This window comes from Gigantopelta aegis, chromosome 10, assembly GCF_016097555.1.
Source record: "Gigantopelta aegis isolate Gae_Host chromosome 10, Gae_host_genome, whole genome shotgun sequence".
Classification (NCBI taxonomy): Eukaryota; Metazoa; Mollusca; class Gastropoda; order Neomphalida; family Peltospiridae; genus Gigantopelta; species Gigantopelta aegis.
Genome location: NC_054708.1, coordinates 81,890,602 through 81,962,690, shown reverse-complemented (window position 1 = coordinate 81,962,690; position 72,089 = coordinate 81,890,602). Strand labels below are relative to the sequence as shown.

Here is a 72,089-nt window from a genome sequence, read left to right as displayed (position 1 = left end):
TGTGTTTGTATTCAAAGTGTTATGATTACAGAGGTGTGTGTTTAAAGCCCTCGTTTGGGAGCCCCCCCCCCCCCCCAAAAAAAAAAAAAAAAAAAAAAAACAATTCTCAACCAGAGCCCGATAGAGCCGTCCTGTCTGTGAAGAAGTAACATAGGCCTACAAAGATTCCATCCTGCTAATGAATAGGAAAATGTAGAATTGTCTATAAAAATTATACCAAAATTCTTTTAAATGTTTAACATCCAATAAGGGGCGGGACGGGACGTAGCCCAGTGGTAAAGCGCCCGATTGATGCGCGGTCGGTTTGGGATCGATCCTCGTCCGTGGGCCCATTGGGCTATTTCTCGTTCCAGCCAGTGCACCACGACTGGTATATCAAATGCCGTGGTATGTGCTATCCTGTCTGGGAAATTGCATATAAATATTAGAAAAACTACTGGGTATAATATCCGCCCGCACCCCCCCCCCCCCCCCCAAACAATATTTCTTAGAATTAGTGTAAATTTAGGGTTAGGGTTAGTTATATACAATACCTTTAAACATTTTGTTCTATAAAAGCAACATAATCTTAATATTTCGTAATCCAGTATCGCTACGTTTTGCCTTTATAAAATTAGACATTTTGACTATTCTTTGTAAAATTTCCTCCAATACGGTGCTTTTATTGGTGCTTTTGGTGGAAATATATAGCACAGAAGACACAATGGGGCATTATGGGACTAAAGGTTCGTTTTATTCCGTAAACACTCTGTTCATTCCGTTAAAATACACGCTATGAGATTTAAAAGTATTAAAATGCAGTCTCACTTGTTGATCCACTGCGTGGCCGAATGGATACAGTGCTCGGCTACAGTTCCGATGGTCTGGAGTTCGAATCTAGTATGTTACTTGGTCTGGAGTTCGAATCCAGACCCTAGCACTTGATATCACTAATTCAATACCTCAAATGGAGGGGTACGGGAGGTATACCCCTGGTATGTTACTTGTTCTACGGATTCTCCATACTACAGGGCGGGAATTATGTGACACCACCACCACCCCTAGTATGTTACTTGTTCTACGGTATCTCCACACAACAGGGTGGGAATTATGTAACACCCCCACCACCAACACCACCCCTGATATGTTACTTGTTCTACGGTATCTCCACACAACAGGGTGGGTGTCACGGGGATTCTATAATACCCGTAACTGAATGAAACACGATTATCCAAATATCTCTCCTAACTGTATATCTATTAGATCTCTGTATCGGGCAGTATATACCCGCGTATGGCTCGTCTAGGTATGATCAGAGATACGATCTTATATAAAGTATATATTATTATAGAACGTTTAGTTCACTAGAAAACACAACAAAAACACAATACACGTTGGAATCTGTATTAACCTACACTGATAAATGTACTGCCGCAGTAGTTAATTAATAACAACAATAATAACAACCCAGAACTGATCACTTAATTAGTTAATCTCTAGGTGTCTAGTTTACACAATATGCTAATCACTTCACCGTGACACAACACCCACACGTGTGATAATTGAGAAACGCTTCCAGGAGAACTTAATTAATAAAGGAATTTCAACTCTATTCCTAACTGGTTAATTTTTAATTAACCCTAACTACTCATTCAATAACCTTGTAACACAGAATTAATACTGGTACATATCACAATAAAGACAATAACCTACAGTTTACCTAGGTCCTCTAGGATGACTGGCTAAGCTTTATATATAATTATTTAGGACAGTGAGCCTACAGATTACTGCGTCAGATGACCGGCAGCACCGTCTAAATAATATTGGTATAATACAGTATTAAAATATTTAAAGTCACATCAATCACATCAAGGTTATACACAGAGCATAAAATATATATTTACCAAAGTCCCGTCTGAACTAATATAGATCGTTCAGTGGACGACGACCGTTCCCCTGGATACCTCCAAATGTCTCTCCTCAATATCTCTAAAATCCTAGCTATTTATTCAAAACTCTCAGACAGCGAATATCGCCTGGGGGTACATCGCGGCACCGAATCCCTACAAGTGCTATTTCCACCGCGCCCAGCGGTAAGTTTTTTTCTCAGATCGTCAGACTTAATGTCGCCAGTTCGCTAGAGATTCCGTGGTCGCGCGGACGTATTACGTAACTACTGGCCACATGGCCTCCGCACCTTGCTGGGTGTGTTATAGAAACAGCTCGATGACCGTCGCGCAAAGGTATCACGTAACAAGTTGTCCATCTGGGCTTAAGTGCAATTTGGAACTGCACACGGCCTTCTAAAACAATTAATATCGCCACAGGCGAAAGAAATTAAGAGCATGTACCGTCACAGTGGGAATTCTGTAACACCCCCTCCCCCACCACCACCACCACCACCACCACCACCACCCCTGGTATGTTACTTGTTCTACGAATTCTCCACACTACAGGGCGGGGATTCTGTGATACCACCACCACCCCTGGCATGTAACTTGTTCTACGGATTCTCCACACTACAGGGTGGGAATTCTTTGACCCTCCCCCCCCCCCCCCCCCCCCCCCCCACACACACACACACTCCTGGTATGTTACTTGTTCTACGGATTCTCCACACTACAGGGTGGGAATTCTGTGACACTCACCACCACCCCACCACCACCCCTGGTATGTTACTTGTTATACGGATTCTCCACACTACGGGGTGGGAATTCTGTGACCCCACCCCCACCCCCAACCCTGGTATGTTCCACGGATTCTCCACACTACAGGGCAGGAATTCTGTTTCTTCTCCTTGTACCACGACTTGTGCATCGAACGAAGGACGCGATGTTGCATTTGCATATAATATAATAATAACTAAGACTGGTTCCTGAATATACATCCTGTACCTCATCGCAACCCATTTACATATAATATACTAAATAACTAGACTGGTTCCTGAATATACATCCTGTACCTCATCGCAACCCATTTACATATAATATACTAAATAACTAGACTGGTTCCTGAATATACATCCTGTACCTCATCGCAACTCATTTACATATAATATACTAAATAACTAGACTGGTTCCTGAATATACATGTACCTCATCGCAACCCATTTACATATAATATACTAAATAACTAGACTGGTTCCTGAATATACATCCTGTACCTCATCGCAACCCATTTACATATAATATACTAAATAACCAGAGACTGGTTCCTGAAAATACATCCTGTACCTCATCGCAAACATTTACATATAATATACTAAATAACTAGACTGGTTCCTGAATATACATCCTGTACCTCATCGCAACCCATTTACATATAATATACTAATTAATCAGAGACTGGTTCCTGAATATACATCCTGTACCTCATCGCAACCCATTTACATATAATATACTAAATAACTAGACTGGTTCCTGAATATACATCTTGTACCTCATCGCAACCCATTTACATATAATATACTAAATAACTAGACTGGTTCCTGAATATACATCCTGTACCTCATCGCAACCCATTTACATATAATATACTAAATAACCAGACACTGGTTCCTGTATATACATCCTGTACCCAACATTTTCTCATTCATTCGTAAACTGTTTTCCAAGATTTGGTTTTACTGACCCGTCGCAGGTCCCTCAGTTCGCCGTCAAGGGGATGGCGCGGGCGAGACAGTGACTAACAACCATCAAATATTCACACACCGTAGGGGGCCTACTCGTATCCAAAGCTACACTAATTCCAAGGAAAGAAAATGTTACAGACGTACGAAGTTTCTAGCAACGGGTGTGATTGCCCAATCTTCAGCGTTCAGATAGGGGATTGTGGGGGTTGGGAGCGGTTCCGTTAGTTCCCATATCCGACGCCTGTGTTAAAGGTATTTTCCTTAATACATGTATACGTGTTACAATATGTAAAACATTTTAATATTTCTTCTTCAGAGGGAATGTATCAGTATCCACGTTGGCCAGGCCGGAGTGCAGATCGGCAATGCATGCTGGGAGTTGTACTGTCTGGAGCACGGAATCCAGCCTGACGGACAGATGCCGTCCGACAAGACGATTGAGGGAGGGGACGACTCCTTCAACACGTTCTTCAGCGAGACGGGGGCGGGCAAGCACGTACCCCGGGCCGTCTTCGTCGATCTCGAGCCCACTGTTGTAGGTCAGTAGTTTTCGCTGTGTACTTTTTTATTTGTTTGAAAATACAAACGTCATGGCGGCCATTTTCCAAGAATCCAGTGATATTTCGGTAGGAGCACCGTTTGAGGGTGTATATTACCAAATCCCATAGACGACAATAGTAATACATGTGGCTAAAACTCCTACCTGCAGAGTATCAAGACATAAACATCACGAATATAAATACTACCACCCCTCGCCCTTAAACTGAATCAGAAAAAGAATTGAGGGTGAAGCTCCTCATAACGGGTAGCGTCTATGACTACCCTAGTTCCGCAAAAAAAGTTAGTACTTTTTTTTTTTACAGGTACCCAATACATGTTTCAAGCACAAGGTTACTTGACAAAGTAGTACTAGATAAATAAAATTGCATACGTTATTTGGCCCAGATAAAACTAATTATTTTTTATAATCAACACACTCACATTTATTACCAATCACAGGACTTGTGATGTTAACTTCTCTATCAAAAGTTGGGTGCACCTCGAACTTTGACCCAGCCGGAAGTTATTTGGTTTAGGACTACCTTGAGCCTGTAGCGAAGCTGCCTCTTCATTGGACCAAGTGACAAAGTAACCCAACTGTTATACAAACAAATAACCGCTGTTTAAAGTATTTTCCCTCTAAAAATGCCCAATCACTGTCCTAATGTAAAGAATTTATATATTTAAAGGGGCGGGACGTAGCTCAGTGTTACAGCGTTCGCTCGATGCGCGGTTGGTGTGGGACTGATCCCGTCGGTGGGCCCATGAGGATATTTCTCGTTCCAGCCAGTGCACCACGACTGGTATATCAAAGGCCGTGCTATGTACTACCCTGCCTGTGGGATGGTACATATAAAAGATCCCTTGCTGCTAATCGGAAAGAGTAGCCCATGAAGTGGCGACAGCGGGATTCCTCTCTCAATATGTGTGATCCTTAGCCATATGTCTGACGCCATATAACCGTAAATAAAATGTGAGTGCGTCGTTAAATAAACATGTCTTTCTTCATATATTTGAAAACAACCAAAAGCAAACCACAACATAAAATACGTTTAGTAACTTTACATTTTATGTTGGATGGTTTTCAAACCCGGCGGTGCAGAGGCAAGAGAACGTTCCTCGTTTAGTTAAATGTTTTTAGGTCTACCCGTAGAAGACGCTATCACTGTGTCCTTATTATTTGTGTAAAGCTACCACACATGTAACATGACTGTCCATAAATGCGCCATCTTAAATTAGAACCAAATGTCGACCTATTGGCCTCAGATTAGTTATCTTCCCAAAATTAGTCCGCGCAAGTAGTCTGCTATTTGACTGTGATTATTTCATGGCAGACAGCTCTGAAGTGGCAACTATTTGACTGAAGTTGACAGGTGAGAGCATGTAGTTTGTAAACATGTGTAACTTGTTGACATTCAAGACTTGTTTATGGTAATTCCGGCCTATGGAAAACTAGTGCTTTTTGTGTAAAATGGGTGTACTGCGACAAGGTTTAAAGGGTGTGTTTGTTTAAACCAATATCCTGTGAGAAAGAGCTGGACAAAAGGGGTTGTCCTTTTCAGGGTATACAAAAATCCACGGGCCTGATGATATTAATAAAAGTGTTATAGCCACTAAGGCTATATAGAAACATGTAGCAAAATTAATTGTAGTCTTTGGCCCTGATATTCATTGAGTATTTTGATTTGTCTCTCCAGACGAGGTTCGTACCGGAACTTACCGCCAACTGTTCCACCCGGAGCAGCTGATCACCGGCAAGGAGGACGCCGCCAACAACTACGCCCGCGGCCACTACACCGTGGGCAAGGAGATCGTCGACGTCGTCCTCGACAGGATCCGGAAGCTGGCCGATCAGTGCACCGGTCTCCAGGGATTCCTCATCTTCCACAGTTTTGGCGGAGGAACCGGTTCGGGTTTCTCCTCTCTGCTCATGGAGCGACTCTCCGTCGACTATGGGAAGAAATCCAAGCTGGAGTTCGCTGTATACCCAGCACCCCAGGTTAGAACTTTTTTAATAATCTTGGGAGGGGAGGGGGGGGGACATAGTCCAGTGGTAAAACGCATGCCGTATACGCTTTTGGTTTCGTATCGATCCCGTCGATGGGCCCATTGGGCTATTTCTCGTTCCAGCCAGTGCACCACGATTGTTATAGGCCCTATCAAAGGACGTAGTGTTATTCTGTCTGTGGCATGGTACATATAAAAGATACCTTATTACTGATATAAAAATGTAGTGGGTTCAGGGTTGAAAATAATCATGATTGTTTTTTAAAAATCAAAAAAATCAGATTTTTTAAATTTAAATCTGATTTTTTTTATTTAAATCAGATTTATTTGATTTTTTATTTTTTTTTACTTTAATTTGGAGCTTCTGAATTGAATACTTGCTCCCTATTAAATACAGAAATGAGGCAACAAAATAGTATTTTAATACTTTTATTGAACAAAAACAATGTGTTCTCAGTTTCGCAAACGGTATGTCATTATGTGTTTAATTGTTAACAATTATTGTCTGGCGTTATTTTGATTATTTGGCTATATGGTTTAACATGTCGGCAAAATAAATTCGTTGTAGAAGCATCTCTTGGGGTATATGGCTTTTTATGTACCCTCTGTGTGCTCTTTTACCTTCGGCTCGGGGTAAAAGAAAGCACAGAGGGTACATAAAAAGCCATATACCCCTCGTGATGCTTCTACAACTACATTATCTAGCGTAAGTAACAATTGATTTTAAATAACACTTAATTTTTTGTACTGCAAGTTAATTGATAAATCACATGTTTACAAAATAATCAATAAAAATAAATGCAATAATCATAAAAATCAAATGAAACATAACAAAAAAACAAAATCGAAATGCATGATTTTTTTTTTTTTTGCAGTGATTTAAATGATTTAAATCAAACAACTCTGAGTGGGTTTCCTCTCTAACAGTCAGATTTACCAAATGGTTGATATCCAATAACAGATTAATACATAAATGTGCTTCAGTGGTGTCGTTGAACAAAACATACTTTAACTTTAATAGTCAATAGCCAATTCCCAAACAATGAAATTCCCATGACTGATGTATCAAAGACGGTGACGTGTGCTGCCCTGTATTGAAAATGCAGACAAGATCCCAGGTTGCTAACAATGTTTTTTTGTTTCTCTGATCCAACAACCGATGATTTAATGCTCTAGTGGAGTTCATAAACAATATTTTTAAGCATCTGCTAGTCTTATACAATATTATTTGTAATGAGCAGTCATCTGTCTTGTGGAACAAAATAGCATGTAGCCTCGTATTACATGTAATTAGATTTTTAAAACACTTAATTAAGACTTATAATTTTTTTATCACATATTGCTTACATATTAATTTTCCAGATCTCGTCGGCTGTAGTGGAACCGTACAACTCCATCCTGACCACCCACACCACCCTGGAGCACTCCGACTGCGCCTTCATGGTCGACAATGAGGCCATCTACGACATCTGCCGTCGTAACCTTGACATTGAGCGTCCGACGTACACCAACCTGAACAGACTTATTGCGCATATCGTCAGTTCCATCACCGCCTCTCTCCGCTTCGACGGCGCCCTCAACGTCGACTTGACCGAGTTCCAGACCAACTTGGTGCCCTACCCACGAATCCATTTCCCCCTGGCCACCTACGCCCCGGTGATATCCGCCGAGAAGGCCTACCACGAACAGCTGTCTGTTTCCGAGATCACCAACGCAACCTTCGAGCCTGCCAACCAGATGGTCAAGTGCGATCCTCGTCACGGAAAGTACATGGCCTGCTGCATGCTGTACCGTGGTGACGTCGTGCCCAAGGATGTCAACGCCGCCATCGCCACTATCAAGACCAAGAGGACCATCCAGTTCGTCGACTGGTGTCCCACCGGTTTCAAGGTCGGCATCAACTACCAGCCGTCCACTGTCGTCCCGGGAGATGACTTGGCCAAGGTCCAGCGCGCCGTCTGCATGTTGAGCAACACGACCGCCATCGCCGAGGCGTGGGCGCGTCTCGACCACAAGTTCGACCTGATGTACGCCAAGCGCGCCTTCGTCCACTGGTACGTCGGTGAGGGTATGGAGGAGGGAGAGTTCTCAGAGGCTCGCGAGGATCTGGCTGCCCTGGAGAAGGACTACGAGGAGGTTGGCGTCGACTCTGTGGAGGGTGAGGGTGAAGAGGAGGGTGGTGACGAATACTAAGCGACTTCCAAGACTTCCGTCTAGAACCGTCCTAATTTATACCCCAACGAGAAGCTGTAACTAGTGTTTGCAATAAAATTAACACAACAAATACGTGTATTTTGTTTTTAATGTGAAGAGCAGCTGTCTAAACTGGGTTGGGGGATTCGGGTTCTAGCTTAGTGTATAGCGCTCGCTTGAGGTGCTTGGATCGATACGTGAATTGAATTACGTCTAGTTGGGCTTTTCCTGTCTCAACCAGTGCTTCATGATTGGGATATTAAAGGCTATGACATGTGATGTCTCTGGTTAAGAGCATTATAAAAGATTCATTGCTGCTAATGGAATAATGTAATTGCAATGGTTTCCTTCAAAGATGGGTGTCCGAAGTAAAAGGTTTTTGACATTTAATAGGAGATGTGCTCTAGTGGTATTAAACCAAATACACTTTTAACTGTTAACGTGGACACGAGCAAGGGTGTACAGAGGTAAATAGGGTCGTAGACAGGACATAGTTTGTGAGGGAAAGGGCACATAAACAAATTCGCCAAAAGGGTATCCCACTGGGAATATTTTAGATAGATTTCTTCTTGAACCTCTCTAGTAAATTAATGTTTTGTATAACACAACGTTAGCACATAAAGAACTAGTAGGTCCTGTTGAAAGTGCTGGGGCCAGCTTTGGTAATAGAACATAACATTATTACAAAGCCGGTGTCCATTGTACGTGATCGATCCTGCGGTCCATTAGTCGCCACGCGAACGCTCTACCAATGAACTGGTGTATTTTTTCCGTTGGCAGCAAGAAACTTTTCAAAATGTATAAATTATACGCCACCAAAAGGAATGTTTCAGTATGAATGTCGCAGGTTTTTTCTTCTCGAGGCAGCATGCTAAAACGTTTTAGTGATCGAGCGATCGCCTAAAATGTGATGGACCTCGATGAGCTCTGGTGTTCTCCCATCTCGGCTAGTGCTACTCGACTAATATACGTGGTATGTACTGTCACGTTTATGCGAAAGTGCATTTAAAAGATCGTTTGCTGCTTTCTGGAAGAAGTAGCCTGTTTGGCGACAGCGGATTAATTGTTTCCCCTCTCAATACATCTTTTAGAAAGAAAAGAAAAAATGTATAATTTACATTAATACCTGTTATCCGTTGCTGTGTTTTGTTGAGGGTAAAGTGCTCGCCTGATGCGCAGTCCTGCCTGGGATCGATGCCCGTCGGTGGACCCATCGGGCTATTTCTCGTTCCAGCCAGTGCACCGCGACTGGTACTTCAAAGGCCGTGCCTGTTGGATTGTGCACATACAAGATCCCTTGCTAATAACAGAACACAGTGTAGTGGGTTTCCTCTCTAAGACTCTCAAAATTACAAACTGTTTAATATCCAATAGCCGATGATTAATAAATCAATGTGCTCTAGTGGTGTCCATGAACAAAGTAAACTTTTAACTTTTTTGTTGGGTTGTGGTTAACATTTGTGATACTTTTTCAATACAAGAGTTGTTTTTTGGTTTTCAAAACCTAAAATACAATTGTATATTTTTTACATTCGTATAATGCTCGGCGCAGACGAGCGTTTTTTAAAGCATGCGTCTCGTGTGCGCCTACCTGCGATGCGTTCCTGCGATCCACTGACGATTTCTTTTATTAATTAATTTATTTATACTTTACTCTAGGAAAAATAACAAAGATTAAATGTAATTTATTAATACATTTTAAAACATAATCAACTTTATTTAAAACATTATGTACAATATACTATTACGATATAAATCTTTCTTATTTCACAATTATTTGTTTTAATTATTATTATTATTAGGCATAGTACAATGAATGCAATAATTTATATTTTTTAATTTCATCTATTTAGAAATGTCATTAATTACACATGCCTAGTCTTTGTTTCAAAGATGAGCAGTAGAAAACTATTTGTGTTGAAACATTGTTAATGGTCGGGTCTGTTTTCACAGTTCTATTCATCACTGAAATAATTGTTAATTGTTAAACTGTCAGTTGGAGAGGCCATTTCGAAAGGCATGTTACTGAATAGACAGATGATTGGTCAATATAAAAACGCAAGTAGACGCAAGTAGGCGCACACGTGCGTTTTTAGACGGATGCGGCAGGAGACGGATGCGTTTGTGCGTCTAAAATCAAACATGTTTGATATTTGAAAAATCGACGCAGCACTAAAAAAGCAACGCAGAGGGGGTCGCACACCATGCGTTTTTACTGCATTCATACGGATGCGTTTTTTAACGCAGACGCATGCGTTAAAAAACGCTCGTCTGTGCCGAGCATTATACCTGCATCGCGATGAGCGTCTGGTCTTGATTGGCATTTTACTCACTTTGAATAATGTTCTATTTAATTATTGGCAACTCGGTCTTATTTACTCATTTGCTTATATAGACGAGCGTGTATTAAAAAAAAAACCCAGTTTGTTTCGTTTAAAAAAAAGTGTTTTTTTAACGAATACATTAGCTATTGGATGTGAAACATTTGATAATTCGGACACGTAGTCATCAGAGGAAACCCGCTACATTTTTCCTGACGCAGCAAGGGAACTTTTATATGCACCTTCCACCAGACAGAAAAGCACATACCACGGCCTTTGACCAGTTGTGGTGCACTGGTTGGAACGAGAAAACCCCAATCGGTTAAATGGATCCACAGAGATGGTTCGATCTTGCGACGCAAGCACCACTCAGCCGACAGACCTAATTCCCGCCCCGTCAGTTTATAACGCCAGAGAAAACATCCGGCTTGGGCAGTTTCTGTTAAAGTTTAACGTTAAAGTTTCGCATTTAGATCAGTTTCTAAAACATAATAATTCCTAGGTCATTGGAATTCGGTTTATAAGGATAATCGTCACAGTGCATGCGAAAAGAATTAAAAATTAATTAATTAAACATTTTTATTAAAATATATTTTCTTTTTTCGGGGTTTCACGATAAAGTTTCGCATTTAAATCCGTTTCAAACAAACTATATATCCTACTTCAGTGGAAATTTGTGCATGTGTTCCCGAAAACGTTATTTGGGCCTTAGCTGTTCCTGCGAATTTTCAACACAGTGCATAAGAAAAGAACTAAAAATCAATTAATTTAGCATTTTTAAGTAAAATATATTTCTTTCGCTTCAACGTTAAAGTTTTGATATTTTAGTTCCATTTCTTACCAAATATAAGTGGTAGATCAATGAAACTTGGTGTATAGTTATACGTATCCATCACAATGCATGTGCTGAAAAAAAAAATAGTAGTTCAATTTTGTGTATGGTCCTTATCAAAGAACTATTCAATAGCACTGTTGTTTGTCGAAAACATTGGGCAGTGGCTTATATACTCTTCAAAAAAGATGGGAAACCTGAAATATTAATGTTAATATCAACTATTAGACCGAATATACGTTTTGACCACAGACATCCTAGTAACGAACGTTCAGGTCTGTTTATCAACACATTGAAACACATTCCATAGTTTGCACGTGCATCACGCAGTTGCCCCGTACACGTGCGTGGGGTGTCTTTCTCGATTTTGACAATTTCTAGGAAAGAGTTATTGTCTAGTGGAAATTTCTTTGCACTTGTGGTTTGATTCACTGGGAATGAGCTACCTCCGGGATCCTTGGGGGGTTGGGGGTGGGGGGTGATAGTCTAATTCATGTTACATACGCGTGTGTTTTAAAGTATGTCTTGAATCTCTGAAAGTTTTTGGCTTTTGTAAACTGACCAGAACGGAAAAGAACAGAACACAACTTTATTACGCTCAGGCCGTTATACAACGGCATATGAGGAACATGATATATAAACTGTAGTGACAAGATAGGGTTTACAGGAGACAATAGTACAATGGTATTAATACAAATGCAATACAGTAATAGTCAGTAGTATAATATAAATACAATAGAATAATAAAGGCAATAATAAAATACAATTAGAATAAAGTAATGTAATGTCACATTATTGTAATTACTACCAAAATGTGCTAATCAGACGCGCGCACATATATATTTATACTTGGGTAGTGATAGACATCGTAAATAATTATAGGCCAGTGTTCTTTTAGGGTTTACTGCATTTATCAACAATTTCTTTTATTAATTTACATCTTCTACTGGGGTGTTGTTCCAGCGTCCTATTTCGATTGGTAAGTTGTGGTTTGATGTTCTAAATTTGAGTAATATAGCCCAGTATGTTTGTGGTAATATAATAAGATATTTGTATAATCTAAAGTTTTCTTTAAATATAGTGTACGTTATACCTCTTGATGATAAAGCTATTCCGTTGTTTGTTTGGTTTTAATTTTACTTGATTAAGAAGTATTTTTATGGATGTAAAGTTCCGTGACATCCAAACATTTGTCATGCCTAGCTGGTTAAATATATATTCGACCATTTTTATCCATTTATAACTATATCCATTGACAAAAGAGTCGTGTAGCTTTAATTCATGCAGTAAAAACGATGATTTTATTTGTTTACCAGATACGATACGGGCTCAAAAACGTATAATTGTTTGTTGAATAATTAATTTGAGGCGGACCGGCCTCGGTGGCGTCGTGGTTAGGCCATCGGTTAACAGGCTGGTAGTACTGGGTTCGGATCCCAGTCGAGGCATGGGATTTTTAATCCAGATACCGACTCCAAACCCTGAGTGAGTGCTCCGCAAGGCTCAATGGGTAGGTGTAAACCACTTGCACCGACCAGTGATCCATAACTGGTTCAACAAAGGCCATAGTTTGTGCTATCCTGCCTGTGGGAAGCGCAAATAAAAGATCCCTTGCTGCTAATCGGAAAGAGTAGCCCATGAAGTGGCTACAGCGGGTTTCCTCTCAAAATCTGTGTGGTCCTTAACCTTATGTCTGACGCCTTATAACCGTAAATAAAATGTGTTGAGTGCGTCGTTAAATAAAACATTTCTTTCTTTCTTTAATTTGAGGCGAGATTTGTGTTACCACCAGATTCGCTGCTTACTACCTGTCAAGGTGAAAACATACATTACATAACAAGCGGGAGAAATGCGTAATGCCCGTGTTTTGTTCTCGCCAATAAGTTGCAATAAGCAATCAACTCGACAAGACAAGACAAAACTTTATTTACACTCGGGCCGTTACACAACGGCATAGGAGGAATATATACATAAACATTTTGTTATATACACGTGACAAGATGGTTGACAGTAAATACATTAATAACAATACATACACAAACACATATACAAACTTATACAATCACGCACATCAATATATTATGTAATAATACAGATACTTAATACAAATATACGGGTATCCAAGTACTTATAAACGAATAGATTGTAAAACTTGTATATGGTGCAGTGGATAATGATAGTATTTTGTTAATTATGTTTGGTTTTGAGGGCGTTTGAATTCATTAGTTATTATATTTATGAAATATGATAATTTCTTTAGGGTACTAATTCGTTTATTCTCCATTAGTTCTCTAAATTTATAAGTACTTGGTCGCGTATAATAATATGGGTGTAGCAACTGGACTCTTGAATTATGGAAAAAATGGCAAATAAAAAGATAATGGAATTCGTCGCCAATGTCTATTACATTACATAATGTGCAAATTCTATCTTCTATGAGTATATTATTCCAACGTCCAATTTCAACGAGTAGGTAATGGTTAGACGTTCTAAATTTTAAGAGTGCTGTCCACAGTTTTTCTGGTAGTTTATTGATATAGCTTTCTGTCACGGGGATCCTACAATACCCGTAACTGAATGAAACACGATTATCCAAATATCTCTCCTAACTGTATATCTATTAGGTATCTCTGTAACAGGCAGTTATACCCGCTGGCTCGTCTAGGTATGATCAGAGATAAGATCTTATATAAAGTATATGTAATATAGCACGTTTAGTTCACTAGAAAACACAACAAAACACAATACACTTTGGAATCTGTATTAATACTACGCTGACAAATGTACTGCCGCCGTAGTTAATTAACAACAACAAATAATAACAACCCAGAACTGATCACTTAATTAGTTAATCTCTAGGTGTCTAGTTTACACAATATGCTAATCACTTCACCGTGACACAACACCCACACGTGTGATAATTGAGAAACGCTGCCAGGGGAACTTAATTAATAAAGGAATTACAACTCTATTCCTAACTGGTTAATTTTTAATTAACCCTAACTACTCATTCAATAACCTTGTAACACAGAATTAATACTGGTACCTATCACAATAAAAACAATAACCTACAGTTTACCTAGGTCCTCTAGGATGACTGGTTAGGCTTTTTATATATATTAGATCAGTGAGCCTACAGTTTACTGCGTCAGATGACCGGCAGCACCGTCTAAATAATATTGGTATAATACAGTATTAAAATATTTAAAGTCACATCAATCACATCAAGGTTATACACAGAGCAGAAAATATATAATTACCAGTCCGGACGGACAGCGATCCCTGGAAGCCTTCCTATATTTCTCCCCGATATGTCTAAAACCCTAGCTATTTATCATAAAAGCCGAAATATCGCCTGGGGGTACATCGCGGCACCTCCCCCTATCAAGTGATATTTCCACAGCGACCACGCCGGCATATTTTTCTTAGATGGTCAGACTTACTGTCGCCAGTTCGCTAGAGATTCCATGGTTGCGCGGAGGTATTACGTAACTACTGGCCACATGGCCTCCACAGCTGGACTGGGTGTGTATTAGAAAAAGCTCGACGACCGTCGCGCGGAGGTATTACGTAACAAGTTGCCCACATGGGCTTAAGTGCATATTGGGACTGCACACGACCCTCTAAAACAATTAATATCGCTACAGGCGAAAACAAAATTAAGAGCATGTTCCGTCACACTTTCGAAAAATAGTTGTTCTTTGTATAATCGGTAAGTGTTGCTTCTCGATGACAGTGATATGTTATTTTTCCATGTTTGTAAATACTAATCGCATTGTCTTTGTTTAATTTGTTGTGAGAGACGATTTACTGATATGAAAGATTGTCTTATCCAGATATCACCAATTCCCAAGTTATTCGGTGTGTTTTTAACAGTATTAATCCAGTTATAGTTAGTTCCGTTAGTAAGGTGGTCATTTAACATAATTTTGTATAAAAGAGTAGACAATTTTGATTGTTTTCCTGATATCAGTCGCGCCCAGTAACATACCATTCTTCTATATATAGTTAACTCGACAGGCGTTCTCCCTAACTCTCCATAAAGCATAAATATTGAATTAAATAAATCAACTTTTTCATATCCCCATATTTCACATCCATATAATAAAACTGGCAGAACCATTGAGTCAAACATTTTAAGTTTACATTCGGTTGATAGATAGTTGTCCTTTGATTTTGATAGTACAAAGTACATGGCCTTTGTAGCCTGTTGTTTAAGTAACTTTAAGTAACTCGAAAGTTGTTTAATTTGTAAAAGTAATTCCTAAGTATTTGTATTCTTTCACATGTTCTAATGTATTATTTCCAATCTTAAATTTTTTTTTATAATCTCTAGTGTTACCGTTAAAAATCTATATTTTCGTTTTGTTGCCGTTTATTTTAAGTTTCCATTTATTGCAATATTGATAAAACATAGTTAAGGTGTGTTGCAGGTCTGCTGGAGAGGTTGATAATAGGGCAGTATCGTCTGCATATAACAAGCAAAGCATGTGTAAAGCAATATCTATTGGGTGATCTTGGTTGTCTGTTGTAGGGGAAACCCCTTCACATCCATGGCTAGATAAATAATCTTCTAAATCATTCAAATACAGGGATACCGTTGTTACATGGGAATAAAGTAAATTGCTGATTATTTACGACAATCATTGATTTAAGACCTTGATACATTTGATGGATAATTCTAAAAAATTTACCGGTTATGTTATGCTGTAGTAGTTTATGCCAAAGCTGTATTCTACGTACCGTATCGAATGCTTTCTCAAAATCCACAAAAGCGCAATACAATTTCTTTCCCCCCCCTGCGTGTGCCGTAACCTCACCGTGGTGCAGGGGTGTAACATTCTCTTTGAGAATGGCCAATACAGCACAAAATTGAAGTTTTGAGTAAAATTCAGTGTCCGTAAAATTCTGTGATATTTGTGTTTTTGCACAGTTCTTTACACTGTTTTTGTTTTAAGTCTTAAATTTTTATATTGATGTTGATGCATTACCATAGTTTGACACCCAATAGCCGATGTATTTTTCGTGCTGAGGTGTCGTTAAACATTCATTCATTCATTCTTTTTCCTTTTTTTCAAGATATCTATTAAGTGATGTAATGTAAAAATATGGTCTGTCGTTGAATAGCCTTTACGGAAACGCGGTTTGGGCCTTACTAATGGTATTATTTTTCTCAATAAATAAACTTAAACGGTTATTAAGTAAAGTTGTGAACAGTTTAGAGCAGCAGCAAAGTAATGTGATTGGTCGGTAATTTCCAACTCTGCCTGACGTATGCAGCCGAAACAAACAGGTCGCTTTCTAAATGATGTAATTACCCTAAAGACCAGCTCAGTGTTGTAAGAGATTACCTGTAATCACGTGGTGTGGTAACTCCTAGGGTACGGCGTGTTGGTAGTGAAACACGACGTCTCGCTATAAAACCAGGCTTGGGTGGTTCTCGTGGTCAGTCCCCTTGGAAGAAGACGAATTGGACGAGCCTGACACAGCCATCTGTGTCACCCCGCCCAATCGGCCTCCTGCACCTACTCCTACTCAAGCGCTTCCGGACGTGTCGCCGACCCTACCGACGACACCCGTTGAGGCGCAGGCCCGGAAGGAGCCAGTTGTGAAGAGGAGGAAGGCGAACACTCCCCCGAGTTCAACTCCACCCAAGCCAACTCGCCCCTCTAAACCGCCGCAGCCGGAGACAGAACCAGAGGGATGGTGGTCACTGCAGGCCGGCCGTCTCCAACAGCGTTACCAACAGCTGGTGAAGACCAATCTCACAGATGTACGCCACCTGATTAGCCGCCCTAAGGAGCAGTCATATGAACCTCTACCCGACGGACTCAACGAGGGGGAATTCGCGGTGCACCGGCTCAAGATGCGGGAGGGACAGAAAGCAGTGTGCGTAACCATCCGCCGGAACGGAAACACTCGGGTGGTTCTCGTGGCCATTCTCGTCTCGCAGCGAACTATAAACGTCAACGTGAGCAGATTTTAGTTGTCACCCGTCCGTCCTTTACTTCACAGCAAACATGGTAAGTAGAACTTCTATTCACATTTTAAATAACATCATATCTTAGCAGGTTGGATTCGTATTCAAAGTATTATTATTAGAGAAAGAAAGAAATGTTTTATTTAACGACGCACACAACACATTTTATTTACGGTTATATGGCGTCAGACATATGATTGAGGACCACGTATTATTAGAGAGGTGTGTGTTTAAAGCCCTCGCTAGGGAGCCCCCTCCCCCCCCCCCCCCCCCCCCCCCCCCCCCGCCATCTGTGGGGAAGTACATACAAAGATTCCTTCCTGCTAATGAATGGGAAAATGTAGAATTGTCTCTAAAATCTATACCAGAATTGTTTTAAATGTTTAACATCCAATAGGGGCGGGACGTAGCCTAGTGGTAAAGCGCTCGCTTGATGTGCTGTCGGTTTGGGATCGATCCCCGTCGGTGGGCCCATTGGGCTATTTCTCGTTCCACCCAGTGCACCACGACTGGTATATCTAAGGCGGTGGTATGTGATATCCTGCCTGTGGGAAAGTGCATATAAAAGATCTCTTGCTGCATTAAAAAAACAAATGTAGCGGGTTTCCTCAAATGACTATATGTCAAAATTACCAAGTGTTTGACATCCAATAGCCGCCGATGATTAATGAATCAATGTGTTCTAGTGGTGTCGTTAAACAAACCAAACGTTAACATCCAAAAGTCCATAAACTCTCGACTTTTCATAATTTATGAAGCCTTTTTTACGACTGAACTGCCTACTACATGATGGAAATTACACTTGTTGTAATTCATTGGTGGATCGTTTGTATGACATGTTTTGGGTTGAGGTGTTTGTTAGATTCATCATCCAAAATAATTAACGCTAACTTGTCCTGAAAGCGTCTCTGAGAATTTGTTTTTGTTTTAAAAACAAACCCGTGGAGCATTCTCCCGAATCCCCTAACAATCACGTTCCCTTCGGGAGTTCAGCTCGTTTGTCTTTAACAAACTCAAACTGCCCTTTTTAGAATTCTGTCGGTGTGATTGCTCATCTTCAGCGTTCAGATCGCATATAGGAGTGGGGCCGTAGTTTCCATATCCGACGCCTTTGTTACTTGTATTATATCATGAGTGCATCGTTAAATAAAACATTTCCTTTCCTTTGTATTATATCATTTTCCTTAATACATGAATACATAGTTTTTACTTAAAACATTTTAATGTTTTTTTCTTCAGAGGGAATGTATCAGTATTCACGTTGGCCAGGCCGGAGTACAGATCGGCAATGCATGCTGGGAGTTGTACTGTCTGGAGCACGGAATCCAGCCTGACGGACAGATGCCGTCCGACAAGACAATTGGGGGAGGGGACGACTCCTTCAACACGTTCTTCAGCGAGACGGGGGCGGGCAAGCACGTGCCCCGGGCCGTTTTCGTCGACCTCGAGCCCACTGTTGTAGGTCAGTATTGGATTTGTAGGTTTGGCTTTGTAGTATTCTATTTTGTTTGAAAATGAAACTCAATGAGGCCGCTTGATCCGACAGTGTCGCTCTAGCCCGTGTACTACGACTGGTATATCAAAGGCCGTGGTATGTGCTATCCTATCTGTGGAATGCTGCATATAAAATACCCTGCCTTCTAATGGAAAAATATAGTGGGTTTCGTCTTTGACTGTGTAAAAATTACCATATGTTTGCCATCCAATAGCCGATGATTAATAAATCAATGTGCTTTAGTGGTGTTCTTAAACAAAACAAACTTTTTTTCTGGGATTTTTTTTATCGGACAGTGAGTTTTGTCTTCATTAGACCAATTTACAAAGTAATTATTTGTTAGACAAACAAATAATCGCAGTTTAAAATGTGCTGTTTAAAAAACATTTACCTTATAAATGTTCAATCATCATCGAAGCTAATATAAGGAATTACATATTTAAAAGAAAATAAAACGTTTCTTAGTTTACATTTTATGTCGGATGGTTTCCAAATGCCTAGTTAGCGCCCGGCTGGGCAGATACAAGGAAAACGTTCCTCGTTCAGTGTAACTGCCCTTCTGTCTGCCCGGAGAAACCCCCTATTACCTTGATTGTTTTTGTACTGCCACCCCACTGAATATAGTCTAGGTACGGCCCTTTGAGTAACACCTTGTGTTGAAAACAAAGATTCAGTTGTGTTGCATCGAACACCATAAATGCGCCATCTTGAAATAAACTAAATGTCGACCTATTCATTGATTATTTTGATTTGTCTCTCCAGATGAGGTTCGTACCGGAACTTATCGCTAACTGTTCCACCCGGAGCAGCTGATCACCGGCAAGGAGGACGCCGCCAACAACTACGCCCGCGGCCACTACACCGTGGGCAAGGAGATCGTCGACGTCGTCCTCGACAGGATCCGGAAGCTGGCCGATCAGTGCACCGGTCTCCAGGGATTCCTCATCTTCCACAGTTTCGGCGGAGGAACCGGTTCGGGTTTCTCCTCTCTGCTCATGGAGCGACTCTCCGTCGACTATGGCAAGAAATCTAAGCTGGAGTTCGCTGTATACCCAGCACCCCAGGTTAGAACGTTTTAAATAATCTTGGGGTGGGGGTGGACATAGTCCAGTGGTAAAACGTATGCTTTATACGATTTTGGTCTTGGATCAGTCCCTACCGGCGTCGTGGTTAGGCCATTGGTCTACAGGCTGGTAGGTACTGGGTTCGGATCCCAGTCGAAGCATGGGGTATTTAATCCAGATACCGACTCCAAACTGAGTGAGTGCTCCGCAAGGTTCAATGGGTAGGTGTAAACCACTTGCACCGACCAGCGATCCATAACTAGTTCAACAAAGGCCATGGTTTGTGCTATTCTGCCTGTGGGAAGCGCAAATAAAAGATCCGTTTCTGCCTGTCGTAAAAGAGTAGCCTATGTGGCGACAGCGGGTTTCTTCTAAAAAACAGTGTGAGAATGACCGTATGTTTGACGTCCATTTGGCGTCGTTAAATAAAACAAACTTTACTCTTTTTTTGGATCGATCCCCATCGGTGGCCCCATTGGGCTATTTCTCGTTCCAGCCAGTGCACCACGACTTGCTTGTATATCCCTTGTTACTGATGTAAAACATGTAGTGCGTTTCCGCTCTAAGACTGTCAGAATTACCAAATGTTTGACATCCAATAGCAGATTAATTCATAAATGTGCTTCAGTGGTGTCGTTAAACAAGACGTACTTTTAACTTTAATAATTATAATCTGTTTTAAAATGGCCAATTCCCAAACAACGGAATTCCCATGACTGATGTATCAAAGACAGTCACATGTGCTGCCCTGTATTGAAAATGCAGACAATATCCCAGGCTGCTAATAATGATAAATGGTGGCTTTTTTGTGAATCCAACAGCCGATGACTTAGTGCTCTAGTGGAGTAGATAAACAATATTTTTAAGCATCTGATTATCTTGTACAACATGATTTGTAATGAGCAGTCATTTCTCTTATGGAACAAAATATTATGTAGCCTCATATTACCTGTATGTAGATTTTGTTTAAACGAATTACGACTTGTAAAAAGGTTTATCACATATTGCTTACATATTAACTTTTCAGATCTCGACGGCTGTAGTGGAACCGTACAACTCCATCCTGACCACCCACACCACCCTGGAGCACTCCGACTGCGCCTTCATGGTCGACAACGAGGCCATCTACGACATCTGCCGTCGTAACCTTGACATTGAGCGTCCGACGTACACCAACCTGAACAGACTTATGGCGCAGATCGTCAGTTCCATCACCGCCTCCCTCCGCTTCGACGGTGCCCTCAACGTTGACTTGACCGAGTTCCAGACCAACTTGGTGCCCTACCCACGAATCCATTTCCCCCTGGCCACCTACGCCCCGGTGATCTCCGCCGAGAAGGCCTACCACGAACAGTTGTCTGTTGCCGAGATCACCAACGCAACCTTCGAGCCTGCCAACCAGATGGTCAAGTGCGATCCTCGTCACGGAAAGTACATGGCCTGCTGCATGCTGTACCGTGGTGACGTCGTGCCCAAGGACGTCAACGCCGCCATCGCCACCATCAAGACCAAGAGGACCATCCAGTTCGTCGACTGGTGTCCCACCGGGTTCAAGGTCGGCATCAACTACCAGCCGCCCACCGTCGTCCCTGGAGGTGACTTGGCCAAGGTCCAGCGCGCCGTCTGCATGTTGAGCAACACGACCGCCATCGCCGAGGCGTGGGCGCGTCTCGACCACAAGTTCGACCTGATGTACGCCAAGCGCGCCTTCGTCCACTGGTACGTCGGTGAGGGTATGGAGGAGGGGGAGTTCTCGGAGGCTCGCGAGGATCTGGCTGCCCTGGAGAAGGACTACGAGGAGGTTGGCGTCGACTCTGTGGAGGGTGAGGGTGAAGAGGAGGGTGGTGACGAATACTAAACTAATCTCAGGACTCCCCCCCCCCCCCGAACCGTCCTAATTTATACCCCAACGAGAAGCTGTAACTAGTGTTTGCAATAAAATTAACATAACAAATACGTGTGTTTTGTTTTTAATGTGAAGAGCACCTGTTTAAACTGGGGTTGGGGGGGGGGGGGTCAGACTTGGTGTACAGTGCTTGCTTGAGGTGCTTGGGTCGGATCCCGTCTGGTTGGTCTTTTCCAGTCTCAACCAGTGCTTCACGATTGGTTTCTTAAAGGCTATGACATGTGATGTCTCTGGTTAAGAGCATTATAAAAGATTCATTGCTGCTAATGGAATAATGTAATTGCAATGGTTTCCTTCAAAGATGGGTGTCCGAAGTAAAACGTGTTGGACATTTAATAGCAGATGTGCTTTAGTGGTGTTAAACCAAATACACTTTTAACTGTTAACGTGGACACGAGCATGGCGGTACAGTACATGGGGGTGGATACAGGAATTGGTTTGTGGAGAAAAGGGCACATAAACAAATTCGCCAAAAGTGTATCCCACTGGGAATATTTTACATGGAAACTAGTTCGCTAGTTCCTTCTTGAATTGGTCTCTAGTAAACGAATGTTTTGTATCATACAACGTTAGCACATAAAGAACTAGTAGGTTATGACATCTGTCCTGTTGAAAGTGCGGGGCCCAGCTTTGGTAATAGAACATAACATTATTACAAAGCCGGTGTCCATTGTACGTGATCGATCCTGCGGTCCATTAGTCGCTACGCGAACGCTCTACCAATGAACTGGTGTATTTTTTCCGTTGGCAGCAAGAAACGTTTCAAAATGTATAAATTAGACCTCGATGAGCTCTGGTGTTCTCCCATCTCGGCTAGTGCTACTCGACTAATATACGTGGTATGTACTGTCACGTTTATGAGTAAGTGCATTTAAAAGATCGTTTGCTGCTTTCTGGAAGCCTCTTTTAGAAAGAAAAGAAAAATTGTATAATTTACATGCATACCTATTATCCGTTGCTGTCTTTTGTTGAGGGTAAAGTGCTCGCCTGATGCGCAGTCCTGCCTGGGATCGATGTCCGTCGGTGGACTCATCGGGCTATTTCTCGTTCCAGCCAGTGCACCGCGACTGGTACTTCAAAGGCCGTGCCTGTTGGATTGTGCACATACAACATCCCTTGCTAATAACAGAACACAGTGTAGCGGGTTTCCTCTCTAAGACTCTCAAAATTACAAACTGTTTAATATCCAATAGCCGATGATTAATAAATCAATGTGCTCTACTGGTGTCCATAAACAAAGCAAACTTTAACTTTTTTATTGGGTTGTGGTTAACATTTGTTACATGTTGAAGGTGGTACTTTTTCCCTACAAGAGTTGTTTTTTGATTTTCAAAACCTGAAATACAATTATGTATTTTTTACATTCGTGTTATACCTGCATCGCGATGAGCGTCTGGTCTTGATTGGCATTTTACTCACTTTGGATAATGTTCTATTTAATTATTGGCAACTCAGTCTTACTTACTCATTTGCTTATATAGACGAGCGTGTATTAAAAAAAACCGGTTTGTTTTGTTTGAAAAAAAGTTGTTTTTTTAACGAAACCAATACAACACATTAGCTATTGTATGTGAAATATTTGGTAATTCGGACACGTAGTCATAAGAGGAAACCCGCTACAGTTTTCCTGACGCAGCAAGGGAACTTTTATATGCACCTTTGACCAGTTGTGGTGCATTGGTTGGAACGAGAAAAACCCAATCGGTTGAATGGATTCACAGAGGTGGTTCGATCCTGCGACGCAAGCACCTTAAGCAAGCACTCAGCCAACTGAGCTAAATCCCGCCCCGACAGTTTATAACACCAGAGAAAACATCCGGCTTGGACACTTTGTTAAAGTTTAACGTTAAAGTTTCACGTTTAGATCAGTTTCTAAAACATAAGTCCTGGGTCATTGGAATTTGGTTTATATCGATAATCATCACAGTGCATGCGAAAAGAATTAAAACTTAATTAATTAAACATTTTTATTAAAATATATTTGCTTTTTGGGGGGTTTCACGACAAAATTTCGCATTTAAATCGGTGACGAACTATAAGTCCTACTTCAATGGAAATTGGTCCATGTCTTCCTGAAAACGTTACTTGGGCCTTTGCTGTTCCTGTGAATTGTCAACACAATGCATAAGAAAAGAACTAAAAATCAATTAATTTAGCATTTTCAAGTAAAATATATTTCTTTTAGTTCCATTTCTTACAAACTATAAGTCGTAGATCAATGAAACTTGGTTTATAGTTACACGTATCCATCACAATGCATGTGCAAAAAAAATAGTTCAATTTTGTTAATCTTCTTGTTTTTTCATCCCTGTATAAAAAATATTCATGCCTTCTTGAAAACGTTAGTTCGGTCTTTAGCTGCTTTATTGGAAGATTTAAGAAGACTACAACAAAATGTAATTTTGCTCCGCGTACAAATCGTCAACTATTTTTTAGCTTTAATTATATGCGTTGTTATTGTCTTGTGTGTGTATGGTCCTTATCAAAGAACTATTCAATAGCACTGTTGTTTGTCGAAAACATTGGGCAGTGGCTTATATACTCTTCAAAAAAGATGGGGAACCTGAAATATTAATGTTAATATCAACTATTAGACCGAATATACGTTTTGACCACAGACATACTAGTAACGAACGTCCAGGTCTGTTAATCAACACACTGAAACACATCCATAGTTTACAAGTGCATCAACGCAGTTGCCCCGTACACGTGTCATTCTCGATTTTGACAATTTCTAGGAAGGTCCATTAATCACTGTGGAACATTATTTCTGTCACATAGAGTAATACAATTTATTAAAAACAGTATAAGACATTCCGCCCATAGCCTTGCTTTTGGCTATAAGTAGTCCTAAAGCTCGACTAGTAGAGTGAGCATCAACTTTAGCAGTTATATTAAAATGTAAAGTTTTGTTAAGTAGGATCCCCAAATAAGTGTATGCAAGATAACTTCACCGCATTTGAATGAGTAAGTTGTTCTATTTATAGAATAGGTACGGAAAGGTATTACTTTTGATTTCTCTCCATTTATTGTCATGTTATTTCTGATACACGCAGGACTTGTAAATCTCTCTCGTTCTCAGCATCACAAAGTTGTCCCGTACACGTGTGTGGGGTGTCATTATCGATTTTGACAATTTCTAGGAAGGTCCATTAATCACTGCGGAACATTGTTTCTGTCAATCGTTTTCATTCTGTTGATCATACAGTTGTTATTGTTTTGTTTTTAGTCATTTTTATTGTTTGAATTTGCGATTTACTGATAAAAAACGTCAACTTTCAAATTTCACTTCAAGATATTTGATGGTCATAAAACCTACTGTAATACTGAACTACCGGTTGTAATGTTTGCCCAATTAATTCACTATTATCATATGACCATTCCCCACAGCTAATATACCTTACAATTTTGGCAATTGTAAATTCTTATTACAGTTCCTCTACTTTTTTTTGAAGAGTATATAATGGCAGTAAGTGAACGTTTGCACCTCGATGAGTTCATTACACGCGCCAGTGGCGGCTTACTGATCGTCTTATGGGAAAATGCCAAGGGCGTCCGCTGCAATATTTCCTGGGGTGGGTGTCGAAACTTGAAATAATTGGCGCGAGACGTAGCCCAGTGATAAAGCGCTCGCTTGATGCGCGGTCGATTTTGGGATCGATCCCCGTCGGTGGACCCATTGGGTTATTTCTCGTTCCAGCCAGTGCTCCACGACTGGTATATCAAAGGCCGTGGTATGTACTATCATGTCTGTGGGATGGTGCATATAAAAGGTCCCTTTATTTTGAGTAATATAGCTCAGAATGTTTGCGGTAATATAATAAGATATTTTTATAATCTACGGTTTTCTTTAAATATAGTGTACGTTATACCTCTTGATGATAAAGCTATGTTACTTTTCCGTTGTTCGTTTGGTTTTAATTTTACTTGATTAAGAAGTAAAGCTCTGTGGCATCCAAACATTTGTCATACCTAGCTGGTTAAATATATCTTCGACCATTTTTATCCATTTATAACTACTAGAAATCCATTTACAGGAGAGTCGTATAACATTAATTCATGCAGTAAAAACGATGATTTTGTTTGTTTACCAGATACGATACGGGCCCAAAAACTTATAATTGTTTGTTGAATAATTAATTTGAGGCGAGATTTCTGTTACCACCAGATTTGCTGCTTACTACCTGTCAAGGTGAAAATATACATTACATAACAAGCGGGAGAAATGCGTAATGCCCGTGTTTTGTTCTCGCCAATAAGTTGCAATAACCAATCAACTCTGCCTGACGCATGAAGCGGAAATAAACAGGTCGGTTTCTACATGATGTAATTACTATAATGACCAGCTCAGTGTTGTAAGAGATTACCTGTAATCACGTGGTGTGGTAACTCCTAGGGTACGGCGTGTTGGTAGTGACGGAAACACGACGTCTCGCTATAAAACCAGGCTCGGGTGGTTCTCGTGGCCATTCTCGTCTCGCAGCGAACTATAAACGTCAACGTGAGCAGATTTTAGCTGTCACCAGTTCGTTCTTTACTTCACAGCAAACATGGTAAGTAGAACGTCTATTCACATTTTAAATAACATATCGTAATATCTAACACTATCTAATACGAATACAACCTGCTAAGCATTGTGTTTACATTTACGATAGTTTGACACCCAATAGCCGATGTATTTTTCGTACTGGGGTGTCGTTAAACATTCATTCCAACCTGCTAATTACTAGGGAGGTGTGTGCTTAAAGCACTCGCTTGGGAGCCCCCCCCCCCCCCCCCCCTGCCCCCATTCTCAACCAGAGCCCCAGAGAGCCGTCCTGTCGGTGGGGAAGTACATACAAAGATTCTTTCCTGCTAATGAATGTAGAATTGTCTATAAAATCTATACCAGAATTCTTTTAAATGTTTAACATCCAATAGGGGCGGGACATAGCCCAGTGGTAAAGCGCTCCCTTGATGCGCTGTCGGTTTGGGATCGATCCCCGTCTGTGGGCCCATTGGCCTATTTCTCGTTCCACCCAGTGCACCACGACTGGTATATCTAAGGCGGTGGTATGTGATATCCTATCTATGGGAAAGTGCATATAAAAGATTCCTTTCTGCATTAGAAAAACAAATGTAGCGGGTTTCCTCAAATGACTGTCAAAATTACCAAGTGTTTGACATCCAATAGCCGCCAATGATTAATGAATCAATGTGTTCTAATGGAGTCGTTAAACTCTCGACTTTTCATAATTTATTAAGCCTTTTTTACGACTAAACAGCCTACTACATGATGGAAATTACAGTTGTTTAATTCATTGGTGGATCGTTTGTATCACTTGTTTTCGGTTGACCTTTTTTTTTAGATTCATCATCCACAATAATTAACGTTAACTTTTCCTGAAAACGCGTCTCTGGGCATCTTTTTTTCTTTCTGTTTTTTTAAACAAATCCGGGGAGCATTCTCCCGAATCCCCTGACGATTACGTTCCTTTCGGGAGTTCGGCTCGTTTGCCTTTAAACAAACTCAAACTGCCCTTTTAAGAATTCTGCCTGTGTGATTGCTCATAGCGTGCAGATGGCATATAGGGGTTGGGCCGTAGAGTTCCCATATCTGACGCCTTTGTTACTTATATTATAGCATTTTCCTTAATACATGTATACATAGTTTTTACTTTAATCATTTTAATGTTTCTTCTTCAGAGGGAATGTATCAGTATCCACGTTGGCCAGGCCGGAGTGCAGATCGGCAATGCATGCTGGGAGTTGTACTGTCTGGAGCACGGAATCCAGCCTGACGGACAAATGCCGTCGGACAAGACGATTGGGGGAGGGGACGACTCCTTCAACACGTTCTTCAGCGAGACGGGGGCGGGCAAGCACGTGCCCCGGGCCGTCTTCGTCGATCTCGAGCCCACTGTTATAGGTCAGTATTGGATTTGTAGGTTTGGCTTTGTAGTATTCTGTTTTGTTTGAAAATGTCGTGTACTACGAAAGAAAGAAAGAAATGTTTTATTTAACGACGCACTCAACACATTTTATTTACGGTTATATGGCGTCAGACATATGGTTAAGGACCACACAGATTCTAAAGGAAACCCGCTGTCGCCACGACATGGGCTACTCTTCAGATTAGCAGCAAGGGATCTTTTATTTGCGCTTCCCACAGGCAGGATAGCACAAATCATGGCCTTTGTTGAACTAGTTATGGATCACTGGTCGGTGCAAGTGGTTTACACCTACCCATTGAGCCTTGCGGAGCACTCACTCAGGGTTTGGAGTCGGTATCTGGATTAAAAAAACCATGCCTCGACTGGGATCCGAACCCAGTACCTACCAGCCTGTAGACCGATGGCCTGCCACGACGCCACCGAGGCCGGTCCGTGTACTACGACTGATATATTATCAAAGGCTGTGATATAGGCTGTGATATGTGCTATCCTATCTGTGGAATGCTGCATATGAAAGACCCTGGCTTCTAATGGAAAAATGTAGCGGGTTTCCTCTTTGACTGTGTCAAAATGACCAAATGTTTGCCATCCAATAGCCGATGATTAATAAATCAATGTGCTTTAGTGGTGTTGTTATAGAAAACAAACTTTATCTTTTTTTTTTTTTTTAATCTGACAGTGAGTTTTGTCTTGATTAGACCAATTTACAAAGTAACTGTTTGTTAGACCAACAAATAACCGCAGTTTAAAATGTGCTGTTTAAAAAACATTTACTGTATAAATGTTAATCAACATCGAAGCTAATAATATAAGAAATTACATATTTATAAATAAAACGTTTCTTAGTTTACATTTTATGTCGGATGGTTTCGAAATGCCTAGTTAGCGCCCGGCTGGGCAGATACAAGGAAAACGTTCCTCGTTCAGTGTAACTGCCCTTCTGTCTGCCCGGAGAAACCCCCAATTACCTTGATTGGTTTTGTACTGCCACCCCACTGAATATAGGCTAGGTACGGCCTTTTAAGTAACACCTTGTGTTGAAAACAAAGATTCAGTTGTGTTAGATCCAAGACCATAAATGCGCCATCTTGAATTAAAACCAAATGTCGACCTATTCATTGAATATTTTGATTTGTCTCTCCAGATGAGGTTCGTACCGGAACTTACCGCCAACTGTTTCACCCGGAGCAGCTGATCACCGGCAAGGAGGACGCCGCCAACAACTATGCCCGCGGCCACTATACCGTGGGCAAGGAGATCGTCGACGTCGTCCTCGACAGGATCCGGAAGCTGGCCGATCAGTGCACCGGTCTCCAGGGATTCCTCATCTTCCACAGTTTCGGCGGAGGAACCGGTTCGGGTTTCACCTCTCTGCTCATGGAGCGACTCTCCGTCGACTATGGGAAGAAATCCAAGCTGGAGTTCGCTGTATACCCAGCACCCCAGGTTAGAACGTTTTAAATAATCTTGGGGGGGGGGGGGGGGGGGGGGACATAGTCCAGTGGTAAAACGTATGTTTTATACGCTTTTGGTCTTGGATCGATCCCTACCGGCCTCGGTGGCAACGTCGTTAGGCCATCGGTTTACAGGCTAATAGGTACTGGGTTCGGATCCCAGTCGAGGCATGGGATTTTTAATCCAGATACCGAATCCAAACCCGGAGTGAGTGCTCCGCAAGGCTCAGTGGGTAGGTGTAAACGACTTGCACCGACCAGTGATCCATAACTGGTTCAACAAAGGCCATGGTTTGTGCTATCCTGCCTGTGGGAAGCGCAAATAAAAGATCCCTTGCTGCCTGTCGTAAAAGAGTAAAAGAGTAGCCTATGTGGCGACAGTGGGTTTCTTCTAAAAAACAGTGTCAGAATGACCATATGTTTGACGTCCAATAGCCGATGATAAGATAAAAAAATCAATGTGCTCTAGGTGGCGTCGTTAAATAAAACAAACTTTACTCTTTTTTTGGATCGATCCCCGTCGGTGGGCCCATTGGACTAGTTCTCGTTCCAGCCAGTGCCCCACGACTGGTATATCAAAGGACGTAGTCCTATCCTGTCTGTGGGATGTTGCATATAAAACATCCCTTGTTACTGATGTAAAAAATGTAGTGCGTTTCCGCTCTAAGACTGTCAGAATTACCAAATGTTTGACATCCAACAGCAGATTAATTCATAAATGTGCTTCAGTGGTGTCGTTAAACAAGACGTACTTTTAACTTTAAGAATTATAATCTGTTTTAAAATGGCCAATTCCCAAGCAATGGAATCCCATGACTGGTGTATCAAAGACAGTCACATGTGCTGCCCTGTATTGAAAATGCAGACAATATCCCAGGCTGCTAACAATGATAAATTGTTTTGTTTTTCTCTGAATCCAACAGCCGATGACTTAATGCTCTAGTGGAGTAGATAAACAATATTTTTAAACATCTGATTATCTTGTACAACATGATTTTTAATGAGCAGTCATTTGTCTTATGGAACAAAATAGCGTGTAGCCTCTATTACCTGTATGTAGATTTTTAAAAAACGAATTAAGACTTGTAAAAATGTTTATCACATATTGCTTATATATATTAACTTTTCAGATCTCGACGGCTGTAGTGGAACCGTACAACTCCATCCTGACCACCCACACCACCCTGGAGCACTCCGACTGCGCCTTCATGGTCGACAACGAGGCCATCTACGACATCTGCCGTCGTAACCTTGACATTGAGCGTCCGACGTACACCAACCTGAACAGACTTATGGCGCAGATCGTCAGTTCCATCACCGCCTCCCTCCGCTTCGACGGCGCCCTCAACGTTGACTTGACTGAGTTCCAGACCAACTTGGTGCCCTACCCACGAATCCATTTCCCCCTGGCCACCTACGCCCCGGTGATCTCCGCCGAGAAGGCCTACCACGAACAGTTGTCTGTTGCCGAGATCACCAACGCAACCTTCGAGCCTGCCAACCAGATGGTCAAGTGCGATCCTCGTCACGGAAAGTACATGGCCTGCTGCATGCTGTACCGTGGTGACGTCGTGCCCAAGGACGTCAACGCCGCCATCGCCACCATCAAGACCAAGAGGACCATCCAGTTCGTCGACTGGTGTCCCACCGGGTTCAAGGTCGGCATCAACTACCAGCCGCCCACCGTCGTCCCGGGAGGTGACTTGGCCAAGGTCCAGCGCGCCGTCTGCATGTTGAGCAACACGACCGCCATCGCCGAGGCGTGGGCGCGTCTCGACCACAAGTTCGATCTGATGTACGCCAAGCGCGCCTTCGTCCACTGGTACGTCGGTGAGGGTATGGAGGAGGGAGAGTTCTCGGAGGCTCGCGAGGATCTGGCTGCCCTGGAGAAGGACTACGAGGAGGTTGGCGTCGACTCTGTGGAGGGTGAGGGTGAAGAGGAAGGTGGTGATGAATACTAAACAAATCCCAGGACTCCCCCCACCCCCAAAAACGTCCTAATTTATACACCAATGAGAAACTGTAACAGTGTTTGCAATAAAATTAACATAACAAATTCGTGTGTTTTGTTTTTAATGTGAAGAGCAGCAGTCTAAACTGCGGTTGAGGGTCGGGTGCAGACTTTGTGTATAGCGCTCGTTTGGGGTTCTTGGGTCGATACGTGAATCGGATCCCGTCTGGTTGGACCAGTGCTTCACGATTGGTTTCTTAAAGGCTATGACATGTGATGTCTCTGGTTAAGAGCATTATAAAAGATTCATTGCTGCTAATGGAATAATGTAATTGCAATGGTTTCCTTCAAAGATGGGTGTCCGAAGTAAAACGTGTTTGACATTTAATAGCAGATGTGCTCTAGTGGTGTTAAATCAAATACTTTTAACTGTTAACGTGGACACGAGCATGGCGGTACAGAGGTAAATGGGGGGGGGGGGGGGGGGGATACAGTAATTGGTTTGTGGAGAAAAGGGCACATAAACAAATTTGCCAAAAGGGTATCCCACTGGGAATATTTTAGAAGAGAACAAGTCCGCTAGTTCCTACTTGAATTGGTCTCTAGTAAACGAATGTTTTGTACGATACAACTTTAGCACATAAAGAACTAGTAGGTTATGGCATCTGTCCTGTTGAAAGTGCGGGTCCAGCTTTGGTAATAGAACATAACATTATTACAAAGCCGGTGTCATTTGTACGCGATCGATCCTGCGGTCCATTAGTCGCCACGCGAACACTCTACCAATGAACTGGTGTATTTTTTCCGTTGGCAGCAAGAAACTTTTCAAAATGTATAAATTATACGCCACCAAAAGGAATGTTTCAGTATGAATGTCACACGTTTTTTCTTCTCGAGGCAGCATGCTAAAACGTTTTAGTGATCGAGCGATCGCCTAAAATGTGATAGACCTCGATCAGCTCTGGTGTTCTCCCATCTCGGCTAGTGCTACTCGACTAATATACGTGGTATGTACTGTCACGTTTATGAGAAAGTGCATTTAAAAGATCGTTTGCTGCTTTCTGGAAGAAGTAGTCGGTTTGGCGAGAACGAATTACATTTCACATTTCTATACTTAAGATTGTTTCCCCTCTCAATATATTTTTTAGAAAGAAAAGAAATGTATAATGTACATGCGTACCTATTATTAGTTGGTGTGTTTTGTTAAGTGGTAAAGTGCTCGCCTGATGCGTAGTCCTGTCTGGGATCGATGCCCACCGGTGGACCCATTTGGGCTATTTCTCGTTCCAGCCAGTGATGGTGTCCATAAACAAAGCAAACTAACTCTTTTGTTGGATGGTGGTTATCAGTTACATTTTGAAGGTCGTACAGTTTCCCTTTAAGTGTGTTTTTTTGCATTTCAAAACATGAAATACAATTATACATTTAATGTTTTACATTCGTGTTATACCTGCATCGCGGTGAGCGTCTGGTCTGGTTTGGTATTTCACTCATTTTGGATAACGTTCTATTTAATTATTGGCAACTCGGTCTTACTTACTCATTTGCTTATATAGACGAGCGTGTATTTAAAAAAACACGTTGTTTTGGTGTTTTTTAACAAAACCACTACAACACATTGGCTATTGGATGTGACACATTTGGTAATTCGGACTCGTAGTCATCGGAGGAAACCCGCTACATTTTTCCTGACGCAGAAAGGGATCTTGTATATGCACCTTCCCACAGACAGGAAAACACATACCACGGCCGTTGACCAGTTGTGGTGCACTGGTTGGAACGAGAAAACCCAATCGGTTGAATGGATCCACAGAGGTGGTTCGATCCTGTGACGCAAGCACCTTAAGCAAGCACTCAGCCGACTGAGCTAAATCCCGCCCCGACAGTTTATAATACCAGAGGAAACATCCGGCTTGGACAGTTAAAGTTTAACGTTAGTTTCGCGTTTAGATTAGTTTCTAAAACATTAAGACCTGGGTCATTGGAATTTGGTTTATGTGGATATTCATCACAGTGCATGCCAATCGAATTAAAAATTAATTAATTTAACATTTTTACTAAAATATATTTGCTTTTCGGGGGATTTCACGACAAAATTTTGCATTTAAATCCGTTTCAAACAAACTATAAGTCCTACTTCAGTGGAAATTGGTCCATGTCTTCCTAAAAACGACCGGTCTCGGTGGCGTCGTGGTTAGGCAATCGGTCTACAGGCTGGTAGGTACTGGGTTCAAATCCCAGTCGAGGCATGGGAGTTTTAATCCAGATACCGACTCCAAACCCTGAGTGAGTGTTCGCAAGGCTCAATGTGTAGGTGTAAACCATTTGCACCGACCAGTGATCCATAACTGGTTCAACAAAGGCCATGGTTTTTGCTATCCTGCCTGTGGGAAGCGCAAATAAAAGATCCCTTGCTGCTAATCGGAAAGAGTAGCCCATGTAGTGGCGACAGCGGGTTTCCTCTCAAAATCTGTGTGGTCTTTAACCATATGTCTCACGCCATATAACCGTAAATAAAATGTGTTGAGTGCGTCGTTAAATAAAACATTTCTTTCTTTCTTTCCTGAAAACGTTACTTGGGCGTTTGCTGTTCCTGTGATTTTTCAACACAATGCATAAGAAAAGAACTAAAAATCAATTAATTTAGAATTTTCAAGTAAAAAATATTTCTTTTAGTTCCATTTCTTACAAACTATAAGTCGTAGATCAATGAAACTTGGTTTACAGTTACACGCATCCATCACAATGCATGTGCTAAAAAAATAGTTCAGTTTTGTTAATCTTCCTGTTTTTTGTTTTTTTTGTTTTTTTTATCCCTGTATAAAAATATTCATGCCTTCTTGAAAACGTTAGTTCGGCCTTTAACTGCTGTATTAGAAGCTTTAAGAAGACGACAACAAAATTTCATTTTCCTCCGCGTACAAATCGCCAACTATTTTAGCTTTAATTATATGTTATTGTCCTTATCAAAGAACTATTCACTAGCACTGTTGTTTGTCGAGAACATTGGGAAGTGGTTTATATTAAAGCTGTATCCTAACCGGACGCAAGCGATGTCGCGTTCCATGTGTGCGGTTAGGATTGAAATCAATGGGTTCTAAAATAATCATTTGCATCTCTCGCAAGCGACGCGATAATATTTATATCCTAACCATAACGACAGACTTCATTTTAAAATTGTTATCATTAAAAACAACATGTATATATATATATTAATAGCAAGGCTTCTTTTATATGAACCCGTTGAATACCTCTGAATGGATCAAACCAATATGTGATAGGATCATTAAAGCGGCATTCCCTGGAATATTTTTATTATTTAAGCATATAGAACAGAAAATCCCATTACGTTTGGTGCATATAAGACGCCGCACTCCGAATTGGTTTCACTACACTGGCTTTTCCAAGTTAAAAATAAACCCAGTATTTTGAAAGTCGGACACTTTTGGCGGGCGCCCACTGGGCTAAAAATAGTACGGTTCGGCTATTGTTGCATTATAAAAACCGAGGGGTTTTCTAGCAGTCAATTCCTAGCAGGCAATTACGCTGGCAGCCAATTTCAGCAGACACTCATGTCGACGTTCTAAACATTGGACTCGTACACCTTTCGATTTCACACTTTTAAATACACTGTTCTGCTAATTTTTATTATTCACTACAACTTAAGAATTTTAGAGTTTTAAAGAGTATCTTTATATAAAAACAACACAAAAACTAAATAACAACCAAGACTCATTTTCACAGTCGTATTGTTACTAATATCCGTATAAATACAACTTAACCGTTTTATTAAACACTTTTATAATATCTGAAGTATCACTTTAAAAATCCTTCTGTACTACGGTAATATAGGATGTCCAACTAGTTTCGTATAGACCACACCACAACACACATTATAAAAGGCGTATGAGAACGTCGCTATGCGTGTCTACTGAAATTGGCTGCTAGCGTAATTGGCTGCTAGGAAGTGGCTGCTAGAATCCGCTCGGTATTACAAAATGGCGAGAATTGTTCTAACTGGCTAGTAAGCATTTGACGATATGCGTTAATGACGACAACGCGCGAGTGAATTAAAAGTGCAGTTATGCTTGTATTTGAACTTAGAACTTGATTGTATACGATTGAAACCAGACACTGCAGTTTTAAGCGAATGCACAAATAACCATGCACATTAAATAAAAAAATAACACCCCCACTATTTTAGCCCGAATACTCTGCCGTTCGAGAGCTAGACGGACATTTGGACAGTTATAATCGCTATCTCGGTCAGACACTATTAACCTTGTAATGAAAATTCAAAATTTCTGCCTAGGACCGTATAGGCAAAGATTCCTGGTTTGACAAAACAATAATCCTATGTTTGACGTTAAATACCTTTACATCCCAGTTCGCTGATAACACACATTTTATATATTAATTACTAATGCACACGCTACATGATGAAACCCGTCAGCACCCACGTATTTAATCAAACTATTGTTAAATAGGGCTACTGGCTATAATTCTTCCTGTCTGTGTGTTTGACAGATAGACAGACAGACAGACAGACAGATATCTTTATTTACGTCTCACCTCATGTACAACATATTTACATTTAAAATAAGCATATAAAAGTGCATAAGCCATTCTATAGGGAGTTATGAGAGACAATATATACAATAAACAAATATTCACATGTATACTAAATTTAAAAAACAAAGATATTAATACTAATATATGTACATATGAGTACATCATCGTAATATTAAAATAAGCTTTTGACAATAAAAAAACCCATACAAATTAATCAAAAATATAAAAAGTCTCTACGTTTCTGTAGAGTTAAAAAGCAGGTTTTGGCCGTTATAAAAGCAAGTTTTGGTTCAGACAGTAAAAACATATCTTACTAAAATCAGATAAAGACATAACATTTTTAAAGGCAACTTGTGCGTGGTGATAAAGAATAAAACGGGGGTCTTCGGGTGAGCAGTATGTAAAAACATGCAATTCACCCTCCACACACTGGTTAGGACATAGACGTTCGAGGGCAGGTACATTTTCATATCTGCCCGTCTCAAGTGGGATTGGTTCTACAGCACAACGAAACTTGGCTAGAGCGCTTCTGTAGTGGCCGGGCATTAACATTTAAACGCATCTTTCAACGCCAAACCAGTTCTTAAATACGCGATAAGTCCTCAGTTTTCCAGTATTGTGATATATAAATTCCCTCCACGAATCCATATGTGTTTCACACAGTTGTTTTACGGCATCATTAATTATATATCGAGGTAGCGGAATATCAATGTCACATAACTGTCCAATATGTTGCTGTAAACAGAATTGATGCACATTAAAATTCCAATTTTTACACTTTTCGGATTGGAGTTTTCCTGTCCATATGAAAATACGTTTATTAAGTCTATTAATATCCATATTCACAAGTCTACCCCACTGGCGTGGTACCGTTTTCCACTGGAATACTTTCATGGGAGTCCACCCCATATCTCCATTCACAGCAGCATTGGGATTGTATTTCCTAACTCCCAGAAAAAAATCTACAAGCACGGTTTTGGACTTTGTTGAAAACCGAGTACTCCTTGGTACCTCATACACTAGCACCACATGTAATAATAGGCAACACAATAGAGTAATACAATTAAAAACAGTATAAGACATTCCGCCCATAGCCTTGCTTTTGGCTATAAGTAGTCCTAAAGCTCGACTAGTAGAGTGAGCATCAACTTTAGCAGTTGTATTAAAATGTAAAGTTTTTCAAACAGGATCCCCAAGTGTATGTAAGATAACTTCACTACACTTGAATGAGTAAGTTGTTCTATTTATAGAATAGGTACGAAAATGTATTACTTTTGATTTCTCTCCATTTATTGACATGTTATTTGTGATACATGCAGGACTTGTAAATCTGTCTCGTTCTCCGCCAGAAGAACCACATCATCTGCATACATTAATATGGAAATGATTTCATTGTCGATATGGACACCGGTACCAAGACCGGTAAAAAGAAGTGGTGATAATACACAGCCCTGTCTTACACCACATTTAACAGAGAACCAATCTGACCTGAATCCATATAACCGTACAGAACTGGACACGTTAGCATGAATGGCACGTATCGCATTCTACATATTACCATTAATCCCTAGATCACTTAGTTTACACCACAATAATGATCTGTACACCGAATCGTAGGCTTTCTTGAAGTCTATATGGCTGTAAAAGTAGACAACTTCTTTTTGCAATTTTCTATTATTGACGTTAACAATAAAACATGATCAACGGTACTTCTTCCTTTTCTAAAACCATTTTGTTCGTCTACTAAAAGATCATTGTCTTCTGCTCAAACAGACAATAAATCATTTTAAATGTTATAATACAATTTATATACAATTGATCCGATGTACTAGATTTAGGAATCGGGTTAATAATACCCTGACGCCACACATTTGGTACGAGACCAGGACTGTAATTGTTTTTTGAATAATTAATTTGATGATGATGATGATAACTAGTTTAACGTGCCCATATACCACTAGGATTTCGAACATGCCCATCCCGAGTCCGACCTCCGATAAGATCGGTGGCCTGACTCGGGATGGAGGGGGGGGGGGGGGGGGGGGGGGTAGAGTTGAAAATGGGCAGAATTTTGAAAATAGCAATTAGTAAAAAAAGTTAATAGAATAAATAAAATAAAATAAAAAGTTACAAGCCAAGAATAAAAAGAATTGACTATTATTTCGACAAATTTTTTAACGCAGATCTAAAAGTTTAAAGTCCAATCGATATGTCCACGTGAGTGGCCTCGTTAAGGCTGTTTGGGTGCACAGCTTATAGGGACGAGATGGGTTGCATCCCGTCAAGAAAACCCCTAGATTGACAGTCGATAGACGTTGAAGGTGTAGTGCTGTGCTGAAATACAGATCTTGAGAAGCCGGATCCGTCTGAACGAGAGAGAGTATCAGACTAGGGTATAGTCCAGTTGTCATAGGTTGGTATGGTGGTGCGGACGGGCCCGATTCCGGAGGATACGAGATGGTATCACTATAAAGCAAGGTAAAGTCTAGAAAAAGAGTAGTAGGGGCCGACCTATTTTTTCTTAGAGTGGGGCGGGTAATCTTCCAGTGCTGCTAGGACAGGCTCGAACATGTAGAGACTAAACGCGAACAACCGTGGCGTTCTGCAGAATGGCCGTCATACGAGTCGCGAAAAAAACAAGTCAACAGTCAGACGGAGAAATGACGTGGAGGCAAGGAATCTCGCTAAAAAAGAATCCAACCTGGTGGTGCAGACTGTCGAAACAAGAAGCGTTCCAGCGTTCAATCAGTTCCAATGGCCTCATACATTCCAGTAGAAAACTTTATTTCGCTGACAAAAATAACGAAATGAAGGATCCCCAAGTCGAGCACACGAAAGCACGTGCAGTGTACACAAGCGAAACAAACACGTCTCTTACCGCGTGGAGCTCCAGACTGGGAATGAATTAATTCGAGGCGAGATTTCTCTTTCCACCAGATTCGCTGCTTACTACCTGTCAAGGTGAAAACATACATTACATAACAAGCGGGAGAAATGCGTAATGCCCGTGTTTTGTTCTCGCCAATAAGTTGCAATAACCAATCAACTCTGCCTGACGCATGCAGCCAAAACAAACAGGTCGGTTTCTACATGATGTAATTACCCTAATGACCAGCTCAGTGTTGTAAGAGATTACCTGTAACCACGTGGTGCGGTAACTCCTAGGGTACGGCGTGTTGGTAGTGACGGAAACACGACGTTTCGCTATAAAACCAGGCTCGGGGGGTTCTCGTGGTCATTCTCGCAGCGAACTATAAACGTCAACGTGAGCAGATTTTAGTTGTCACCCGTCCGTCCTTTACGTCACAGCAAACATGGTAAGTAGAACATCTATTCACATTTTAAATAACATATCTTAGCAGATTGTATTTGTATTCAAAGTGTTATTACTAGAGAGGTGTGTGCTTAAAGCCCTCGCTTGGGAGCCCCCCCCCCCCCCCCCCCCCCCTATTCTCAACCAGAGCCCCAGAGAGCCGTCCTGTCCGTGGGGAAGTACATACAAAGATTCCTTCCTGCTAATGAATGGGAGAATGTAGAATTGTCTATAAAATCTATACCAGAATTCTTTTAAATGTTTAACATCCAATAGGGGCGGGACGTAACCCAGTGGTAAAGCGCTCGCTTGATGCGTTGTCGGTTTGGGATCGATCCCCGTCTGTGGGCCCATTGGACTATTTCTCGTTCCACCCAGTGCACCACGACTGGTATATCTTAAGGCGGTGGTATGTGATATCCTGTCTGTGGAAAAGTGCATATAAAAGATCCCTTTCTGCATTAGAAAAACAAATGTAGCGGGTTTCCTCAAATGACTGTTAAAATTACCAAGTGATTGACATCCAATAGCTGCCGATGATTAATGAATCAATGTGTTCTAGTGGTGTCGTTAAATAAACCAAACTTTAACATCCAAAAGTGGATAATTAATTTAATACTCTAATGGAGTCGTTAAACTTTCGACTCATTGGTGGATCGTTTGTATGACATGTTTTGGGTTGAGATTTTTTTTTAGATTCATTAACCACAATAACTAACTTGTCCTGAAAACGCGTCTCTGAGAATCTATTTTTATATATATATATATATATATATATATATACTTTTTTTTTTTTTATAAACAAACCCGTGAAGCATTCTCCCGAATCCCGTAATGATCTGGTTCCCTTCGGAAATTCGGCTCGTTTGCCTTTAACAAACTCAAACTGCCCTTCTTGAGATTCTGTCGGTGTGATTGCTCATCTTCAGCGTTCAGATGGCATATAGGGGTGGGGCCGTAGTTTCCATATCCGACGTCTTTGTTACTTGTATTATATCATGAGTGCGTCGTTAAATAAAACATTTCCTTTCCTTTGTATTATATCATTTTCCTTAATACATGTATACATAGTTTTTACTTTAATCATTTTAATGTTTCTTCTTCAGAGGGAATGTATCAGTATCCACGTTGGCCAGGCCGGAGTGCAGATCGGCAATGCATGCTGGGAGTTGTACTGTCTGGAGCACGGAATCCAGCCTGACGGACAGATGCCGTCCGACAAGACGATTGGGGGAGGGGACGACTCCTTCAACACGTTCTTCAGCGAGACGGGGGCGGGCAAGCACGTGCCCCGGGCCGTCTTCGTCGATCTCGAGCCCACTGTTGTAGGTCAGTATTGGATTTGTAGGTTTGGCTTTGTAGTATTCTATTTTGTTTGAAAATGTCGTGTACTACGACTGATATATGATCAAAGGCCGTGATATGTGCTATCCTATCTGTGGAATGCTGCATATGAAAGACCCTGGCTTCTAATGGAAAAATGTAGCGGGTTTCCTCTTTGACTGTGTCAAAATGACCATATGTTTGATATCCAATAGCCGATGATTAATAAATCAATGTGCTTTAGTAGGGTTGTTAAACAAAACAAATTCTTTTTTCTAGGGGTTTTTTTTATCTGACAGTGAGTTTTGTCTTCATTCTGTCTGCCCGGAGAAACCCCTATTATCTTGATTGTTTTTGTACTGCCACCCCACTGAATATAGGCTAGGTACGGCCTTTTAAGTAACACCTTGTGTTGAAAACAAAGATTCAGTTGTGTTAGATCCAAGACCATAAATGCGCCATCTTGAATTAAAACCAAATGTCGACCTATTCATTGAATATTTTGATTTGTCTCTCCAGATGAGGTTCGTACCGGAACTTACCGCCAACTGTTTCACCCGGAGCAGCTGATCACCGGCAAGGAGGACGCCGCCAACAACTATGCCCGCGGCCACTACACCGTGGGCAAGGAGATCGTCGACGTCGTCCTCGACAGGATCCGGAAGCTGGCCGATCAGTGCACCGGTCTCCAGGGATTCCTCATCTTCCACAGTTTCGGCGGAGGAACCGGTTCGGGTTTCACCTCTCTGCTCATGGAGCGACTCTCCGTCGACTATGGGAAGAAATCCAAGCTGGAGTTCGCTGTATACCCAGCACCCCAGGTTAGAACGTTTTAAATAATTTTGGGGTGGGGATGAACATAGTCCGGTGGTAAAACGTATGCTTTATACGCTTTTGGTCTTGGATGGATCCCCGTCGGTGGCCCCATTGGTCTAGTTCTCGTTCCATCCAGTGCCCCACGACTGGTATATCAAAGGACGTAGTCTTATCCTGTCTGGTGGATGGTGCATATAAAACACCCTTGTTACTGATATAAAAAATGTTATGACTGTCAGAATTACCAAATGTTTGACATCCAATATCAGATTAATTCATAAATGTGCTTCAGTGGTGTCGTTAACAAAACGTACTTTAATAATTATAATCTGTTTTAAAATAGCCAATTCCATAACAATGGAATTCCCATGACTGATGTTATCAAAGACAGTCACATGTGCTGCCCTGTATTGAAAATGCAGACAAGATCCCAGGCTGATAGTGGAGTAGATAAACAATATTTTTAAGCATCTGCTAGTCTTGTACAATATGATTTGTAATGAGCAGTCATTTGTCTTATGGAACAAAATAGCGTGTAGCCTCATATTACCTGTATGTAGATTTTTTTTTAAAAACGAATTAAGACTTGTTTATGACATATTGCTTATATATTAACTTTTCAGATCTCGACGGCTGTAGTGGAACCGTACAACTCCATCCTGACCACCCACACCACCCTGGAGCACTCCGACTGCGCCTTCATGGTCGACAACGAGGCCATCTACGACATCTGCCGTCGTAACCTTGACATTGAGCGTCCGACGTACACCAACCTGAACAGACTTATGGCGCAGATCGTCAGTTCCATCACCGCCTCTCTCCGCTTCGACGGCGCCCTCAACGTCGACTTAACCGAGTTCCAGACCAACTTGGTGCCCTACCCACGAATCCACTTCCCCCTGGCCACCTACGCCCCGGTGATCTCCGCCGAGAAGGCCTACCACGAACAGCTGTCTGTTGCCGAGATCACCAACGCAACCTTCGAGCCTGCCAACCAGATGGTCAAGTGCGATCCTCGTCACGGAAAGTACATGGCCTGCTGCATGCTGTACCGTGGTGACGTCGTGCCCAAGGACGTCAACGCCGCCATTGCCACCATCAAGACCAAGAGGACCATCCAGTTCGTCGACTGGTGTCCCACCGGGTTCAAGGTCGGCATCAACTACCAGCCGCCCACCGTCGTGCCGGGAGGTGACTTGGCCAAGGTCCAGCGCGCCGTCTGCATGTTGAGCAACACGACCGCCATCGCCGAAGCGTGGGCGCGTCTCGACCACAAGTTCGACCTGATGTACGCCAAGCGCGCCTTCGTCCACTGGTACGTCGGTGAGGGTATGGAGGAGGGAGAATTCTCGGAGGCTCGCGAGGATCTGGCTGCCCTGGAAAAGGACTACGAGGAGGTTGGCGTCGACTCTGTAGAGGGTGAGGGTGAAGAGGAAGGTGGTGACGAATACTAAACTAATCCCAGGACTGCCCCCCCCCCCCTCTCCAGAACCGTCCTAACTTATACACCAACGAGAAGCTGTGTTTGCAATAAAATTAACATAACAAATACGTGTGTTTTGTTTTTAATGTGAAGAGCAGCAGTCTAAAATGGGATTGGGGGTCGGGTTCAGACTTGGTGTATAGCACTCACTTGAGGTGCTTGGGTCGATACGTGAATCGGATCCCGTCTGGTTGGACGTTTCAAATCTCAACCACTAATAAGTGTACATAAGATAACTTTACCGCACTTGAATGAGTAAGTTGTTCTATTTATAGAATAGGTATGGAAATGTATTACTTTTGTTTTCTCTCCATTTATTGACATGTTATTTCTGATACACCATGCACCTGTGTTATCAAGCAGGACTTGTAAATCTCTCTCGTTCTCCGCCAGAAGAACCACATCATCTGCATACATTAATATGGAAATGATTTCATTGTCGATATGGACACCGGTACCAAGACCTTTTAACGTAACAGCCAGATCGTTTATGAACCGAGTTAAAAAGAAGTAGTGATAATACACAGCCCTGTCTTACACCACATTTAACAGAGAACCAATCTGTCCTGAATCCATATAACCGTACAGAACTGGACACGTTAGCATGAATTGCACGTATCGCATTCCACATATTAACATTAATACCTAGATCACTTTGTTTGCACCACAATAACGATCTGTTCACCGAATCATAGGCTTTCTTGAAGTCTGTAAAGGCTGTAAAAGTGGACAACCTCTTCCTTTTGCGATTTTCTGTTATTGACGTCAACAATAAAACATGATCAGCAGTACTTCTTCCTTTTCTAAAACCATTTTGTTCGCCTTCTAAACGAGCATTGTCTTTTGCCCAAACAGGCAATCAATTATTAAAAATGTTACAATACCGTTTATATACCAGCGGATCTCTGGGATCCGATGTATTAGATTTAGGAATCGAGTTAATAATGCCCTAAGGCCACACATTTGGTACGAGGCCACTACTGTAACATATATCAAATAAATCAAGCACAAATGCTCTAGCAGTACTATTGCGCAACACTTCAATTGGAATATTGTCTAAGCCAGTCGCTTTACCATTTTTAGCACAGTTTATTGCACAAATGAGCTCTTTTTCACTAATGTAGTAATTCAAGCAAAAATTCTTGGCCATCACCTGGAATAGAACTTTCGTGAACCTCGTTAGAATCATTCCTTACATTAAACATTCATTCGTAGTGGTTTTTCCACCTAGACAGAACTTCAGAATGTGAGTTAGAAACAGACCCGTCTGGAAGAACCAGTTCCATTGGGATAGTCTTACACCGTTCACTGGCTACACCTATTCTTCCAATAGTTCTCAAGATATATGTATTATCTTCATCATCGGCTTTAGAAATACCAGAAAGCGGGAAGTGGGGTTTGTCTATATTGCTGTTTACACCGTTGTACACACCTATCAAATGATTTTCTAGTTTTAACATAAAGCAGGCACAATATTTCACGCGAACCGCCGTTCTGTTCGCATGTCGGTTACGCAAAATTAAATATACGCGAACCGCAAACTGATTACGTCATGACATGTAAACGTTCAGAAACTAAAACTTGCAAACTTCACGATTACAGGACGTTTATTCACGCAGACATACTGCTAGTATTTCGACAAATTTTTTAGGCTGAATTTTAGATACTTGATGCGCAGCAAATAAGTAAACAACGTTATATTTCAACAGTTGAAATTTGCAACCAGTCTAAAGTAAATGTTCAGTATAGAGTCGAGCCAAAAGTTTTAAAGAAATGTGCTCAGACCGCTGGGGAAGGCTAAATTATCTGCTGCTATTTATCTCTAAAGGACTATATGTAGACATACTATTGGATTGCCTATAATTTTATATATGTTAAAAACAGTTTTAACGTAAAGAGGAATCCAAAAGTGTCACAAAAATTGAAAAATACCAACATCGCATAATCAATCTGATTAAAATTAGCTCTACTGGTATATACCAGTAGATCTAACAACACTGCATGGACTCCCATGTCCAGGTGACATTTCATCTATAAATAACAATTTAAATATCGACCAATTACACTTAACCCACTTAATAACGGGTATGACCACCTCTTGAATTGACCACTACAGTGCATCGCAGGTGCATAGAATTGACTAAAGTGTTGATTTCTGCCTGTGGAATATTGTTCTATTCCTGAATGAGCGCTTGACGAAGTTCGTTGACGTTAGCGGGTGGGTTGGGACGACACCTCAATCGTCTGTCCAGACTATCCCAGACATGCTCGATGGGGTTGAGATCAGGACTTTTAGCGGGCCAGTCATCAATGAAATCAATGTTATTTGTCCTAAGAAAATTTACAGAGGTGGCATTATCATGCTGAAAAATCGAGATGTTGGCGTTGTTATGGAACAGAGGAATGACGTGATGAGCGAGAATGTCATCGCGGTAACGTTGAGCATTTAAATTGCCATTAATGACGACTAGTGGTGAACGATAACCATGGGCAATGGCTGCCCAGACTATGACAGAACCCCCACCGCCGAAACGATCTCGTTCAAGAACACAAGAGTCAGCATAGCGTTCATTTCTCCTACGGTAGACGCGCACCCTGCCATCACCACGTTGTAAAGAAAATCTGGATTCATCCGAAAAAAGAATGGTATTCCAGCGTCACCGTATCCAACGAGTATGTACACGTGCCCAATTAAGACGATTTAGACGATGACGTTGCGTTAAAACGCATCCGACGTAAGGACGTCGTGCATGTAAACCGTTCTCCCGCAGACGATTACGAACAGTTTGCCCACTGATTCGGTTATTATGAAGCCCAGGTGTGTTAGCAGCAGTAGCAGTGGCAGTTTGGAATCTATTGCGCAAATGCGTGTTCATGATATAGCGGTCTTAACCACGCGTTGTAACACGCGGACGTCCACGACGTGGCAAGTCGTTGGGCTTCCTGTCGTTCGAAATCTTACGCGAAGATTTCGTATCGCTCGACTAGAACTCCCAACATGCCTTGCAACGTCTTCTGTCGACATGCCAGGATCAAGCATGCCAATCGCGCGTTCGCGTAAATTATTGGGTATTCTTGGCATACTAAAAATGCTACAATGTAAAAAACGTTAATTGTTTTTACAAATTTTGAAGCGTTTTCGTTCACTTGACAACAATGTCAGTAAGACAAGTAAAACAAATTGACCGAATACTACACGGGACATGTCGAACCATGCATGCACGTGCAAACTGAATTTCACGTTGTCGACGATTAACAGTGCAAAAATTATCGATAAAATTCATGAATCCTGATAATACAGCTCAAGGCTAATACTACCTATATAATTTCATTACACAATGAATTGTTTAACACAACAAATACTATATGTACAAATCGGAAGTTTCTTTTTTTATATGAACAGTTCTATGATGAAGTTTATCTGACAATATTACAAAAGTCTACATAAACACTATCGACATCGACGTGTGTGTGTGTGTGTGTGTGTGTCTAGTTGGTCGGCCGACGCCATAAAACCGTAAATAAAATGTGTTGAGTGCGTCGTTAAATAACACATTTCCTTCCTATTCGGTGGTAGGCAAAAATCCCTCGACTCACGTGACCTTCAAAATGTTTCTTTCTCGGTTACATAGGAACAACATTTATAAAATGTTTCTAAAGATCAATACAAACAGAGAAAAGTCGATGTAGTAGTTTTAACCCCATTATATTGATACCAATGAGGCTGGTGGTAAAGACTTGTTTTGTTTTAGGTTTATATCGCTTTAATGTCCTGGCTGTTACAAAACAACACACACGGCTAAAACCACGATATATGTAATGGCAGCAAGTGAACGCTTGCACCTCGATTAGTTCATTACACGCACCAGTAGATCGTTTTATGGGAAAATACCAAGGGAAGGAAGGAAATGTTTTATTTAACGACGCACTCAACACATTTTATTTACGGTTATATGGCGTCAGACATATGGTTAAGGACCACACAGATATTGAGGGAGGAAACCCGCTGTCGCCACTTCATGGGCTACTCTTTTCGATTAGCAGCAAGGGATCTTTTATATGCACCATTCCACAGACAGGGTAGTACATACCACGGCCTTTGATATACCAGTCGTGATGTACTGGCTGGAACGAAAAATAGCCCAATAGGCCCACCGACGGGGGTCGATCCCAAACCGACCGCGCATCAAGCGAGCGCTTTACCACTGGGCTACGTCCCGCCCCAAATACCAAGGGCGTCCGCTGCAATATTTCTAGGGGTGGGTGGCGAAACTGGAAACAACAGGCGCGGGACGTAGCCTAGTGCTGCAGCGCTCGCTTGATGCGCGGTCGGTTTGGCATACACATCGAATCATATGTGTGTAACTAAACAAAAATCTAATTTGTCGTCCATTGTAGCAGTACCCCTTTTCTCGTTCCAGCCAGTGCTCCACGACTGGTATATCAAAGGCCTTTGTATGTTATATCCTGTCTGTGGAATGGCGCATATAAAATATTCCATGCTACTAATGGAAAAAAATGTAGCGGGTTTCCTCTCTATGACTGTGTCAAAATGACTATATCTTTGACATCCAATAGCCGATGATTAATAAATCAATGTGCTCTAGTGGTGTCGTTAAACAAAAACAAACTTCTTTTTTTGTAAAGAATTGGCAGCTGATTAAATGAATACTGTTAATTTTTTTATTTGTATTCCCACCGAAGAGAACAGAACAGAACTTTATTTCTCCCAGGCCGTTAAACAACGGCATATGGGAAATATGAAATAACAATATTTGACAGTGACAAGATGGGTTTTACAGGAGATAATATATATGTATACAGTACAATGCATATATGTAATAAATTCACAATGTAATATGCAATGGTATTAACACAGCTATGTATAGTGTGGAACAATCATCATACTGCACATGCACAAAAATATATGCAAACACTCATACATATATACGTATACACATACACATACATGCACAAAAATATATGCAAACACTCATACATATATACGTATACACATACATATACATATACATATACATATACATATACATATACATATACATACATATACGCATACAAACACACACATACATGTACATATATACAAACACACAACCATATATATACATACATATACATATATATATATATATATACACACACACAAATAGATAATGGATAGTGTATATATTTTCATTTGTACACAGCTGTAGTTTTAGGGTTTATGGAATTTGGCAATAAATTCTTTTATTTATTTGCAGTTTCTTAAGGGCACTTATTTTATTATTAGTCATCAAACGCTTATATTTCAGCATACTGGGTTTAATATAATAGTATGGTTTTAACAATGAGTGACGTGAATTTACGAAAAATGTGCAGGTGAATAAATAGTGAAATTCATCTCCTGTCATTTGTATTACATAAGGTGCATGTTCTGTGTTCCACTGGGGTGTTGTTCCAGCGCCCTGTTTCAATAGGCATATAATAGTTGGAGCTTCTAAATTTTAGTAAAGTAGTCCAGGACTTTTGTGGTAATAGGATAAGATATTTCTCTAAGCTAAGATTTTCTTTAAATATAGCGTACGTTTTACCTCTTGATGACGTAGATGTATCACTATTCAATTGTTGTAGATATTGATCATTTTGTCTTAGCTTTACGTGGTCAAGAAGCAGCTTTATTGATTCGCTGCTTACTACCTGTCAAGGTGAAAACATACATTACATAACAAGTGGGAGAAATGCGTAATTCTCGTGTTTTGTTCACGCCAATAAGTTGCAATAACCAATCAACTCTGCCTGGCGCATGCAGCCGAAACAAACAGGTCGGTTTGTAAATGATGTAATTACCCTAATGACCAGCTAAGTGTTGTAAGAGATTACCTGTAATCACGTGGTGTGGTAACTCCTAGGGTACGGCGTGTTGGTAGTGACGGAAACACGACGTCTCGTTATAAAAACAGGCTCGGGTGGTTCTCGTGGCCATTCTCGTCTCGCAGCGAACTATAAACGTCAACGTGAGCAGATTTTAGTTGTCACCCGTCCGTCCTTTACTTCACAGCAAACATGGTAAGTAGAACATCTATTCACATTTTAAATAACATCATATCTTTGCAGGTTGGATTGGTATTCAAAATGTTATTATGAGAGAGGTGTGTGCTTAAAGCTTGGGTGGCACCCCCCCCCCCCCCCTCCTCATTCTCAACCAGAGCCCCATAAAGCCGTCCTGTGTGTTAGACAGTACATACAAAGATTCCTTCCTGCTAATGAATGGGAAAATGCCGTATTGCCTCTAAAAACTATACCAGAATTCTTTTAAATGTTTAACATCCAATAGTGGATTTTAACTTAACTCTAATGGTGTCGTTAAACAAAACAAACGGCATGAGTTCAACCCGTACCACGTTTCAATGGTTAGGGTTGTTTTAGGTATAGGGCTAGGGTTAGTCTTTAGAGCCTTTGATATAGAGGGGTACGGGTCGAACTCTTTCCCCTCAACGCAACCTAACATGTTCTCATTCATTCGTAAACTGTTTTCCAAGATTTGGTTTTACTGACCAGTCGCGAGTCTCACGGTTCGCCGTCAAGGGGTTGCTTGCGGGCGGGAGAGTGACTAACAACCATCAAACATTCATACACCGTAGGGGGCCTACTCGTATCCAAAGCTACACTAATTCTAAGGAAAGAAAATGTTACAGACGTACGAAGTTTCTAGCAACGGGTGTGATTGCCCAATCTTCAGCGTTCAGATGGGAGATTGGGGAGCGGCGGGTCCGTTAGACCCCTATATCTAATGCCTTTGTCAAAGACATTTTCATTAATACGTGTTAAAATGTTAAAAATATGTATACATAGGCCTACATATGTTTTACTTTAAACTATTTTAATTTTTCTTCTTCAGAGGGAATGTATCAGTATCCACGTTGGCCAGGCCGGAGTGCAGATCGGCAATGCATGCTGGGAGTTGTACTGTCTGGAGCACGGGATCCAGCCTGACGGACAGATGCCGTCCGACAAGACGATTGGGGGAGGGGACGACTCCTTCAACACGTTCTTTAGTGAGACGGGGGCGGGCAAGCACGTGCCCCGGGCTGTCTTCGTCGATCTCGAGCCCACTGTTGTAGGTCAGTAGTTTTGGCTGTGTACTTTGTATTGTTTTGAAAATACAAACGTCATGGCAGCCATTTTCCAAGAATACAGTGATATTTCGGTAGGAGCACCGTTTGAGGGTGTATACTACCAAATCAAATCCCATAGACGAAAATAGTAGCATATGTGGCTGAACCTCCTACCTGCAGTGTATCAATCGACATAAACACCACGGATATAAATACTACCACCCCTCACCTTTAAAGTGAATCGGAAAAACATTGCTCATTTCAGAGATAACGGGTAGCGTCTATGACTACCCTAGTTCCGCAAAACATTTGAGTAGGTGTTTTTTTTACAGGTACCCAATACATGTTTCAAGCACAAGGCTACTTGACACAGTGGTACTAGATGAAATACAATTGCATACATATTTGGCCCAGATAAAACTAATTATTTTTATAACCAACACACTCGGTTATCACCAATCACAGGACTTGTGGTGTTAACTTCTCTATCAAAAGTTGGATGCACCTCGAACTTTGTGCCAGCCGGAAGTTATTTGGTTTAGGACTACCTTGAGCCTGTAGCGAGCTGCCTCTTCGTTGGACCAAGTGACAAAGTAACCAACTGTTGGACAAACAAATAACCGCTGTTTAAAATAAGCTGTTTAAAGGGACAGCGCTGAGTTTGCTGCAATTTTTAAGATGTTATCGACTAACAGCCTTTTTTGACTACTATAATTACATATCAAATATATGTTTCTGCATAAAATATTAGTGGCTGTACATTACACGTGTTTCTGAGCGTTCTAATATTTGTACTTGGTTAAATTTCATCTTATTTCCTTATTATCTTATAGGTACAAAATTATTTGAATAAATGAATGAATGAATGAATGAATGTTTAACGACACCCCAGCACGAAAAATACATCGGCTATTGGGTGTTAAACTATGGTAATGCAAACAAATAAGGTGATGTTCAACATCAATATAAAAATTCAAGATTTAAATAAAAACAGTGTAAAGAACTGAAGACAAAACCAGTTTGGGCTTCTTACAAATATTAAGACAACCAGAAACACATTGAATATACAGCCATTGATATTCTAAGAAAATATATTTAATATGTAAGTTTATTGTAGAAATATTTTATTAGTCGGAAACATCTTACAATGCAGTAAATTCGGGAATGTCCCTTTAAAATATTTACCCTATAAAAATACTCAATCATTGTCCTAACTAATGTAAAGAATTATATATTTTAAAAAACACCAAACAACAACATAAAACACGTTTCGTAACTTTACATTGTATTTGGTTTTCAAATGCCTTGTTCGTGCCCGGCGGGGCAGAGGCAAGGAAAACGTTCCTCGTTCAGTTAAATGTTTATCGGTCTACCCGGAGGAGATACTATCACTGCGTCCTTATTATTTGTGTAAAGCTACCACACATGTAACATGACTGTCCGTAAATGCGCCATCTTGAATTAAAACCAAATGTCAACCTATTCATTGAGTATTTTTATTTGTCTCTCCAGACGAGGTTCGTACCGGAACTTACCGCCAACTGTTCCACCCGGAGCAGCTGATCACCGGCAAGGAGGACGCCGCCAACAACTACGCCCGCGGCCACTACACCGTGGGCAAGGAGATCGTTGACGTCGTCCTCGACAGGATCCGGAAGTTGGCCGATCAGTGCACCGGTCTCCAGGGATTCCTCATCTTCCACAGTTTCGGCGGAGGAACCGGTTCGGGTTTCACCTCTCTGCTCATGGAGCGACTCTCCGTCGACTATGGGAAGAAATCCAAGCTGGAGTTCGCTGTATACCCAGCACCCCAGGTTAGAACTTTTTAAATAATCTTGGGGGGCGGGGGCATAGTCCAGTGGTAAAATGCATGCCGTATACGCTTTTGGTCTCGGATCGATACCCGTCGGTGGGCCCATTGGGCTATTTCTCGTTCCAGCCAGTGCACCACGATTGTTATAGGCCCATGACTGATGTATCAAAGACGGTGAGGTGTGCTGCAGGGGCGGCGCAGACGGTATGGCCGGTACGGCCATAGCCGTATCACTTTTCAATGGTGTGTGTGTGTGTGTGTGTGTGTGTGTGTGTGTGTGTGTGTGTGTGTGTGTGAAAATGTCCTAAGTAATTTAAAAGGCGTGTCTGACAAACACAAGCTGTACCACTATTTTTTACATTGTGCCGCCCCTGTGCTGCCCTGTATTGAAAATGCAGACAAGATCTCCGGCTGCTAACAATTATATAATGGGGGTTTTCTATGAATCCATCAGCCGATGACTTAATGCTCTAGTGGTACTAGATAAACAATATTTTTAAGCACCTGCTGGTCTTGTACAACATGATTTGTAATGAGCAGTCGTCTGTCTCATGGAACAAAATATCATGTAGCCTCATATTTTTTTTTAAACGAATTAGACTTGTAAAAAGGTTTATCACACATTGCTTATATATCAACTTTTCAGATCTCAACGGCTGTAGTGGAACCGTACAACTCCATCCTGACCACCCACACCACCCTGGAGCACTCCGACTGCGCCTTCATGGTCGACAACGAGGCCATCTACGACATCTGCCGTCGTAACCTTGACATTGAGCGTCCGACGTACACCAACCTGAACAGACTTATGGCGCAGATCGTCAGTTCCATCACCGCCTCTCTCCGCTTCGACGGCGCCCTCAACGTCGACTTGACCGAGTTCCAGACCAACTTGGTGCCCTACCCACGAATCCACTTCCCCCTGGCCACCTACGCCCCGGTGATCTCCGCCGAGAAGGCCTACCACGAACAACTGTCTGTTGCAGAGATCACCAATGCAACCTTCGAGCCAGCCAACCAGATGGTCAAGTGCGATCCTCGTCACGGAAAGTACATGGCCTGCTGCATGCTGTACCGTGGTGACGTCGTGCCCAAGGACGTCAACGCCGCCATTGCCACCATCAAGACCAAGAGGACCATCCAGTTCGTCGACTGGTGTCCCACCGGTTTCAAGGTCGGTATCAACTACCAGCCGCCCACCGTCGTGCCGGGAGGTGACTTGGCCAAGGTCCAGCGCGCCGTCTGCATGTTGAGCAACACGACCGCCATCGCCGAGGCGTGGGCTCGTCTCGACCACAAGTTCGATCTGATGTACGCCAAGCGCGCCTTCGTCCACTGGTACGTCGGTGAGGGTATGGAGGAGGGAGAGTTCTCGGAGGCTCGCGAGGATCTGGCTGCCCTGGAGAAAGACTACGAGGAGGTTGGCGTCGACTCTGTGGAGGGTGAGGGTGAAGAGGAGGGTGGTGACGAATACTAAACTAATCCCAGGACTCTCCCCCCCCACCCACCCCCCAGAACCGTCCTAATTTATACCCCAACGAGAAGCTGTAACTAGTGTTTGCAATAAAATTAACATAACAAATACGTGTGTTTTGTTTTTAATGTGAAGAGCAGCTGTTTAAACTGGGGTTGGGGGTCGGGTTCAGACTTGGTGTACAGTGCTTGCTTGAGGTGCTTGGGTTGATACGTGAATCGGATCACGTCTGGTTGGGCTTTTCACGTCTCAACCAGTGCTTCACGATTGGTTTATTAAAGGCTATAATGTATCCATATTCACAAGTCTACTCCACTAATAAGTGTATGTAAGATAACTTCACCGCACGTATCGCATTCCACATATTACCATTAATCCCTAGATCACTTAGTTTGCACCACAATGACGATCTGTTCACCGAATCATAGGCTTTCTTGAAGTCTGTAAAGGCTGTAAAAGTGGACAACCTCTTCCTTTTGCGATTTTTTGTTATTGACGTTAACAATAAAACATGATCAACAGTACTTCTTTTTCTAAAACCATTTTGTTCGTCTTCTAAAAGAGCATTGTCTTCTGCCCAAACGGGAAATCAGTTATTAAAAATGTTACAATACCGTTTATATACCAGCGGATCTCTGGGATCCGATGTATTAGATTTAGGAATCGGGTTAATAATATCCTGAAGCCACACATTTGGTACGAGACCACTACTGTAACATGTATTAAATAAATCAAGCAGAAATGCTCAAGCAGTACTATTGCGCAACACTTCAATTGGAATATTATTAAAGCCAGTCGCGTTACCATTTTTAGCACAGTTTATTGCACATATGAGCTCTTTTTCATTAATGTAGTAATTCAAGCAAAAATTCTTGGCCATCACCTGGAATAGAACTTTCGTGAACCTCGTTAGAATCATTCCTTACATTAAACATTCATTCGTAGTGGTTTTTCCACCTAGACAGAACTTCAGAATGTGAGTTAGAAACAGACCCGTCTGGAAGAACCACTTCTATTGGGATAGTCTTACACCGTTCATTAGCTACACCTATTTTTCCAGTAGTTCTCGTCAGCGGCTTTAGAAATAAAAGAAAGCGTTTTTTGTCTATATTGCCGTTTACACCGTTGTACACACCTAATAAATGATTTTCTGGTCTTAACATAAAGTGATTTCAAATGTTGCTTTTGACTACCATTATGCCCTAACCAGTTCTTTTCTGACAAACATGTCGTTCCACAATTCGGACAACTGGTCTGTCCACCACTGTTGTTTACATCGCCTTCTTTTATTATTTTTGGCAGATGATATATGAACAGTGCTATGATGAAGTTTATCTGACATTTTACTGTGAACAATATTACAAAAATCTACATAAACACTATCAACATCGACTTGGTTGTGTGTGTGTTTGTGTGTGTGTGTGAGAGAGTGAGTGAGTGAGTGAGTGAGTGAGTGAGTGAGTGAGTGAGTGTGTGTGTGTGTGTGTGTGTGAGAGAGAGAGACAGAGAGAGAGAGAGAGAGAGAGAGTGAGTGAGTGAGTGAGTGAGTGAGTGAGTGAGTGAGTGAGTGTGTGTGTGTGTGTGTGTGTGTGTGTGTGTGTGTGTGTGTGTGTGTGTTTTAATGGTTAAATGATCAATGTAATGGTATTTAACATCAAACATAGGGTTATCGGTGTATTAGAGCAATCTTTGCCTACGGAGTCTAGTCGGTCGACCGACGCCATATAACCGTAAATAAAATGTGTTGAGTGCGTCGTGAAATAAAACATTCCTTTCCTTCCTGTTCGGTGATAGGTAAATATCCCATTTTTCTCTTCGGACCAACAAACAATTTGTGCTGAACACATTAACAAATCATCGGCCCCACCCCCTGCACACGCGCCCTGTGTCTGCGTATTTTGGGGATTCAAAAGATGTTATAAAGAACTTAACTCAGGTGTCGTTCAAAATGTTTCTGTCTCTGTTACATAGGAACAACATTTATAAAATTGGCCACAAATTTTAATTATGTACAAAATGTTTCTAAAGATCAATACAAACAGAGAAAAGTCGATGTAGTGGTTTTATCCCCATTATATTGATACCAATGATATTAAAAAAAACACAGGGGAACCTGAAATATTAATGTTATATGTTTTGACCACAGACATCTTAGTAAAGAACGTTCATGTCTGTTTATCAACACACCAAAACACATTCCATAGTTTGGACATGCATCACGCAGTTGTCCCGTACACATGCGTGGGGTGTCATTCTCGATTTTTGACCATTTCTAAGAAGGTCCATTAATCACTGCGGAACATTATTTCTGTCAATCTTTTTCGTTCTGTTGATCATACAGTTGTTATTGTTTTGTTTTTAGTCATTTTTATTGTTTGAATTTGCGATTTACTGATAAAAAAAACCCGTCAAATTTCAAATTTCATTTCTGACCCCAATCGTCCTTCAAGATATTTGGTGGTCATAAAACCTACTGTAATACTGAACTACTGGTTGTAATGTTTACCCAGTTAATTCACTATTATCATATAACCATTCCCCATAGCTAATATACCTTACAATTTTGGCAATTGTAAATTCTTATTAGAGTTTTTGAAGAGTATATAATGGCAGTAAGTGAACGTTTGCACCTCGATGAGTTCATTACACGCGCCAGTGGCGGCTTACTGATCGTCTTATGGAAAAACACCAAGGGCGTCCGCTGCAATATTTCCAGGTCGGGTCGGGTAAATTATTTACATGCTTATATGCCACTAGAGCTTCAAGCATGTCTGCCCCGCGGCCGAGTCCTGAATAGCCAGGGGTTTGCAATATTTCCAGGGGTGGGTGTCGAAACTGGAAATAATTGGTGCGGGACGTAGCCCAGTGGTAAAGCGCTCGCTTGATGCGCGGTCGATTTTGGGATCGATCCCCGTCGGTGGACCCATTGGGTTTTTTCTCGTTCCAGCCAGTGCTCCACGACTGGTATATCAAAGGCCGTGGTATATACTATCATGTCTGTGGGATGGTGCATATAAAAGATCCCTTGCTACTAATAAAACAAAATGTAGCGGGTTTCCTTTCTATGTCTGTGTCAAAATTGCCATATGTTTGGCATCCAATAGCTGATGATTAATAAATCAATGTGCTCTAGTGGTGTCGTTAATCAAAATAAAAATAAAAATTGTTGAAGAATTTGCGGCTGATTAAATGAATACTGTGGGGTTCTGGGTAAAAAAAAAATTAACAACACCACTAGAGCATATTGATTTAATGATCATCGACTAATGAATGTCAAACCCTCTACATTTTTCAATTAGTAGCAAGGGGTCTTTTATATGCACCATTCCACAGACAGGATATAACTTACAACGGCCTTTAATATACCAGTCGTGGTGCACTGGCTGGAACGAGAAAAGGGGTACTGCTACGACGAATTTGATTTTTGTTTAGTTACACACATATGATTAGATGTGTATGCTATTGGGGTGTGTGTGGGGGGGGGGGGGGGGGGGTTCTGGGGAGTATTTTGGTTGTTGGTTTGTTTCGTTTTGGGGTTTGTTGTCGGTTTGTTTTGTTTTTGTTTGTTCGTTTGTTTTTGTTTATGTGTTGTTGTTGTTGTTGAGGGGTGGGGTGGGGCAGGCGCGTCTGCATGAATTGTAGCAGGGTTGTCTAAACTGTGGCGAGTGAAGTTTATAGGTGGCGTCGAGACATGCCTCCTTGGAAATGTATTTTTAAAAAGTAGAAAATTTGCTTCAGTATGGGGGTCGAACACCTACACTCACTCCCTGCACACGCGCCGGGGGTGGGGGTTGGGTATTGGGTAGTGGAAATTTCTTTGCACTTTGGGTTTGATTCACTGGGGGTGAGCTACCGGGATCCTTGGTGGTGGTGGTGGTGGTGGTGGGAGGGGGGGGGGGGTGTTGATAGTCTAATTCATGTTACATACGCGTTTGTATTAAAGTATGTCTTGAATCTCTGAAATGTTTTGGCTTTTTTAAACTGACAAAAACAGAACAGAACAGAACAAAACTTTATTACGCTCAGGCCGTTACACAACGGCATATGAGGAGCATGATATATAAACTGTAGTGACAAGATAGGGTTTACAGGAGACAGTAGAACAATGGTATTAATACAAATGCAATACAGTAATAGAGACAGTAGTATAATACAAATACAATAGAATAATAAAGGCAATAATAAAATACAATTAGAATAAAGTCACAGTCACCGAGGAAGTCGACGCGCCGGACACAGTCATCTGCGATCCACCGTCTACACGACCCGTTCCACCGCCCTTCTACCATGGGATACAGGGTCTATCGCCGGTTAAACGGACGACACCCGAGACCCAGGCCCGGAAGACGGCTGTAACCAAGAGAAAGGCGACCACTCCTCCGAGTGCCATACCAGCCAGGCCAAGTCGCCCCACCAAACCGCCGAAGCCAGATAAACAACTAGAGGAACCATGGACGCTTCAGGCCAGCAAACTTCATCCGCGGTATCATCAGCTGACGAAGACCAACCTAGAAGACGTGCGCCAACTCATTAGTGAGCCAAAACACAAGGCGTACCATCCGCTACCTACCGAGCCTGATGAAGGTGACTTCGCCGTCCACCGAATCCGGGATGAAAGGGGGATCAACGCAGTTTGCGTCACCATTCGCCGGAGGGGGATATACCATCAAGCGCTGCTGCTTAAAGAAATGGACAACCCGTCGCTACATCGTGCCCTCAAAATCATCGCGGGGAGCGAATATAGCCACATCACTAAGCTACTAGCAGACTCCCCCTACCGGCAGGATCTCCCACATCTCGACGTCAGTGACTTCATCGGCTCGCCGTAGACGCCAACCTTTGCTAGGACAGGTAACAACCTCCTTTTTGGGCTAGTTGGACTTTAAACATTTTCGATCGAGTTCAAAATTTTATGTTTATTTTTTTTATAAATAGTCTGACGCACTTTACTTTGGCGCCCGATCAATTGCTCAAAATCACCTTAAAACCTTTTGGCTGAGCAGTCTCAACTACTTTGGGTTAAATTTTAGAGTCCGGACATGTTTTTGGATGCAGTTACTCTTTATAGACTTAGGTATTTGCCAGGCCTCACCGAGGAATCGAAACTTAGCCAATCAGAGCACGGCCCCCACTCGGTGATACTTCAAGTTTGCGAAGTGTCTGCTATTCGGTCCGCGCTTGCGTTTGACCGCACTAAATGGCTTTTTTCCAAAACCTGCCCACTTCAAACTCAATCCCCCCTCCTGCTCCGGAGTTAGTCACTGGCGAAGTCAGAGGCTAAATCCGTAGTGGGCGTGCCTGAACCTCTGTGGATAGGGGCACGTTAATACAGTTCCCAGTTCCCAGTCTCGTCTCGCAGCGAACTATAAACGTGAACGTGAGCAGATTTCAGTTGTCAACCGTCCGTCCTTTACTTCACAGCAAACATGGTAAGTAGAACTTCTATTCACATTTTAAATAACATCGTAATATCTTAGCAGGTTGAATTCGTATTCAAAGTGTTATTACTAGAGAGGTGTGTGCTTAAAGCCCTCGCTTGGGAGCCCCCCCCCCCCCCCCCCCCCCCCCATTCTCAACCAGAGCCCCAGAGAGCCGTCCTGTCTGTGGGGAAGTACATAAAAAGATTCCTTCCTGCTAATGAATAGGAGAATGTAGAATTGTCTATAAAAACTATACCAGAATTCTTTTAAATGTTTAACATCCAATAGGGGCGGGACGTAGCCCAGTGGTAAAGCGCTCCCTTGATGCGCTGTCGGTTTGGGATCGATCCCCGTCGGTGGGCCCATTTGGCTATTTCTCGTTCCAGCCAGTGCACCACGACTGGTATATCTAAGGCGGTGGTATGTGATATCCTGTGTGGGAAAGTGCATATAAAAGATCCCTTGCTGCATTAGAAAAACAAATGTAGCGGGTTTCCTCAAATGACTGTTAAAATTACCAAGTGTTTGACATCCAATAGCCGATGATTAATGAATCAATGTGCTCTAGTGGTGTCGTTAAACAAACCAAACTTTAACATCCAAAAGTGGATAATTAATGTAATACTCTAATGGAGTCGATAAACTCTCGACCTTTCATAATTTATTAAGCCTTTTTTACGACTGAACTGCCTACTACATGATGGAAATTACAGTTGTTGTAATTCATTGGTGGATCGTTTGTATCACTTGTTTTGGGTTGAGGTGTTTGTTTAGATATATCATCCACAATAATTAACGCTAACTTGTCCTGAAAGCACGCCTTTGAGAATCCTTTTTTTTTCTTCTTTTTTTTCTAAACAAACCCGTGGAGCATTCTAACGATCACGTTCCTTTCGGGAGTTCGGCTCGTTTGCCTTTAACAAACTCAAACTGCCCTTTTTAGAATTCTGCCTGTGTGCTTGCTCATGGCGTTCAGAAGGCATATATGGGTGGGGCCGTAGACAATCTAATTAAAATTAGCTCCACTATTATATGTGGATCTACCTCCAGCCAGTTGGAGCTCATGTCCACCAATCAAAACCTTACTTGCAGAATCCTGCCAGTGATTTAAAAATAATTTGAAAACATTCCGAATTATCCTGAGGGTATACGAAATATTTCGTGTGAATTACGAATGCCTTAAAACATGTTTTATTTTATAAAATAAATAATTTGTAATGTAAAACTGAAGACTGATTTAGTTGGGGGGTTTTTTATAAATAAATAAATAATTTTTAATGTAAAATTGAAGACTGATAACCCACCCCGTACGTATTGGTATGGTTCGCTGTACTGCGGCCACTAAAATAGACTCGCCTGATATTTTTAGAATTTGTATGCTCCCAAATAACGTTATAAAAGGCGAAGTGTGATTGGTCAATATTTAAATTATTATTTACAGACGAAATATTACCTAGACATTGGGGACTACGCAGTGTTGTTAGTTTTAAATCACTGGCAGGATTCTGCAAGTAAGGTTTTGATTGGTGGACATGCGCTCCAACTGGCTGGTGTCCCCCTATTACCTTGATTGGTTTTGTACGGCCACCCCACTGAATATAGGCTAGGTACGGCCCTTTAAGTAACACTTTGTGTTGAAAACAAAGATTTAGTTGTTAGATCTAAGACCATAAATGCGCCATTTTGAATTAAAACTAAATGTCGACCTATTCATTGAGTATTTTGATTTCTCTTCAGACGAGGTTCGTACCGGAACTTACCGCCAACTGTTCCACCCGGAGCAGCTGATCACCGGCAAGGAGGACGCCGCCAACAACTACGCCCGCGGCCACTATACCGTGGGCAAGGAGATCGTCGACGTCGTCCTCGACAGGATCCGGAAGCTGGCCGATCAGTGCACCGGTCTCCAAGGATTCCTCATCTTCCACAGTTTCGGCGGAGGAACCGGATCGGGTTTCTCCTCTCTGCTGATGGAGCGACTCTCCGTCGACTATGGGAAGAAATCCAAGCTGGAGTTCGCTGTATGCCCAGCACCCCAGGTTAGAACGTTTTAAATAATCTTGGGGTGGGGTGGGCATAGTTCAGTGGTAAAACGTATGCTTTATACGTTTTTGGTCTTGGATGGATCCCCGTCGGTGGGCCCATTGGGCTAGTTCTCGTTCCAGCCAGTGCCCCACGACTGGTATATCAAAGGACGTAGTCCTATCCTGTCTGTGGGATGGTGCATATAAAATATCCCTTGTTACTGATTTAAATAATGTAGTGCGTTTCCTCTCTAAGACTGTCAGAATTACCAAATGTTTGACATCCAATAGCAGAATAATTCATAAATGTGCTTCAGTGGTATCGTTAAACAAAACATACTTTAACTTTAATAATTATAATCTGTGTTTTAAAATAGCCCATTCCATAACAACGGAATTCCCATGACTGATATATCAAAGACAGTCACATGTGCTGCCCTGTATGGAAAATGCAGACAAATCCCAGGCTGCTAATAATGATAAATTGTTTTTTTTCTTCTGAATCCAACAGCCGATGACTTAATGCTCTAGTGGAGCAGATAAACAATATTTTTAAGCATCTGATTATCTTGTACAGCATGACTTGTAATGAGCAGTCATTTCTCTTTTGGAACAAAATAGCGTGTAGCCTCATATTACCTGTATGTAGATATTTAAAACACGAATTAAGACTTGTAAAAATGTTTATCACATATTGCTTACATATTAACTTTCCAGATCTCGACGGCTGTAGTGGAACCGTACAACTCCATCCTGACCACCCACACCACCCTGGAGCACTCCGACTGCACCTTCATGGTCGACAATGAGGCCATCTACGACATCTGCCGTCGTAACCTTGACATTGAGCGTCCGACGTACACCAACCTGAACAGACTTATGGCGCAGATCGTCAGTTCCATCACCGCCTCTCTCCGCTTCGACGGCGCCCTCATCGTCGACTTAACCGAGTTCCAGACCAATTTGGTGCCCTACCCACGAATCCACTTCCCCCTGGCCACCTACGCCCCGGTGATCTCCGCCGAGAAGGCCTACCACGAACAGCTGTCTGTTGCCGAGATCACCAACGCAACCTTCGAGCCTGCCAACCAGATGGTCAAGTGCGATCCTCGTCACGGAAAGTACATGGCCTGCTGCATGCTGTACCGTGGTGACGTCGTGCCCAAGGACGTCAACGCCGCCATCGCCACCATCAAGACCAAGAGGACCATCCAGTTCGTCGACTGGTGTCCCACCGGGTTCAAGGTCGGAATCAACTACCAGCCACCCACCGTCGTCCCTGGAGGTGACTTGGCCAAGGTCCAGCGCGCCGTCTGCATATTGAGCAACACGACTGCCATCGCCAAGGCGTGGGCGCGTCTCGACCACAAGTTCGATCTGATGTACGCCAAGCGCGCCTTCGTCCACTGGTACGTCGGTGAGGGTATGGAGGAGGGAGAGTTCTCGGAGGCTCGCGAGGATCTGGCTGCCCTGGAAAAGGACTACGAGGAGGTTGGCGTCGACTCTGTGGAGGGTGAGGGTGAAGAGGAGGGTGGTGACGAATACTAAACTAATCCCAGGACTCACCCCCCCCCCCCCCCCAACCGTCCTAATTTATACACTAACGAGAAGCTGTAACTAGTGTTTGCAATAAAATTAACATAACAAATACGTGTTTTGTTTTTAATGTGAAGAGCAGCAGTCTAAACTGGGGTTGGGGGGGGGGGGGGGGTCGGGTTCAGAGTTGGTGCTTGAGGTGCTTGGGTCGATACGTGAATCGGATCCTGTCTGGTTGGGCTTTTCACGTCTCAACTAGTGCTTCACGATTGGTATATTAAAGGCTATGACATATCCATATTCACAAGTCTACTCCACTAATAAGTGTATGTAAGATAACTTCACCGCACTTAAATAAGTAAGTTGTTCTATTTATAGAATAGGTATGGAAATGTAGTACTTTTGATTTCTCTCCATTTATTGACATGTTATTTCTGATACACCATGCACCTGTGTTATCAAGCAGGACTTGTAAATATCTCTCGTTCTCCTCCAGAAGAACCACATTATTTGCATGCATTAATATGGAAATTATTTCATTGTAACATTTTAAATAATTGATTGTCTGTTTGGGCAGAAGACAATGCTCTTTTAGAAGACGAACAAAATGGTGAAGCTAAACATATATATAGGAATCAACTTGTCTTGAATTTCATTATTATGTACAACGAACATGTTTAGGATAGTTGGGATGGGGGGAAAAACCCCACTGGTTCCGAGGTGGTTCATGAACTATGACCCAAGCATCTCAGGTGTGCACTACCGACTCATATTATTAAAACATTTTTTTTAAATAACTCGTGAAACGTAGGCCTACAAATACTTCAATTGATAGTGTTGGTTGGGAGATAGACATTCACGTGGCATTTTTAATTCAACAATTACGCAACCAGTCTCCCTCCCTCAACATTTTGTAACACGTCATTTGACCTACCGCTACGAACTGCTCTTACAGCGTTACGTCATTGATCTAGAACCGCCCTAATGTTGTTGATAAAAAAATATATACAATCTCTGACAAAATCTCAATCTAATTAAAATTAGCTCCACTATTACATGTGGATCTAACACCAGCCAGTTGGAGCTCATGTCCACCAATCAAAACCTTACTTGCAGAATCATGCCAGTGATTTAAAAATAATTTGAAAACATTCCGAATTATCCTGAGGGTATTATTATGTTTCGTGTGAATTACGAATGCCTTAAAACATGTTTTATTTTATAAAATAAATAATTTGTAATGTAAAACTGAAGACTGATTTAGTTGGGGGGTTTTATAAATAAATAAATAGTTTTTAATGTAAAATTGAAGACTGATAACCTATCCCGTACGTATTGGTATGGTTCGCTGTACTGCGGCCACTAAAATAGACTCGCCCGATATTTTTAGAATTTGTATGCTCCCAAATTACGTTGTAAAAGGCGAAGTGTGATTGGTCAATATTTAAATTATTATTTACTGACGAAATGTTACCTGGACATTGGAGACTACGCAGTGATGTTAGCAATCCGATTATAATTAGTTATACTGGTCTAAATAAGGCATTCGAAATTCACATGAAACATATCGTATACCCTCAGGATAATTCGGAATATTTTCAAATTATTTTCAAATCACTGGCATGAATCTGCAAGGTTTTGATTGGTGGACATGAGCTCCAACTGGCTGCTGTTAGATCCACATGTAATAGTGGAGCTAATTCAATCTAATTAAAATTAGCTCCACTATTACATGTGGATCTAAAGACAGCCAGTTGGAGCTCATGTCCACCAATCAAAACCTTACTTGCAGAATCCTGCCAGTGATTTAAAAATAATTTGAAATCATTCCGAATTATCCTGAGGGTATACGACATGTTTCGTGTGAATTACGAATGCCTTAAAACATGTTTTATTTTATAAAATAAATAATTTGTAATGTAAAACTGAAGACTGATTTAGTTTTTTGTTTTTTTATAAATAAATAAATAATTTTTAATGTAAAATTGAAGACTGATAACCCACCCCGTACGTATTGGTATGGTTCGCTGTACTGCGGCCACTAAAATAGACTCGCCCGATATTTTTAGAATTTGTATGCTCCCAAATAACGTTATAAAAGGCGAAGTGTGATTGGTCAATATTTAAATTATTATTTACAGACGAAATGTTACCTGGACATTGGGGACTACGCAGTGTTGTTAGTTTTAAATCACTGGCATGATTCTGCAAGTAAGGTTTTGATTGGTGGACATGAGCTCCAAATGGCTGTCTTTAGATCCACATGTAATAGTGGAGCTAATTTTAATTAGATTGGAGCTAATTTTAATTAGATTGACAAAATCTGTCATTACAAAAGATTTTATTCAAAACGTGGGATGCCATAATAAAGATAATGAAAAACCTCATAATTTTATACACCATCATCAATGCGTAATAAGTTGTCAGCGTGTACGTGCAGAATTCCAAGAGTAAAAATAATCTGACCCCGATAACTCTGATTGGTCAATATGCCACATAGCCCGAGTACTCTGACTGTAAGAGAGCTAGACGGACATTTGGACATAAATACGCTCTCATTACAGTCAGAGACCAACCTATGTATATTTTTGGCAATTCCTGACTACCAAACGGTAGGCAAAGATTCCCGCTCTAATACCACAACAATCCTATGTTTGACGTCAAATACCTTTACATCGATCATTTTCGAGTTAACTGATACAAAAAAAATCCACATATTAATCACTAATACACATACTACAGAAAGAAACCCGACAGCACCCACATTCAGCTACGCTTCGTGACACTCCGTCGCAACAATTACAAAGCTCGGCGATCTATTTCGAGACGTAGATCACGTGATCGCCACTGGGCGATTCCGCCTTGTGCAGCAGTTACAGGGGCCGTCTCATACCAAGCGACGTTACAACATAGAAGAGTTGGCCAATGCCGTTTTGGATGAATTTGGATTTAATTACGTCATTAAACCAAAACAATTACACATTATTGATTCCATTTTGAATTTGAAGGATACATTTGGGGTGTTATCGACAGGATACGGCAAAAAGTATGTGCTACGTACTGCCTCTTCTTATGAGACAGAGTACTGGGCATCTAATCATGTTTCAGTCGCATGGTCTGTGACGTTCTAACAAACGAAACAAAAATTAAATAAATAGTCGGCAATGATCTTCGATTACTGTTACTATAGTGTGTACAAATGAAATACAAATATTTAAATGGAGTTTTATTAGATTTTTGTTAAGATAAAAAAGAAAAATAATAGACGTAAAAACAATACCTAGGCTTATTCCAATCCTACATGCCTATTTATTATTTCTTTTTTTCCTTCTGTTTATTATTCCGTTTAAAAAAAAAAAATCTTCTTTTTTTTTTGTTGAAAGAAGGTATAAAATTACACGATTGCCATTTTCCGTACCTCACGTAAGCTTTGTAGGCTAACAGTTATGAACTAATCGAGACAATTTTACCGACTTCGCTGAATTCCGTAACGAGTTCATTTGTCTAGGCTACAGAAGCCACTATTTAATTCAATCCCTTTTCTCTTTTTGTCAAAACTATATGAACAGTATAAATGAGTTATCCTTATCAGACGTTGTGATCTATTACCTTACAAAAGTGGACTGTTTCTAATTAATAATAAATTAAATGGGCAAAGAATTTTTGATCGGATTAGTACGTCATCGAAGATGTCTATTAAACTCGAGTTTTCCGATTTGTATAGCAAATATAAGTACCAGTCATATATTAAAATATTGCATGGACACTACCGTTCTCGTAACATTTTTTTTCTGGTATTATTAAACGGATCTTTCTATCAGCTACATAAGGTAACTAGTGGCAATCAATATACAAAATTATTTTAGGTGCAACGTGCGTTATTTTTCACACTCGCCAGATTGAAATTACGTGCGTTGTACGAGCGCGATCGCACGCGCGCGCATTAAAAGGCAAGATCTGTTTTCGGCAGATTATATATGAACAGTTCTACTAGAGCACATTGATTTTTTTTTATCTTATCATCGGCTATTGGACGTCAAACATATGGTCATTCTGACAATGTTTTTAGAGGAAACCCGCTGTCGCCACATAGGCTACTCTTTAACGACAGGCAGCAAGGGATCTTTTATTTGCGCTTCCCACAGGCAGGATAGCACAAACCATGGCCTTTGTTGAACCAGTTATGGATCACTGGTCGGTGCAAGTGGTTTACACTTACCCACTGAGCCTTGCGGAGCACTCACTCGGGGTTTGGAGTCGGTATCAGGATTAAAAATCCCATGCCTCGACTGGCATTCGAACCTAGTACCTACCAGCCTGTAGACCGATGGCCTAACCACGACGCCACCAAGGCCGGTTTATGATGAAGTTTATCTGACATTTTATTGTGAACAATATTACAAAAGTCTACATAAACACTATCAACATCGTGTGTGTGTGTGTGTGTGTGTGTGTGTGTGTGTGTGTGTGTGTGTGTTCTGTCTCTGTTACATAAGAACAACATTTATAAAATCGGCTACAAATTTTAAATATGTACAAAATGTTTTTAAAGATCAATACAAACAGAGAAAAGTCGATGTAGTGGTTTTAACCCCATTATATTGATACCAATGAGGCTGGTGGTAAAGACTTGTTTTGTTTTCGATTTATATCGCTTTAATGTCCTGGCTGTTACAAAACAACACACACGGTTTAAACCACGATATATGTAATGGCTTGACTTGAACTTTTTTACATGCTCATATACCACGAAAGTTTCGAGCATTCTATATGTAATGGCAGCAAGTGAACGCTTGCACCTCGGTGAGTTCATTACACACACCAGTAGCGGCTTACTGATCGTTTTATGGGAAAATACCAAGGGAAGGAAGGAAATTTTTATTTAACGACGCACTCAACACATTTTATTTACGGTTATATGGCGTCAGACATATGGTTAAGAACCACACAGATATTGAGAGAGGACACCCGCTGTCGCCACTTCATGGGCTACTCTTTTCGATTAGAAGCAAGGGATCTTTTATATGCACCATCCCACAGACAGGGTAGTACATACCACGGCCTTTGATATACCAGTCGTGGTGTACTGGCTGGAACGAAAAATAACTCAATAGGCCCACCGACGGGGGTCGATCCCAAACCGACCGCGCATCAAGCGAGCGCTTTACCACTGGGCTACATCCCGCCCCAATACCAAGGGCGTCCGCTGCAATATTTCCAGGGGTGGGTGGCGAAACTGGAAACAACAGGCGCGGGACGTAGCCTAGTGCTGCAGCGCTCGCTTGATGCACGGTCGGTTCGGGATCGATCCCGTCGGTGGGCCAATTCGGCTATTTCTCGTTCCAGCCAGTGCACCATGACTGGTATATCAAAGGCCGTGGTATGTGCTATCTTGTCTGTGGAATGGTGCATATAAAAGATTCCATGCTACTAATGGAAAAAATGTAGCGGGTTTCCTCTCTATGACTGTGTCAAAATGACCAAATGATTGACATCCAATAGCCGATGATTAATAAATCAATGTGCTCTAGTGGTGTCGTTAAACAAAACGAACTCCTTTTTTGTAAAGAATTGGCAGCTGATTAAATGAATACTGTTTTGTTTTTGTTGTTTTTAAACGACACCACTAGAGCATATTGATTTATTGATCATCGGCTAATGAATGTCAATCCCGCTACATTTTTTCATTACTAGCAAGGAATCTTTTATATGCACCATCCCACAGACAGGATATAACATACAACGGCCTTTGATATAACAGTCGTGGTGCAATGGGTGGAACGAGAAAAGGGGTACTGCTACAATGGACGACGAATTTGATTTTTGTTTAGTTACACTGATTAGATGTGTATGCTATTGGAGTGTTCTGGGGAGTCTTTTGGTTGTTGATTTGTTTCGTTTTGGGGTTTGTTGTCGTTTGTTTTGTTTTTGTTTGTTCTTTTGTTTTTGTTTATGTGTTGTTGTTGAGGGGTGGGGTGGGGCAGGCGCGTCTGCATGAATTGTAGCAGGGTTGTCTAAACTGTGGGGAGTGAAGTTTTAGCAGGCTTGTCTAAACTGTGGGGAGTGAAGTTTTAGCAGGCTTGTCTAAACTGTGGGGAGTGAAGTTTTAGCAGGCTTGTCTAAACTGTGGGGAGTGAAGTTTTAGCAGGCTTGTCTAAACTGTGGGGAAGTGAAGTTTTAGCAGGCTTGTCTAAACTGTGGGGAGTGAAGTTTTAGCAGGCTTGTCTAAACTGTGGGGAGTGAAGTTTTAGCAGGGTTGTCTAAACTGTGGGGAGTGAAGTTTTAGGTGACGTCAAGACATGCTTCCTAGGTGACGTCATATATTTTTAAAAAGTGGAAAATTTGCTTGAGCACCTACACCCACTCCCTGTACACGCGCCGGTGGGGGGGGGGGGGGGTGTCTTTGCACTTTGGGTTTGATTCTCTGGGGTTGAGCTACCTCCAGGATCCTGGGGGGGGGGGGGGGGGGGGGAGGAATTTTTTTATTTATCGACGCATTCAACACATTTTATTGACGGTTATATGGCGTCAGACATATGGTTAAGGACCATACATAATAATATTGAGAGACGAAACCCGCTAACGCCACTTCATGGGCTACTCTTTTCGATTAGCAGCAAGGTATCTTTTATATGCCCCATCCCACAGACAGGATAGTACATGCCACGGCCTTTGTTTCGCCAGTTGTGGAGCACTGGCTGGAACGAGAAATAGCCCAATGGGTCCACCGACGGGGATCGATCCTGGACCGACCGCGCATCAAGCGAACGCTTTACCACCAATCTTACAGGGGCCGTCTCATACCAAGCGACGTTACAACATAGAAGAGTTGGCCAATGCCGTTTTGGATGAATTTGGATTTAATTACGTCATTAAACCAAAACAATTACACATTATTGATTCCATTTTGAATTTGAAGGATACATTTGGGGTGTTATCGACAGGATACGGCAAAAAGTATGTGCTACGTACTGCCTCTTCTTATGAGACAGAGTACTGGGCATCTAATCATGTTTCAGTCGCATGGTCTGTGACGTTCTAACAAACGAAACAAAAATTAAATAAATAGTCGGCAATGATCTTCGATTACTGTTACTATAGTGTGTACAAATGAAATACAAATATTTAAATGGAGTTTTATTAGAATTTTTTTAAGATAAAAAAGAAAAATAATAGACGTAAAAACAATACCTAGGCTTATTCCAATCCTACATGCCTATTTATTATTTCTTTTTTTCCTTCTGTTTATTATTCCGTCTAAAAAAAAAAAATCTTCTTTTTTTGTTGTTGAAAGAAGGTATAAAATTACACGATTGCCATTTTCCGTACCTCACGTAAGCTTTGTAGGCTAACAGTTATGAACTAATCGAGACAATTTTACCGACTTCGCTGAATTCCGTAACGAGTTCATTTGTCTAGGCTACAGAAGCCACTATTTAATTCAATCCCTTTTCTCTTTTTGTCAAAACTATATGAACAGTATAAATGAGTTATCCTTATCAGACGTTGTGATCTATTACCTTACAAAAGTGGACTGTTTCTAATTAATAATAAATTAAATGGGCAAAGAATTTTTGATCGGATTAGTACGTCATCGAAGATGTCTATTAAACTTGAGTTTTCCGATTTGTATAGCAAATATAAGTACCAGTCATATATTAAAATATTGCATGGACACTACCGTTCTCGTAACATTTTTTTTCTGGTATTATTAAACGGATCTTTCTATCAGCTACATAAGGTAATTAGTGGCAATCAATATACAAAATTATTTTAGGTGCAACGTGCGTTATTTTTCACACTCGCCAGATTGAAATTACGTGCGCTGTACGAGCGCGATCGCGCGCGCGCGCATTAAAAGGCAAGATCTGTTTTCGGCAGATTATATATGAACAGTTCTACTAGAGCACATTGATTTTTTTTTATCTTATCATCGGCTATTGGACGTCAAACATATGGTCATTCTGACAATGTTTTTAGAGGAAACCCCTGTCGCCACATAGGCTACTCTTTAACGACAGGCAGCAAGGGATCTTTTATTTGCGCTTCCCACAGGCAGGATAGCACAAACCATGGCCTTTGTTGAACCAGTTATGGATCACTGGTCGGTGCAAGTGGTTTACACTTACCCACTGAGCCTTGCGGAGCACTCACTCGGGGTTTGGAGTCGGTATCAGGATTAAAAATCCCATGCCTCGACTGGCATTCGAACCTAGTACCTACCAGCCTGTAGACCGATGGCCTAACCACGACGCCACCAAGGCCGGTTTATGATGAAGTTTATCTGACATTTTATTGTGAACAATATTACAAAAGTCTACATAAACACTATCAACATCGTGTGTGTGTGTTGTGTAACACATGTGTGTATTCGGTGGTTTTCAAAAATCTCTCGTTACATAAGAACAACATTTTAAAATCGGCTACAAATTTTAAATATGTACAAAATGTTTCTAAAGATCAATACAAACAGAGAAAAGTCGATGTAGTGGTTTTAATCCCCATTATATTGATACCAATGAGGCTGGTGGTAAAGACTTGTTTTGTTTTAGGTTTATATCGCTTTTAATGTCCTGGCTGTTACAAAACAACACACACGGTTTAAACCACGATAATGTAACTTGACTTGAAATTTTTTACGCTCATATACCACGAAAGTTTCGAGCATTCTATATGTAATGGCAGCAAGTGAACGCTTGCACCTCGATGAGTTCATTACACACACCAGTAGCGGCTTACTGATCGTCTTATGGGAAAATACCAAGGGAAGGAAGGAAATGTTTTATTTAACGACGCACTCAACACATTTTATTTACGGTTATATGGCGTCAGACATATGGTTAAGGACCACACAGATATTGAGAGAGGACACCCGCTGTCGCCACTTCATGGGCTACTCTTTTCGATTAGAAGCAAGGGATCTTTTATATGCACCATCCCACAGACAGGGTAGTACATACCACGGCCTTTGATATACCAGTCGTGGTGTACTGGCTGGAACGAAAAATAACTCAATAGGCCCACCGACGGGGGTCGATCCCAAACCGACCGCGCATCAAGCGAGCGCTTTACCACTGGGCTACATCCCGCCCCAAATACCAAGGGCGTCCGCTGCAATATTTCCAGGGGTGGGTGGCGAAACTGGAAACAACAGGCGCGGGACGTAGCCTAGTGCTGCAGCGCTCGCTTGATGCACGGTCGGTTCGGGATCGATCCCGTCGGTGGGCCAATTCGGCTATTTCTCGTTCCAGCCAGTGCACCATGACTGGTATATCAAAGGCCGTGGTATGTGCTATCTTGTCTGTGGAATGGTGCATATAAAAGATTCCATGCTACTAATGGAAAAAATGTAGCGGGTTTCCTCTCTATGACTGTGTCAAAATGACCAAATGATTGACATCCAATAGCCGATGATTAATAAATCAATGTGCTCTAGTGGTGTCGTTAAACAAAACGAACTCCTTTTTTGTAAAGAATTGGCAGCTGATTAAATTAATACTGTTTTGTTTTTGTTGTTTTTTAACGACACCACTAGAGCATATTGATTTATTGATCATCGGCTAATGAATGTCAATCCCGCTACATTTTTTCATTAGTAGCAAGGAATCTTTTATATGCACCATCCCACAGACAGGATATAACATACAACGGCCTTTGATATAACAGTCGTGGTGCACTGGGTGGAACGAGAAAAGGGGTACTGCTACAATGGACGACGAATTTGATTTTTGTTTAGTTACACTGATTAGATGTGTATGCTATTGGAGTGTTCTGGGGAGTCTTTTGGTTGTTGATTTGTTTCGTTTTGGGGTTTGTTGTCGTTTGTTTTGTTTTTGTTTGTTCGTTTGTTTTTGTTTATGTGTTGTTGTTGTTGTTGAGGGGTGGGGTGGGGCAGGCGCGTCTGCATGAATTGT

At 41.5% G+C, this 72,089-nt stretch overlaps 4 protein-coding genes and 1 pseudogene across 7 annotated transcripts in view; all 5 read left to right on the top strand.

Moving 5' to 3' along the window:
* Positions 1-8,441, top strand: part of LOC121382965 (tubulin alpha-2/alpha-4 chain-like) — an 8,807-nt gene extending 366 nt beyond the window's left edge. For both annotated transcript variants that reach the window (XM_041512659.1, XM_041512658.1), the window contains exons 2-4: positions 3,927-4,149; positions 5,848-6,149; positions 7,520-8,441. In XM_041512659.1, the coding sequence (XP_041368593.1) occupies positions 4,029-4,149; positions 5,848-6,149; positions 7,520-8,350 (1,254 nt within the window). In that variant the 5' untranslated portion in view covers positions 3,927-4,028 and the 3' untranslated portion in view covers positions 8,351-8,441. The remainder of the gene's footprint in view (positions 1-3,926; positions 4,150-5,847; positions 6,150-7,519) is intronic.
* A 9,067-nt stretch (positions 8,442-17,508) lies between these two features.
* Positions 17,509-21,958, top strand: LOC121383374 (annotated as a pseudogene).
* A 4,388-nt stretch (positions 21,959-26,346) lies between these two features.
* LOC121383373 (tubulin alpha-2/alpha-4 chain-like) lies at positions 26,347-31,391 on the top strand. The gene is made up of 4 exons (XM_041513365.1): positions 26,347-26,501; positions 27,634-27,856; positions 29,026-29,327; positions 30,466-31,391. Exons 1-4 carry the CDS (start codon positions 26,499-26,501, stop codon positions 31,294-31,296), a joined length of 1,359 nt encoding a protein of 452 aa, XP_041369299.1. The 5' UTR covers positions 26,347-26,498; the 3' UTR covers positions 31,297-31,391.
* A 7,446-nt stretch (positions 31,392-38,837) lies between these two features.
* LOC121382795 (tubulin alpha-2/alpha-4 chain-like) lies at positions 38,838-42,817 on the top strand. 2 transcript variants are annotated; one of them, XM_041512407.1, is made up of 4 exons: positions 38,838-38,936; positions 40,278-40,500; positions 41,014-41,315; positions 41,934-42,817. In XM_041512407.1, the coding sequence occupies exons 1-4, from the start codon at positions 38,853-38,855 to the stop codon at positions 42,762-42,764; spliced, it is 1,440 nt and encodes a 479-aa protein (XP_041368341.1). In that variant the 5' UTR covers positions 38,838-38,852; the 3' UTR covers positions 42,765-42,817. The 2 variants fall into 2 exon arrangements, with proteins under 2 accessions (XP_041368341.1, XP_041368342.1); XM_041512408.1 differs by lacking the exon at positions 38,838-38,936 and adding an exon at positions 38,999-39,175 and having other exon boundaries at positions 41,934-42,815.
* A 5,819-nt stretch (positions 42,818-48,636) lies between these two features.
* LOC121382786 (tubulin alpha-2/alpha-4 chain-like) lies at positions 48,637-62,287 on the top strand. 2 transcript variants are annotated; one of them, XM_041512389.1, is made up of 4 exons: positions 48,637-48,859; positions 49,692-49,914; positions 51,421-51,722; positions 52,368-53,268. In XM_041512389.1, exons 1-4 carry the CDS (start codon positions 48,857-48,859, stop codon positions 53,196-53,198), a joined length of 1,359 nt encoding a protein of 452 aa, XP_041368323.1. In that variant the 5' UTR covers positions 48,637-48,856; the 3' UTR covers positions 53,199-53,268. The 2 variants fall into 2 exon arrangements, with proteins under 2 accessions (XP_041368323.1, XP_041368322.1); XM_041512388.1 differs by lacking the exon at positions 52,368-53,268 and adding an exon at positions 61,357-62,287 and having other exon boundaries at positions 48,683-48,859.
* Positions 62,288-72,089: the final 9,802 nt, after the last annotated feature.

Bases quoted from the DNA above. Each gene is read 5' to 3' on its own strand.
- LOC121383373 (XM_041513365.1), top strand. The intron at 27,857-29,025 runs GTCAGTATTGGA...TTGTCTCTCCAG, and splicing joins TCTCGAGCCCACTGTTATAG to ATGAGGTTCGTACCGGAACT. The intron at 29,328-30,465 runs GTTAGAACGTTT...TTAACTTTTCAG, and splicing joins CTGTATACCCAGCACCCCAG to ATCTCGACGGCTGTAGTGGA.
- LOC121382795 (XM_041512407.1), top strand. From the start codon at position 38,853: ATGCGTAATGCCCGTGTTTTGTTCTCGCCAATAAGTTGCAATAACCAA. The intron at 38,937-40,277 runs GTCGGTTTCTAC...TTTCTTCTTCAG, and splicing joins CATGCAGCCAAAACAAACAG to AGGGAATGTATCAGTATCCA. The intron at 41,316-41,933 runs GTTAGAACGTTT...TTAACTTTTCAG, and splicing joins CTGTATACCCAGCACCCCAG to ATCTCGACGGCTGTAGTGGA.
- LOC121382786 (XM_041512388.1), top strand. The intron at 49,915-51,420 runs GTCAGTAGTTTT...TTGTCTCTCCAG, and splicing joins TCTCGAGCCCACTGTTGTAG to ACGAGGTTCGTACCGGAACT. The intron at 51,723-61,356 runs GTTAGAACTTTT...TTAACTTTCCAG, and splicing joins CTGTATACCCAGCACCCCAG to ATCTCGACGGCTGTAGTGGA.